Genomic DNA, 72,089 nt, shown 5'->3' on the forward strand with positions numbered 1-72,089 from the left:
TTATTTGTCATTTTGGTATTCCTAAAACTATCATTACAGATAATGCTGCAAATCTGATCAACCACTTGATGAGGGAGGTATGCGAACAATTTAAGATTACGCATCATAATTCTACCCCCTATCGGCCCAAAGCTAATGGGGCAGTTGAAGCTGCAAACAAGAATATCAAGAAGATCCTCAGGAAAATGATTCGAAGTTCTAGACAGTGGCATGAAAAGCTGTCTTTCGCATTATTAGGATATCGCACAACCATGCACACATCAGTTAGGGCTACGCCTAACTTATTGGTTTATGGCACTGAAGCCATAATACCTGCAGAAGTTGAAATTCCCTCTCTTCGAATCATTGTTGAAGACGAGATCGAGGATGATGAATGGATCAAGGCCCGGTTGGAAAAATTAACTATGATTGATGAAAAACAAATGGCCGCAGTTTGCCACGGGCAGTTGTACCAACAAAGAATGGCCCGTGCCTACAACAAGAAAGTACGGCCCAGGAAATTCGAAGTGGGGCAACTCGTTCTAAGACGTATTCTCCCGCATCATGAGGAAACAAAAGGAAAATTTGCTCCAAATTGGAAATGTTCGTACATTATAAGAAAACTGTTGCCGAAAGGAGGGTTGTACTTGGGAGACATTGAAGGAAATGACCCCGAAAGAGCTGTCAATGCAGATGCGGTCAAGAGGTATTATATTTGATCCTTTTTTGTTTCTTTTATCACCCTCTTTGGAACCTGGAAGTTACTGGAAAAGGAGAAAAAAGAAAAAGATAAAAAAATCAAAAATCAAATAAAAAATAAAAAATAAAAAATAAGTTTCTTGAACTACGTTCGACTTGATTCCGAAAAGATACGTAGGCAGCCTCTCTCTGGGGTTCAGTCACACCAAAATAAAAATCCACAATTCCCTAAAAGTGAATCTGGGACAAATGTTATAATGGGTTGGCGATGGTTTTATCTGAAAAGTTTCAAAGTTGTAATTTAATCCAAATGCTTTTTCACCCAAGTTTTTTTCAAAGTCCTTCTAATCAAGCAACGAGAATATTCAAGAATTGAAGGATGCAACCACTTGGATCTGATACAACCAAATGAGAGAAATAAAATGAGAGTCTTAATGGTGAAAACCTTCACGGGCACCGTAAGGCGATGGTAAATAGAGAAATTAAAATGAGAGAGTCTTGTTAGTGAAAACTCGCAAAGAGCACTATAAGGTGATGGTAAGAAGAGAAATGAGAGAGGTCAGCTGGTGAAAACCCGCAAAGGGCTCCACTGATCGAAAAGGGGATCCTCACAGCCATCGGCATCGACAGGGTCCTGGCAAGGTTTCTCAATTTTGAGGTATAAGTTATGATGAATTTCTAAGAGTTGGACGGTTTACGCATACCAGACATCCAGTCCAAGAGGCATGTCATGTTCATTGAAGTCCGCATGCACTCCAGATAAGTCTATTTTTTTTTCTCATTCCCCGAAAGGGATACCTCTTGTTTAAATTCATTTTTCCATTCCATTGCTTGTTTTTCTTCGAATCCCTTTCGGTCTAACTCTGTTCCGAAACTAAGACAAAGAAAGTATGGCAAGATTGATTTACAGGGTTTTTGTCTAATACGAGCCAATATTCAAGAAGGCACCCAGCCTTGGTAGGTGCATCGAGTCGACTGCGACTGGTCATGATGGCCGATGTTTCAAAATCAAAACTCCTGAAAAGAAAGGAAAATCAAAGTCGAATGCCCACAAAGGCAAAATAAAGTTGAAAGATTAAGTTCCACGTGACTAACCGTCATGGCAAAGTCTAAAAAAGCCAAGGTTTCTCCAGGGTCAAAAGTGCAATGGATATTCAGGAAACAACCAGTTGCAGCTAAAAGGGCCGAGATCAAGTTACTGAAACAATCAAGGCCACAAAACCAACCACCGTTTCAAACTGACAAATTGTTTTTTATTTGAAAAAATAGGAAACATGTGCAATCCAAAAGCAACTTTGCAAGAAGCAGGTACAACCAAATAGAAATTGCGCAAAGGCTAGAAACAGTTTTGCAGCAACCACTCCAAAAGGGAAGTCTCCTCCAAAACTTCTTTCCCGCATTTACTCATTCTCTGAAATTAAAAAAATGATGATGAAAAGAAAAAAAAAGAATAAAAAAAGGAAAGAAAAAAAAAAGGGTTCAAAATCACGGTAGTATAGGGTCTCCAATCCCTAGCTACGCTTTTACAATATAGGGTCTCCACTCCCTAGTTGATGTTTTTAGACATAGGGTCTCCACTCCCTAGTTGATGTTTTAAACATAGAGTCTCCACTCCCTAGTTGATTATTTTAGACATAGGGTCTCCACTCCCTAGTCCTTTTTCCAACATAGGGTCTCCACTCCCTAGTTGATATTTTTAGACATAGGGTCTTCACTCCCTAGTCTAACTTTCCAACATAGGGTCTTCACTCCCTAGTTGATGATTATTTTAGACATATGGTCTCCACTCCCTAGTCGCTTTTCCAACATAGGGTCTCCACTCCCTAGTTGATGTTTTAGACATAGGGTCTCCACTCCCTAGTCTCTTTTCCAACATAGGGTCTCCACTACCTAGTTGATTATTTTAGACATAGGGTCCCCGCTCCCTAGTCGCTTTTCCAACATAGGGTCTCCACTCCCTAGTTGATATTTTTAGACATAGGGTCTTCACTCCCTAGTTGATGATTATTTTAGACATAGGGTCTCCACTCCCTAGTCGCTTTTCCAACATAGGGTCTCCACTCCCTAGTTGATGTTTTAGACATAGGGTCTCCACTCCCTAGTCTCTTTTCCAACATAGGGTCTCCACTCCCTAGTTGATTTTATTTCAGACATAGGGTCTCCACTCCCTAGTCGCTTTTCTAACATAGGGTCTCCACTCCCTAGTTGATGTTTCCAACACAGTGTCTCCACTCCCTAGTTGATTTTATTTTAGACATAGGGTCTCCACTCTCTATGCTCTTTTCCAACTTAGGGTCTTCACTCCCTAGTTGATGTTTTTAGACATAGGGTCTCCACTCCCTAGTTGATGATTAGTTTAGACATAGGGTCTCCACTCCCTAGTCGCTTTTCCAACATAGGGTCTCCACACCTAGTTGATGTTTTTAGACATAGGGTCTCCACTCCCTAGTCTGTTTTTTCAACATAGGGTCTCCACTCCCTAGTTGATTTGATCTTAAATGCAGGGTGCACCACTCCCCCAATATCTTTGCCAATATAGGGTATCCCATTCCCTGGCCACATTTTTCCAATATAAAGTACATCAAACCTTAGTTGAGACATCCTCCAAAAAAACACATGACTTTTTCAGGGTACAGTACTCTCGATCTTTTATTGCTTTCAATAAAGAAGTAGTTTACAATTTTGTTACAATAACTCACAAAATTTTCCTAGTGCAAACTGGGGCAGAAAATTTTCGTTTGTTTGTTTGTTTTGGTGTCTGAGTATGTTTTACCTCGAGGCACAGGGTTCGAGATGACCAAAAGAAGAAGTCTCAATTTAGAATAAAAGAAAAGAAAAAAATAAGTGAATCCAAAAGGCAAAATCAATTGAAAAGATGTGGAATGCTCAAGACATAACTGAAGCCACGAGCATTGGAATTCCATTTTGATTAGAAAAAGCTATGGAAAAATGAACTAGAACCTACAACTAGCGAGCATCAAGGTTTAGATCAGAGTCTGCATGAAGAACCAGTCAAGACTCAAGATCAAGTTTCTGAAGACTCATAGATAGGAATCTTGTAACTCATAACTAATAGGCTTGTTTAGTTTCTTTTTTATTTTGATATAATAGCAGGACCGCGGACCGGAGCCTCGACGGAACCTCACTCGACTCCTCAACTCATCATTCCACCATTCTCCTTGAACTACACGCGACATGGTTTCCCAATAACCTGAGATATGTAGGCTGTCCAAAATCAGGACTCGGTTGTACCCTATCTTTTATTTCCTTTCCTTTTGAATAATGGTTTGGTAAAAAATTAGTCACATGTCTCACCTAATCTTTGCTTGAAAACTCTTCATGTTTCCAAGCAAAGAGGGGCAACTGTGAGCACCTAATGTTTTACTATATTTGAATTTTTATCACCTTCTACTATGTAAATATTTTCAGAAATTTAATATATATATATATATATATATATATATATATATATATATATATATATATATATATATATATATATAGCTTTGTTAAATTTTTTTAGGGTAAAAATTAATAATAATTAAAAAGTCAATTATTACTATTAGTATTATTTTTATTTTTATCTTTATTTTAAATAAAATAAATTTATAAACAAAAAAAATAAAAAAATAATTAATTAATTTTTATTATTATTTTTAAAAAAAAATCAGATAGGAATTAAAAAAAATAGTAAAAGTAGAAATATAAAATTAAAAAGTAAAAGTAAATGTAGGTAGAAATTGTTTAACAAAAAAAGTAAAAGAAAGTGAAAAATTAAAAAAAATAAAAGTAAAAGAATGTGGAAATTTAAAAAAATAAAAAGTAAAATAAAGTTGGAATTAAAAAATAAAAGTAAGGGTATCTGATTTCTTTTTAATAAAAGTAAAATAAGTGGGAAATAAAAAAAGAAAAGTATAAAAGTGGGAATTTAAATATAATAAAAGTAAAAAAAGTAAGAAATTAAAAAATAAAAGTAAAGGAAAGTGGGGAATTATTTTTAAAAAAAATAAGAAAAATGGGAAGTGGAAATTCTTTTTAATTAAAAATAAAATAAAATAAAATCTAAAATTTCCGAAAATTTTTCTACAAATAGAAGAGAAATGTGAGGAAAAGGGGGGGAGAGGAAAAAAAAGGGAGGAAGGAATTGAGAGAAATTTATTTTTTTCTTTTAGGATAAGAAAATTTCTACTCGTGACATTCTATTTTCGTATTTCTTTCGAAAATTCCAGCAAAATCACCCACCCCCCCCCCAAAAAAATAGCTTTAAACCCAGCAAAAACAAGCCACTAAATCACCGGTCTTGCAAGGTCGATCGAGGTTGCAAGTCGCAATTATTTGTTTGAGGTTTCATGTCCGGTGAAAGCTCCAGTCAACACTCGTCGAATTGTTTAGCGCTCTTGTAATTTCAACTCTGTTAATTTATATCAAAGGTCCGGTATTTCCCTCTCTTCACTAATTATAATTGTCCATTTACCTTCTTGTCTATTGGTGTGATTATTGGATAGCATGAAGTAGTAGTTCACTCTATTGATATTTGGATCATTTGAATCTGATTGTTTCCTTGTTCATATGTTTATTGGACCATGATGTTAATTTTAGAGTTGCAAAGTTTTGTTTTGAGTTGATTTAATCGGATAAAGGATCTATTGAATCACTGTAATTTGGCTTGTTTACTAATTTTGTTCATGAGATTGTGGTATCATTAGTTTTGTTTAAGAAGTGTACAGAATATGGGATAATGGGTTGGATGATTTGCTTGGGCCACGATTTGTTTCTAAGGAAATTGGTTTTTGGGCTGTTGGAGAAAAAAAGATTTTGGGCCAAAAGATTTAGTCTCATCAGGCCCAAAGTAATAAATAACATAGCTGACCCATCTTTCTCTAAACTAGCCCACTTTTCTATAAATAATAAATTCAATTCTTCCACATATAATTACATACCTCATGACCTTACAATAATCTCAAAATTAGTAATTGAATAATATTCGAACATCGTAGCTTGCTTTAGGCGCGATTAATAATAAATCATCGTGACTATGGGTACGGTTCCCGTGGCATGATCACGATACGTAATGCCCAATTTAAGTGTGTGTTTCACGTGACTCGGCCACAACTTCAAACAATAATAAATAAAATTAAACGCGTTGTAGATTGCGGGTGCGTTTCACGTGACGCGATTTGCGATGTGTATAAACAACGAGTGTACGACAACGTAACTCGTCTAATATTAATTCCATAAAAGTTTAAAATGCAGTAATGTAATAAAAGCGGTAAAAGGAATAAAAATGCACATATAGGTTTAAAACATGTATTAAATCAAATAACTAGGCCAATTATTAATAGTTGAGCGACCGTACTAAAACCACGGAACTCGGGAGTGCCTTACACCTTCTCTTGGATTAACAAAATTCCTTACCGGGTCTTCTATGTTTGCAGACCATAAATAAGAGTCAATTTTCCTCGATTTGGGATTCTAAAATAAATCGGTGACTTGGGACACCATAAATTATTCCAAGTGGCGACTCTGAATAAATAAAGAATCTCATTTCGAATAATGTCACTTAAATTGGAAAAACTCCCTATCCCCTATCCCCTTGGGAAAAAGGAGGTGTGACACCAGCATACCTCCTGTAAGACAAAATAAATGCCTGATTGCCGAAGCGAGGAATAAATTCGTCAAAGAAGAGGTAACCTGATTACTTAATATTGGTTCGATCTGAGAGGTAAGATATCCAGACTGGCTAGCCAATGTAGTAGTAGTTCCTAAGAAGAACAATAAGTTTCGCATGTGTATAGATTATAAAGATCTTAACAAGGCGTAACCGAAAGACTCGTTCCCACTGCCAAACATCGATCAAATGATTGATGCACGGCCGGCACGAGTTAATGAGTTTCCTCGATGCTTATTCCGGGTACAATCAAATTAAGATGAACCCAGAGGATCAGGAAAAAACTTTGTTTATAACGAATTTCGGTATATATTGCTACAATGTGATGCCCTTCGGGTTGAAAAACGCCGGAGCCACTTAACAACGGCTCGTGAACAAGATGTTTAAAAATCAAATAGAAAAAACTATGGAAGTTTATATAGACGATATGCTTGTTAAGTCTTTAAATGCAGGTGATTATCTTAAACATCTGCAAGAAACTTTCGACATCCTAAGGAAGCATAATATGAAACTTAATCCCGAGAAATGCGCGTTCAAGGTCAGCTCTGGTAAGTTTCTGGGATTTCTGGTATCATAAAGGGAAATTGAGGTAAACCCCGATAAGATCAAGGCCATAGAAAATATCCCGAACCAACTATCAAACGTAAAGGAAGTCCAAAGGCTTACGGGGAGATTGGCAGCTTTGAGCAGGTTCATTTCTCGGTCATTAGAAAAGTGTCATCGTTTCTTCGCACTGCTCAAAAAGAAAAACAATTTCGAATGGACCCCGGAGTGCCAACAGGCTTTGAGGGATTTAAAGAAATACTTGTCAATCCCTCCATTGCTTTCAAAACCAAAAGAAGGTGAAATGTTGCTTGTTTATCTCGCAGTCTCAAAAGTTGCGGTAAGCGCGGTAGTCCAAGAGAACGAAGATACGCAATCTCCCATTTATTATGTTAGTAAAATTTTAACGGGAGTCGAAACTCGTTACCCACATTTGGAGAATTGTCCTTAGCTCTCGTAGTTGCCGCTCGGAAGCTGAGGCCCTACTTACAATGCCACCCGATAGCCGTGGTGACTACTTTCCATTTGCGGAACATCATCCATAAACCCGAGCTCTCGGGTAGATTGGCCAAATGGGCCGTCAAAATGAATGAATTCGACATAGAATATAAACCAAGGACTCTAATTAAGTTGCAAGTCTTGGCTGACTTCGTGGTCGATTTCAGTCCGGGATTATTCCCTCTCGCATCAGGGTTTTGAACCTTATTTACGGACGGAGCTTCCAACATAAAAGGGTTCGGGCTTGGTATAGTCTTAATCACGCCTTCGGGGGGAAACCCTAAGGCAAGCCATTAGGACGGTCCATTTAACTAACAATGAAGCAGAGTATGAAGCTTTGATTGCAAGGCTCGAATTGGCCCGGGGACTTGACTTCGAGGTAATCGAAATCAAATGCGCCTCACAGATGGTGGTAAATCAGGTCTACGGGATCTTAGAGACCAAAGAGGAGTGCATGTAACAATACGTGGTAAAGGTTCAGGCTCTATTGGCGCGATTCCGGGAATGATCAATTACCCATATCTCAAGGGAATATAACGCAGAAGCAGGCGCATTGGCAAATCGGAGTCCAGGACGGTAGTACAACTGATGATCTCAGTCCAGGATAAATTTGGTTACTATTAGGTAAATTCGACTAATCTGGTCTGGGACTAGAGGAATGAAATCATCGATTATCTCGAACACGGGAAGCTACCTGAAGACCCCAAACTATCCCGGGTGTTGCATGACAAAGCAATGCGATATAACTTCAAGAGAGGACAATTGTATAGAAAATCTTTTCAAGGCCCGTTGGCCCGATGCTTAGGGGCATCCGAAGCAAACTATGTCATGAGAGAGGTTCACGAAGGGATATGCGGAGACCACTCGGGCGCAGATTCCTTAGTGCTGAAGTTGATAAGGGAAAGATATTATTGGCCCCACATGGAACAAGATGCCAAAGACTTCGTACGAAAATGTGATAAATGCCAACGCTACGCACCACTGGTGCATCATCCGGCAAAACCCTTACATTCGGTTCTGTCCCTGTGGCCGTTCATGAAATGGGGGATGGACATCGTCAGACCACTACCACCCGCTCCCGGAAAGATAAGATTTCTTTTAATTTGGATTGACTATTTTTCTAAGTGGGTGGAAGCGGATCCTTATCAGAAGAACGGAGAACGCAAAATGGTGGATTTCTTATGGGAAAATATAATTTGCAGGTTTGGAATACCAAAAGAGATAACACGCGACAATGGACAATAATTTATCGGCGCAAAAATTACAAAGTTCCTCCAAGATTTAAAAATAAAGAGGATCACATCTTCACCCTATCATCCAAGCGCAAACGGTCAAGCGGAGGCGACGAACAAAGTGATTATTCAAAACCTCAAGGAAAGGTTGGAATCAGCTAAGGGTAATTGGCCCGAGGAATTACCCAGAATTCTATGGGCATATCGAACTATCAAGCACACAGGAAACCCTTTTTTCCCTCGTGTACGGTGCAGAAGCTTTAATCCCAGTGGAAGTATGGGACCCACCTTGAGATATTTCCAGGAAGATGAAGAATCGAATAACGAAGCAATGTTAGTCAACTTGGAACTGCTCGATGAACGCAGGGACTTGGCGCATGTAAGAATTGTAGCTCAAAAGAAGAGAATTGAGCAGTATTATAATCGAAGAACCAACCTCCATTATTTCAAAGTAGGAGACTTGGTCCTAAGAAAAGTAACTCAAAACACCTGGGAGCTCAACGCGGGAAAGCTAGGTCCAACGTAGGAAGGCCCCTACCGAGTTTCAGCTATCACCGGGAAAGGTGCATACGCGTTGGAAAACCAAAATGGAGAAAAGTTGTCCAGTAATTGGAATGTAGCACACCTCAAAAGATATTATTGCCGATGAACATTATCCGATCAGAAAGTATGTGTTGTACTCTTTTTTCCTTCGTTCAGTTTTTGTCCCAATTAGGTTTTTCTGGCAAGGTTTTTAACGAGGCAGCAACAGAAAGCATACTACGAAGACAGCAACAATAAAACCTTTAATAGCAAGGAACACAAGCAAAGATTCACTCGGGGATGGTTAGATAATCTTTTGCTCTATAGCAAATTCCCACTAGGAAGTTAAGTTTGCTATTAAGCAAAGGTTACCTGGTCGTTCACGAGCGCAAACCACTAAAGGGTTGTTAGATAGTCCTTCGCTCGATAGCATAAATTTCTAAGGGGAAGTAAAGTGTGTTGCCAAGTTAAGGATTATCTAGCAATGCATTAGTGGAATCTTCGAAGATATCAAGACTTCCAGTATTCCAATTCGCATTCGAACACTTGAGGAATGATATGAGGATGCGGCAACAATGACTTCCATGTCAACCGGGAAACCAAAAACCGGAAATATAATTGCATCATCAGGATCGGGGACTGCACGGCCAGCCCCATGAAACAAGTTGTACAAGTTAGCCACAAGTAATGGTAATTTTTTTTCAGCATAGCAAATGCTTATGTACTTTTTGAAAATAGAAGGAATAAAATGAAATCTTTTTGTTTTTATATTATTTCTTCTTTGAACGATGAATTAACTTTTTCATTTGAAAGTTAAACAAGTACTTCAAATGTTAGTGCCGTAATGAACAGGAGACGTCATCTTCAAGAGCACCATAAATCAAAATGCCTTTGGGAAAGATACACCCGAAGTCGTATACGAAAGGATGCTAAAAGTAAACTTGCACAAATACATATCAAAGCCCTCATGAAAAAGGGCTGATGCCTAGAGCAAAAAATGCTTTCGGCGAGAATACACCCAAGGCTTTACATAATAAGACGCAAAACAGAAAAGCTTGCGCAAAATTCTTAAGCAAAAGGAAGAAGATGTAAAGATTAATGACTTACATGAATATTAGAATGAAAGGAGGACTCAAACAATACTTGAGCAAAAGATGTTTTATTTACAAAAACATGTCAAAACGGCACCTGTAACAACCCGACCTATCGTTTTGAGCTCCAGCGCGTCATTCGGCAGTTTGAGACCTTGATTGACTTTGCTTCAGGTGTTATGACTTGTACGTGTGGTCGGAATTAAATTTCGGGAAGTTCAGAGTTGGTTTGGAAAGAAAATTCTCATTTCGAAAGCTTTAAGTTGGAAGAATTGACTAAGATTGGATTTTAGAGTAAACAACCTTGGAATTGGGATTTGAAGGTTCTAGCAGGTTTGTATGATAATTTCGAACTTGGGCGTATGTTCGGATCAGGTTTTGGATGCCCCGGGAGCGTTTCGGCACCTATTGTGGAAGTTAGTATTTTGGAAGAATTCCATAAATTTGGGTTAAAGTATATTTTAATATTTATCGATGCCTGTTTGGAATTCCGAGTCTGAGAATAACTCCATATGGTGATTCCGGCATTGGGAGCGCGTCCGGAAGTGGATTTGGAGGTTCGTAGGTCATTTTGGAATCGTTTGGCGAAAGTTAGGAATTTAAAAGTTTTTGAGAAGTTTGACCGGAAGTGAACTTTTTGATATCGTGGTCGGATTCTGATTTCAGAAGTTGGATTAAGTCCGTAATGTCAAATGTGACTTGTGTGCAAAATTTGAGGTCAATCGGACGTGATTTGATAGGTTTCGGCATCAGATGTAGAAGTTTGAAATTCTAATGTTCATTAAGCTTGGAATGGGGTGTGATTCATGAATTCGATATTGTTTGATGTGATTTGAAGGCTCGAATAAGTTCATAATGTATTTTGGGACGTGTTGGTATAATTGGTTGAGGTTCCGAGGGCCTCGGGTGGATTCCGTATGGTCAACGGATCGAGTTTGGACTTGGAAGAAAAGATGAGGCAGCTGATATCTCGTGTGATCGCACCTGCGCAAAAAGGGCCGCAGGTGCGGTTTGGGCGAAGCTGGGCAGTGATCGCAGGTGCGAAGGGTTGTCCGCACCTGCGAAGGTGCAGATGCGGAAGGAAAGGCGCAGGTGCGGGGTCGAGCTAGGCAGAGGGAATGCGCAGGTGCGAGGTTTTGGCCGCACATGCGAAAGTCTGGATGGGCAGAATGCTTTTAAGCGGGGTTTGGGTTCATTTCACCCATTTTTCATTTTGGTTGGGCGATTTTTGGAGCTTCTGAAGAGGAGATTTCATCATCTATTATGAGGTAAGTAACTCCCACCTATTCTGAGTTAAATACATGGTTTATATATGGATTTAAACATGGAAATTAGTAGAAATTTGGAATTTTGAAGAAAAACCTAGAAATTGGTATTCTTGGATTTTGATCACGAATTTGGACATGAAATTGAGAATAAGTAATATATTTGAGTTCGTAGTACTATGGGTAGTGTTTGTCTTCGAAAATTTTTGGAATCCGGGCATGTGGGCCTGAGGGTGATTTTACCGACTTTTCAAGCGGAGTTGGGAATTGTGGTAAATAGGATTATAATGAGTTTTTGAGTATATATTAATGGGTTTGCATAATTATTGACTAGTTTTTAAGCGTTGTGCATCGGTTTGAGTCGTCGGAAGGGCTTGGGAGCTAGTTATGGAACTTCGGAGCGAGGTAAGTCTCCTTTCTAACCTTGTAAGAGGGAATTAACACCATAGGTGAATTAAATAAATGTTTGTACCTAATTGTGGGGGCTACGTATGTACGAGGTGATGAGAGTCCGAACGTAGCTACTATTATGCTATTGTCCGGGTAGTTTATGACCCGTATCATGCTATACTGGAATGTTTGCACCCTTACTTGCTAATATAATCACTTAGTCATGATAGAAATTGATAAAAGAATTGTATAAGGTTAAATTTACTTACGTGAAGGTTTGTATGAGATACTTGACTGTAAATGAGAAACTTGTATTTTCTTGAAAATAATTGTTATTTATGGATCAGGCCGAGCGCCTCGGTAGTAAATAGATGCATCTATGGTTCGTGCCATTCGACCCTCTGGCAATGCACAGTTTAAATATTTGTTGGATCGGGTCGTATGACCTCGGCATGATTTGCGCATGACTTAATTGATTGTTTTGGAATTATTGATAATTGATATGGCCTCATTGGCCGGGGATTTAAATTGTTAAAAGATGAAAATAAATTTGGAAATCCCCTATTAACAAGAGAATTATTTACCTGCCTCATGTTATTGTGTTTACCGTTGCCTCATAAAATCCATAATTCATCATATCATTGGTATATTAATTATAGCCCATAGTAAGTGTCCGAGTCGACCCCTCATCACTACTTCTTCGAGGTTAGGCGGGATACTTACTGGGTACGCATTGATTTACGTACCCATGCTACACTTGCTGCACATTTTTGTGCAGGTACACATATGTTTAGCGGCCTTGTGGGCGCAGAGGTGCGGTTATGGCGGGGACTTAGGTGAGCTGCATTCTATACGACGCTCCGCAGCCAACAGAGTCTCCTTCAGAGTATTTGTATTTTTTTTCTGTCCAAATTTATATTGCGGATAGTTATTGTATTTTATTTTGTTCCCAAGTATATGATCATGCACTTGTGACATCGGGTTTTGGGATGATTATGGGATTATTCAGTATTGAAATTTGCGAAAAATATTATTATTTACTCTGTGAAGTTCATCATTTATTATTTAACTGAAGGGAATTTACAATTTCAGAAATATTAAAATGAGAATTTACTAGTTATTAGTGTTGGCTTGCCTGAAAGGGGTGTCCGGCGCCATCACGACCTTTCAAGGATTTTGGGTCGTGACAGCATGGTATCAGAGCCCTAGGTTCACTTAGTTCTCACGAGTCATGAACGAGTCTAGTAGAGTCTTGCGGATCGGTACGGAAACATCTGTACCTATCTTCAAGAGGCTACAGTGCTATTAAGAGCACTTCCCTTCCTGATTCCTCATCGTACGATTTGATTCCTTTAAGGCTTATGCCTTTATTTCTTTCCCATTCAAGCTTATGCGACGTGAAGCACTGGTTATATATCGGGAATTGAGGAATTGTAATGGTACTACAGATGTGGTGCGGGATGATTCTCCCTGCGTAGTTGATTAGGCTATTGTCGTCGCCTTGTGAAAGGATATTCTGTCGTTTCAGCTCAGTAGTTGTACTTCTGAGATCTTTGAGGCTATACACAGGTTGCTATGGTGCTCATGAGTTGTTATCGCACAGTATTGATATGATGGTAGGATGCTTGCCTATGTCTCGGGGTAGTGAGTGACTTGAAAGGAGGTTTACTCAGTGCATGATTCGGGGATTCAGTATTTTACCTCCGGCGGAGGAAAGGCAATCGAACTAAGAATGTTCAGACTCGGGTTGATGGAGTAGCGGGACTCAATATTTTCGAGAATGGTGGAATCTTCGCCTGTGATGTGGCGTAATCGTCTTTGATTGGTTATAATGTGTTAAGTTCGCCGGTGTTATGGTTTCCTTCAATTCGCCTTGGGGCAGAGTATTATAAATGGTGCTGGGAAAGCGGCTGTCTGAGGTCTCAGTGTGCAGTGGTTCAGGATCGAATCGGCATTCCTAGTATTGATGGCTCAAGAAAGATAATTTCCGAAAAGGTTTAAAGTTGGTAGCGATCTATCGGTTCAAGTGCTACAGAGGTAGATTTTTATTTAAGGCAACAAATTGGGCAGCGAATGATGAGAAAGGACAAGTGGGAGGTGCCTTGCAGTGGATAAACTTATAGAAGGCCAAGTGTGAGAAACAGGAGTCGGACAGTTACTTAAAGGAATGAGTTTGACCAAAGTGGGAGAGTGCTAGAGTAGCATGTGGGTTCTATGATAGGATAGTTACGCGCCTTGAGGAAAGTTTAGAGTGACTTGGGAATTATGGTGGACGGTGATTGGGTCTACAAACTTAATTTGAAATATTGGCTTTTATACGGTGGGAGATTGGATACAACAGAAAAGAGTTACCTGATAGGAAGAATACAACATGACTTTTGATGAAAATGTATTGTCGCACCTTTTAGTTGATGTCCATGAGGAGGGAACGGACTTGTACAGCTGGTGAATGAGCATGAGCTCGGGATGGGTTACTGATTATCTAGTAAGTGTACCCAGTGCAGTGACATTGGAAGATGTAGGCATATAATTTCCACAGGTGGGTTATCTCATGTGAGCAGGTTTGCAGTCGCGTGGTTAACGAAGCTTCTACGAAGAATTTTACTAGCTATCCGGTCAGAGGTTGAATATGAAAATGTGGCTAGTGATTCGGAGTATTCATGAAATGGTTAACATGAAGATTTTGAGGCAAATTAGTGGGTTGATTTTGCAAGATCATGTCAATGGGGGATAACGAGTCTTGGTGGATTCCAGAATTATGCAATGGCAGCTTCAAGCTAAGTGGGAGATCCCCCACCGCCTACGATGGGATTGTATGGTTGTCTACTTGTGAAATTTCTGGTTATCGGCATATTGGTGGTTTATTACGACTAAGGAAAGAGAACATCAGCGCTAATTTGAGCAAATGATTGAGGAATGTGTGCTATAGTTGGCCTTATTGACTTATGTTCAGGCTTTGGGAAGATTCAGGATTTATGCTTCGTGTAGAGGTGATTTACAAGGAAAGTTATTCAACCGAGTGCTTTTTGAGAGGGCGTTCAGGTGCTAGTGGATCCTTGGAGTTTGACTATATTCGGGACCAAGTCAGAGTGGGTGACTCTTAACAACGGTCCTAGTGGATTCAAAAGTTAAAGTGTGGTGTCTAAGGAGTTCAAGTCCGTAGTATGGTTGAGCATTGAGTTGTTGCAGCGTACTATAAAAGGGGCTTGAAGTGTTCTATGTTATCTTCGGTATGCGGTATAGCAGTGGAAGAAGGGGAGAAAATAACTTCGAAAATCATAGGGAAATTATCAGAATGAGTGTACCCGTTGAAGATGCGAATATGAGCACAACGAGAGTATGTGATGGTTCGTGGGTTTTGAGACAACATGGTCTCGTGAAATAAGGTCACTCCGGATAAGTGCGGATTTGGGGTCATGATGTTTTGAATGGAGCTATTATTATTTCTAGGGCAAGTCCCGAGTAAAGTAGAAGAAGTGGCTCGGTTGTTAATGGTTGAATCAACACGGTTATGGCAGTGACCAGTTTCTCCAGCGTGAAGTTATGCATGTGGTTTGTGGTTGTATACTTGGGCTTGAGCGCCACCACAACTTGGTTGATTTGGGAGGTATTCGATTCATATGGCTTTGTAGTGTAAAGGGATTTCCGGAAGAGTTATGGTGGTTTAGACCACTACTTGAGGTTTGTATTTTCTTCGGTTATGGGAATTCAGTCCCGTGTCGCTATGGTACTCCTAAAATGAGTTAAGTGAAAGGTTTCTATATGATAAAGTGTGTACCCTATTAGTGGTTCAGGAGTTATGAAGAAATTCTTGTACATTTGCGTATTGGCATGATTAGGTGCAGGAGGTAGCATGGGAATTGGAAGTCGAGGATCAAGGTTGCCATTTGGTGTTGGCAGGAATATCACGAGCTCGGATGAAAGAGGAAGGACTCAGATGGTTAGAGTCAGCTGGTATTGTCTTTGGCGTCACCTACGATCGGTATCTTGTATGGGAGGCTTTGCGTTTTGATTGTGGATTCTTGATTGCTTTACAGCATTTGTGTGGCCGGTGGCATGGATGTGCAGACTCATTGTCTGGTGCGGAAGGTCGTGGGAGCGTTTCCCACAGGAAGATTGTATAAGTGTGACATGTAGTCACTTGATTGATTAAATATTTAAAACCAAGTGTGGAGATTTTTGGTACTATCGCTAATGTGAGAATTTATGCCTGAAGGGCGCTCGGTTCGTTTGGTTGTGGACTGTAGAAGTGTGTTCTGGATTTGACGGTTATTCTTGTGTGTCATAGGTTATTGTGGATACTTTAAAGGGTATTAGCCCAGTGCGGTACGATCAGAATCGGCTTGAGGTCCGTGGATGGATCTAAAATATGAATGCGGGCTCTATCTCGGGCCGGATATGTTCACCTCAGCATAGCTCTCCTTATGGAGGAGTATTCGGATGTTGGATATTATTTCACCACTGACTATTTCATATAATACTATATTGTGCCGTGTGAGTTGTGAAACGGCTTGATGATTTCATATGTGTTGAGGTTTCGCGTAGCGATGGTGTTATGTGAGCAGGATGGCTCTCGAGAGTTAAATCATATATCGCACCTTAGTTGTGCTTGAGTTTTGTAGCGTATGGCGTTATCTGTCTCCCCATGGATGGTATTATGCACTTGGCGTATTTGTGGCCGATATTCGGGTATTTCGCAGGTATGAGAATTTTAGCTCAATAACTAATTCCCTACAGGTTATTATGTGTGAATCAGGTGGCATGCCGCCACGGGTATGTTGTTTGGATCGGGTTGCACACCGCAACAATGTGATGTTGAGTATAGTTCCCTATATTTATTCTTGTGTGTTTTGTTTCTCATTTTCTGAGTAAGGTTCATAACGCCTTTTCGGTTGTTTAAGTAGTTACGTGGGTTGAGTAGTTCTTTCCATAGTTCGTTTTCCTTATGTATCACATTCAAGTTTGAAGTTTGTCGGCACGTTATGGCATCACACGAGATTTTTGGCAAAGTCTGAGGCGGCTTATTGCCTGGGCAGCTTATACTGGGAAAGACGGGATTATTGGACTTGGGTCAGTGTGATCAGATCGGTATGAGGCATAGTTAAAGAGTAAATATCAGTATTCAGTCCAGAATGAGGTAATGGTTCTTGTCAAGGGGAGAAACTCAATGAATGGTTGACTCGGCAGTTGGTTATAAATTTCTACGCATCTTTTCCGCTGCGGCAATATTACAAGAGTTGGAGCAGGACATGTGTGTGGCATGAGGTATGTTGTGTACATCAGGTTCGTGAAATTTTGGCTATTGTTATCAGAGGATGTTATTATGGTCATGTGAATTATGCGGTGCATGGTGTGAATTCAGCAAAGGTATGTAGTCATGTTTTGGTACATTGTGTGGTGATTGATACGGTGATCGTATGTTAGAAACAGGCCTGGAAGAAGATTCTAGATGTTGGAATTTGACTCTAAGGCTAATTTGACTAAACAAAAAGAATATCTTCAGATTTACTCGAACCAGTGTGCTCAACTGAGTTGTGGTAGCATGGGTAGGTGCACGAGGTACTAAACAGTAATTTCGGACAACTCCAGTGCAGTTCTTAGCACGTTCGAGGATGAACGTATGTTTAAGTGGGAGAGAATGTAATGACCCAACCGGTCATTTTGAGCTCCAGCGCGTCATTCGGCAGTTGAGGCCTTGAGTGGCTTCGATTCAGGTGTTATGACTTGTACTTATGGTCAGAATTAAATTTCGGCAAGTTCAGAGTCAGTTTGGAAAAAAAATTCTCATTCCAAAAGATTTAAGTTGAAAGAATTGACTAAGATTGGATTTTAGAGCAAACAGCCTCGGAATCGGGATTTGAAGGTTCCAGTAGGTTCGTATGATGATTTCGGACTTGGGCGTATGTTCGGATCGGTTTTTGGATGCCCCGGGAGCGTTTCGGCACCTATTGTGGAAGTTAGCATTTTGGAAGAATTCCATAAATTTGGGTTGAAGTGCATTTCAATGTTATCGATATCCGTTTGGAATTTCGAGTCTCAGAATAGCTTCGTATGGTGATTCCAGTATTGGGAGCGCATCCGGAAGTGGATTTGGAGGTCCGTAGGTCATTTTGGAGTCGTTTGGCGAAAGTTAGGAATTTGAAGATTTTTGAGAAGTTTGACCGGAAGTGGGCTTTTTGATATCGGGGTTGGATTCTGATTCCGGAAATTGGAGTAGGTTCGTAATGTCAAATGTGATTTGTGTGCAAAATATGAGGTCAATGGGGCGTGATTTGATAGGTTTCGGCATCGAATGTAGAAGTTTGAAATTCTAAAGTTCATTAAGCTTGGAATGGGGTGCGATTCATGAATTCGACGTTGTTTGATGTGATTTTAAGGCTCGACTAAGTTCGTAATGTGTTTGGTACGTGTTGGTATAATTAGTTGAGATCCCGAGGGCCTCGGGTGGATTCCGGATGGTCAACTGATCAAGTTTGGACTTGGAAGAAAAGATGAGGCAGCTGATATCTAGTGTGTTTACCGTTGCCTCATAAAATCCATAATTCATCATATCATTGGTATATTAATTATAGTCCATAGTAAGTGTCTGAGTCGACCCCTTGTCACTACTTCTTCGAGGTTAGGCGGGATATTGGGTACGTGTTGATTTACGTACTCATGCTACACTTGCTGCACATTTTTGTGCAGGTACACATATGTTTAGCGGCCTTGTGGGCGCAGAGGCGCGGTTATGGTGGGGACTTAGGTGAGCTGTATTCTATACGACGCTCCGCAGCCAACAGAGTCACCTTCAGAGTATTTATATTTTCTTTTCTGTCCAAATTTATATTGCGGACAGTTATTGTATTTTATTTTGTTCCCTAGTATATGTTAATGCACTTGTGACACCGGGTTTTGGGATGATTATGGGATTATTCGGTATTGAAATTTGCGAAAAATATTATTATTTGCTCTGTGAAGTTCATCATTTATTATTTAATTGAAGGAAATTTACGATTTTAGAAATATTAAAATGAGAATTTACTAGTTATTGGTGTTTGCTTGCCTGACAGGGGTGTCCGGCGCTATCACGACCTTTCAAGGATTTTGGGTCGTGACAGCACCGGTACAAGAATTGGAAAAAGAAAAGAAAAGCTAAACTATAGTATCTCCGGAACCAGGAGGAAGAGAAGTGTTCGCGTCCCCGGGAGAAGTAGACGGACCTACCGATGGCTCAACATTTTCACCAGTTTGGCCTTCAACATCATCATCATCCGACTCTTCTTCAGTTCCCGAGAACTCGAAACTAGAACCAGAAGGACCAAGTGCATCATACCTCGCTGAGAGTCCATTTTTAGCAGCTAACTCGAGCTCACAGGCCTTAGCAATTACGACATCAAAATCAATGACACCAGCTTTGGCCTCTTCCAAGGTTTTTCTCCTCATATTGTACTTAGCGTAAGTTTTCCCAACAACGAGGGAAGCCACTCGGCGCTTAAGTTCTTCTTTGAGTTGGGTTACCTCAGCAGAAAGATTTTTCTGAGCGGACCTAGCAGATTTGAGGCTAACATCAAGGTCACGGATAGTTGAACTAAAAATCCTATTATGCTCGATAGTTTTCCTGTACTTTTCTTCCAGCTGGGCGTGTTTCGCCCCCATAGCAGCAAGCTCTTCATTTTGGAGTTCAAGGCTGTCTCTAAGTTGATCACTCTTTCAGCGGAGGCCTCCTCACGTTCGGTTGCAGCAAGAACGACGTTATGGACTTCAGCCCATTTGGCCATGGCTTCGTCAAATCTAACCCTAGGCGGGCCAATTTCTTGGATAAGGGTTACCACTTCTTGCTCGCTTTGCCGCAAACGAGCCTCCAATACAACAGCCTTAGAAGCTTTGGCTTCCAGTTCCGAAAGGCGAGCGACATGTTGCTCCTGCTCTGCCAAAAGCCGATCTCATGCGGAGGTAATCTCTTCCTTTTCACGAATCAACCTCTGAAGGCCCTCAGAAACAAGAAAGTTGGCCTACAAAGTAAGAAGGGTAAAATTCAGGATATGTTCATACCCAAAAATATAAGGAGTAATAAAGTAAGAAAGGAACGTACCGCCGCGGCGTTGTGCATGGCATTGTTCAACAAACACTCTCCCGAGAGTGCCTGAATCTTTTCCCAGTCTTTTTCTGAAGCCAAAGGCTTCAGATAATTAGCAAGCTCTATTGGCTGGAATAGCAAGTTGCATCCGGTAGAGACCGAAAGAGTAACATTCCTCCTCCTTTGTGGATCTTCATAAGGGGAGGCATAATTTTGCCCCAAATTCCCATGAACTGGAGACTGTGGAAGAGGAACACCTTCTTCATGGTCAGGTACGACCGGTGGAGATGATGTAGCGATTGCTGGTGGAAGAGTGGATGAAGATGGAAGTGATGTAGCCATTGCTGGTGTTGGTGAAGATGGAGATGAAGTTGATGGAGTTGAAGAATAAGAAGAAGCTCCATCAAATGCAAGGCTGGTTGTTGGATGCTCGCCAACCAAAGACGGCAGGGACCCGGTACTCAGCTCCGCAGTACTGGGCACAACAATTGGGGCCCGAAAATAGGAGTTGACATTATCTACCAAATCAAACACTCCCCAAAGTGTCGAGGTATCATCCTCGGTTGGTGTAACTATCTCAACAGGTCGAGCATCATGTTGAGATAATGAGGATCGTCGTCGTCTATGTAGAGAAGTTCCCTTATCACTAGCTTCTTCATCATCATCGATCGTCACAGTGTCTATGATCGGCACGGAATGAGGGCTAATCACCATCATTACCGGAGATGACTTAGGGGCATTGGTCCTCGCCCTCTTATTCTTTTCCCCGGCTATGGAGGAGCGTCTTCTCTTTGCTTGTTTGTCTTCTGACCGGGGACTCCGTAAAGAAACATTTACTCCCGAAGCAGGCCCGGAGACACCTGTTCGAGTAAGCGCCTCCTAAAACAGCCTCACTACATCAGCAGGATCAGCCAAGACATCCTCCTCGAGAACAACAACAGAACCCACGGGTAGACCTAATTTCATAGACAGGTTAGAAGGGATCAATCAAGTTCTTCACATGAAAAATTGAAACAAGGTGAGTTTGAATTACCATGATTCTTGGCCTTCCATCCGTATTTAGGGGCCAGTTCTTTCCACAAGCGAGTCTCGGGCGTTGTAACGTCCAAGATCCTTTGTACCCACTGATCCAAACCTTCAACCACTGGTGGGATTCATCGAGTTGTTGAACCATGCAAAGGATGAAGGATCAACACGGCTATAGAAAAATATTTAGTAAAAGGAAATACTAAACAAAGAGCTTACGAGTGCGGTTCCAAGCGACTAGAAATGATGGAGTCGTTGCCGGAATGATGTCGTTGGTGGCAGCTACAATGAACCGTTCCATCCACCCACGGCCGTTGTCATCATCCATGCTAGACAACAAAGCATGGTGGCCATGTTTGTAGAGGTTTATCATTCCCCCGCGGAAGATTTTGGGAGAATAGAGATTCATCATATGAGCTAAGGTTAACTCCTCTCCAGTCTCCTGGCACAAACGCCGAAGGCAAGCAACCGTCCTCCACACAAAAGGATTTACTTGTGCCAAACACATTTGGTAGCGGAGGCAAAACTCCGCAATCACGGAGTCAAGCTCTCCGCTCAAAGAGAACGCACCCAAAGTAAAGGGATACGTGTAAAAATATGTAAAACCCTCCTTGGGTAGGGTGACTCGCTCTGATAGATCAGGAGCAATAATATCCAAGTCATGGCAGCGACAGTCTTCCTTCACAGCAGGAATGCTATAAGGACGTATGGAAGAAGGGTACCTACTGACGACCCATATACGGGAGTTAGCAGTAGGGAATTTCTCTTCAAAGTCTTTTATGATAATAAGACTTCTAGGGATGATGGAGCCCACTGTTGGAGGAGCAGAGTCCTCGGCCTTGTTTTTGCTCTTTGAAAAATCGGTACGTTTTGAGGAATAAGCCATTGTATGGAAGAAGAAGAAGAAGAAGAAGAAGAAGAAGAAGAAGAATAAGAAGAAGAAAAAGAAGGTTTTTTGTTTGAAGAGAATTAGAGAAAAGATGAAGAGCAAGATGCAAGTTAGGTAAGAAAAACTTGAAAAATTATGAAGTATAAGGGAGAAGGTTGATACGCATAAGTAAAAGTTTTGGCGGCTAAATTCATGACCATGATTATCTCGATAATCGACAAAAGTTATGCTGAATCATGGGATGACGCGTGTTCGGGGTATTAAATGCGAAGAGACATGTGTCTAATCAACCTTCAGAAGCCTTCAAAGGGAATTATAGTAATTCCTGCCAAAATGGTATTTCTACCAACTTCCCGGTAACACAAAGTTATGTCACCGGAAAGCAGGGAGACTATTTGTATAGGGTAAAAAGGGACACGTGGAACCCAAGTCGGGGGGATGGCCAAAGACCGAAGGCAAATATTTCGTTTGTCACCGGAAAGAATGACGCTCATAAAAATGTGATAAATGCTCTTCGCCCGGTAGCATATAATAGAGAATATTCCATGGCATTAAGAGCAACTACCTGTTACAGGGAACTTGGCATTTATGTTCACCATTACATCTTCATCAATGTCCCTCATAATTGATATTAAAGAAGGGCACGATCCTAGGACCTCCTTCATAGCTATAAATAGTGAGCTTAGTTATCATTATAAGAGAGACGAATTTTCTGGCAAACTTGCGCTACATTCTATATAAAGCTCAATACAATCTTATCTTCTTACTTTTTGATTTTGTTGTTGTTGTGCCCGGAACTGTTGCTTTTGTTGTTTCGTCTATATCCTAAGGCTAAGTATTGCATAATTCTTTGATTATTTTATTATTTCAGAATCAAATTAATTTATTTGTCTAAAAACCATGTATAAATTTAACTGTACCATTTTACGGGTAAACAATACGCAAATTGACAAATCTAACTGCACAAATTTGCAATGTCGACCCCTAATTTTAGAAAAAATTTAAACATCTTTACTACGTAAAAACACGTATAATAAACACATTTAATCGTTAACCATGCATATATGGCGTGAATGGAGCGTAAATTCTAACTGCTTTCTCCTCAATTTTCTGTCAAACCCTCCTGTGCTGCATACCTTGCTTCTCCCATCTATTTTTGCAACGAACTCGACGTTTCTCGAATCAAATTCTACATTTCTATTTTATCTCGCGTTCTTTAATTTTCGTCCCCATCGTACCAGATAGATTCCTTTGTATCAAACATAACTCTTCTTTTGATGTTATTTTGGAAAATTCTTAAATATTTTAAAAAAAATTTGATTTGGGTGAAGTTTGATGTGAAATTGAAAATGTGTTTGGACATGAATTTTGGGGCAAGTTTTGGCATGTTAAAAAATCTTTTTTTCTAGCTAAAGAGACCCAAATGGTTATAATTTGGCCCAAAAAGAGGTCTTAAGCTATATTTGGGATTTGAAATTTTGATTTTCAAAATCTCCCAAAAACTAGATTAATTCTACAAACACACATATTTAAAAAAAAAATTTAAAAAAAAAAATCTTCCAAAACTTATGGCCAAACGCCTGCTAAGTTTTGATCCTGTTGTATAAGATCTTGTCAAGTTAGTAACGCCTAAGGGTATGACATAGAGCTCATAACGAATTTAATATTTGTTAACTTTTAGTACTTTTTCAATTTTAGTAAACATGTTACATCCATCTTTGCACTCACAACCTCATTATTAGTGAAAACTAAGTAAAATATTATGAAGTGATTCTTTTCATTAATCTAGGTATTACATACTAATAGTCGAATATATGTATTTTTATTTCATATTCTATCTCGCATAAAATAATATATAAATTCACCTATATCTTATGCTGGTATTGTACTCGCAATGAAACAATGTATTATTAATGTTAGAACTTTATGCAGATATTATAATACATTATGCATCAAACCCAAACGACTCTTAAAAGCATTAAACTTGGAATTCCATGAAAATTATGATTGCGATTTGTTATCCACTTGGCACACATTAAAAGTAGATTACGAGGGCACTTAAGAGATTATCACTAGAGGGGAGTTGCACCCCTAATATTCTAATGGATTATACATTTGGAAGGTGTCTTCTTCATGATTTTTAGTTTGATTCTCTTTCAGAGTAACTATTACTCCTTATGTTTCAATCTAGATAACATATTTCGCTTATCGAGAGTTAATATGACTAAACTTTAAAATTAAATTGGATTAGTTTAACTTATTATTTTAAAATTAAAATTTAGATATTCAAAAACTACACGAAAAGTACTATAAGTTATAATTTTTTTTTATTGACAAAAATATATACGTATATTTTAAAATGTTGGTCAAACTTCGTACAGTTTAACTATCGATAAACGAAATATGTTATATAAATTGAAACGAAGGAAGTAATTGATTTGAAACCTTTGATTTGACTTCCCCTTATATTCACATGTGCATGACACTGATATTTCAAACACGATTTGGACCTGAAAAAAAGTCTTCGTTTTATCCACTTGCATTTTATAAAACAAAGAAATTGATGTATCGTCTAACCTATAGTTGAATAGTTAGCGTGTGCCCATTTCTGGTAGTCAATTTTGAGGTCTTGGCTTCTAACTTTACCTACATTTTTTAATCATTTCTTTCATTACATATTTCCTTTTCTGTACATCTTTTTTTCGCCTTTTAGCTCGTGTCTCTTAGTACTATAAAATTTTGTCAACTCTTTCTCCCTTATAAAGATCTGAACATAAAGCGGCCTTTAGCGTGTAAAAGGTCAAACTTAATGGCAAGAAAAAATATCCAATTCATTGAGTAACAACTAGCTTTCACTTTTAAATTATAATTTCAGCAGCTACCCCGAATCTGTCACCCAAATTTATGAATATATATATATATATATATATATATATATATATATATATATATATAACTTTGCTAAGTCTATCACAGCACTTTTTTTTTTGGCACATTCTTTTATTAAACTTTCACAAAAATGAGAGGGCTGTACCTAGTACTTGTCCAGTTTTTCTTTTTGACAATTACATTTAAATTTAGTTCTTGTGCTGGAATTTGCAAAGAAAATGAGAAACGTGCTTTGCTAATGTTAAAGAAAGAAGCAAATGATCCAACAAATGTACTCTCCACTTGGATTGATGGCGAAGATTGCTGTAATTGGGAAGGAATTTTGTGTCACAATGTAACTGGTTCTGTTATTGAGTTATCCATTAATGGTTGGGATTATGCTGAAATTAAAGGTCTAAAGATTGATAATTTCCATTGGTTGTCAAGTCTTGAAAATCTTAATCGTTTGGACATGTCAGGTGTGGATTTAAGTGAAGCTACAAACTGGACTGAGGTGATTAACATGCTTCCTTCTTTGGTTAATCTTCGTTTTTCGAATTGTAGTCTTCATTCAATTCCTTCTCTATTTGATCATAATAATTCTGTTCTTGAAAATCTTGATCTTTCTTTGAATAACTTTAGTTCTCCTATTCCTGGGTGGGTTTTCAGTTTTAGTAATCTTGTTTCTCTTGAATTCATTGGAAGTAATTTCATTGCTTCATTTCCTAAGGGTCCTTTTAACCTGACTTCTTTCACAACATTAAGTGCTTCTAGCAATTTATTTAGTTCTGTTTTGCCTCAATGGTTATTTGATCTAAATAATCTTGAATATCTTGACCTGAGTAATAGTCTTTTAGAGGGTCAAATACCAAGTGGAGTTGGACATTTTTGCAAACTTAGTTATCTTAACCTTGCTATTAATAACCTGAATTCCACTATCCCAAATTGGCTATATGGATGCAAAAATCTTGAAACACTTAACCTGAGGGAAAACAAACTTGAGGGAACAGTTTCAGATCTCATTTCAAATTTGACATCTCTAACTAGTATTGATATGTCTGTAAATTTACTATCTGGAAAATTACCAAGTGTAATTGGAAAGTTAGGGAAATTAGAAGATCTTGATCTCTCAGAAAATCGATTCGAAGGAGAAGTATCTGAGATTTTCAATACTATGAATGATTGCCCTCCAATAGGCTCAGGAAATTGTTCTTCTTTGAGGACTTTAAGACTAAATGACAACAAACTAGTTGGAAATCTTCCGAAAAGTTTTGGCCAACTTTCAAATCTACAATTCTGTTTCATGGAAAATAATAAGTTGGAAGGGGTGTTAACAGAAGATCATTTCACGAACTTGACAAATTTGAAGTTTTTCCAAGCATCTAAGAGTAATTTGACTTTAAGTGTGAGTTCTGATTGGATTCCGCCTTTCCAAGCTAGTGACATTTTAATAGGCGGTTGGCGCTTAGGCCCTAAGTTCCCTTTGTGGATCCAATCTCAACAATCAATAATGAATATGGACATATCAAATGCTGGAATAGTAGGTGAAGTTCCAACTTGGTTCTGGAACTTATCGTCTCAAATTCGTTTCCTCAATATTTCTCATAACCAACTTATTGGTGAAATTCCAACTTTCTCAATTTCCTCTGATTCCATTGGAAGTGGAGGTCCTTGGTTAATATACTTGAATTCCAACAACTTTAGTGGTTCACTCCCTCATATTCCAACCATGGTAACTGAGTTAGACCTTTCGAATAACTCTTTGTCAAAAGGTTTAACAAACTTCTTGTGCGATAAAAGGAATGAATCTTACATGTTAACGATTCTACATTTAGGGGGAAATCATTTGTCTGAAGAAATTCCTGATTGTTGGATGAATTGGCCGGAGTTGGAAGTCCTCAACTTGGGAGAAAATAAGCTAAGTGGAGGTATTCCAAGATCCATTGGGGCTTTAAGCAAATTGAAATCTTTGGACTTGAAAAGAAACAGACTTTCCGGTCCATTGCCTTCATCCTTAAACAACTGCACAAATTTGTGGAAAATAGACTTGAATGAGAATGAGCTAGATGGAAATTTACCAACTTGGTTGGGTACAAAGCTTTCAAATTTGACAGTCCTGAGTCTTCGGTCAAACAAATTCGATGGTGAATTACCTCCAGAATTTTGCCAACTCAGTGATCTCCAAATCTTGGATCTTGCCAACAACAAGTTGTTTGGAGAAATACCAATGTGTGTTAACAATTTCACAGCAATGGTCAATGGAAGGAAGGTAATTACAGATGCAGATGAGGAGATGGACTATTCTTATTATGTTGGAGTTTTCAGAGAGAGTGCAAGAGTAGCAACTAAGGGTAACATTTACCAGTATGATACCATTTTGTCATTGTTTACAAGTATGGATCTTTCTAACAATAATCTTTCTGGAAACATTCCTATGAATCTTACAAGTCTTGTTGGATTGAGATCATTAAATTTCTCCAACAATCACTTGATTGGTAGTATTCCAAAGGACATTGGTAATATGAAGGTGTTGGAATCACTTGATCTTTCAAATAATCAACTTTCTGGTGAAATACCACGAAGTATTTCGAGTTTGTTTTCTTTGAGCCACTTGAATGTATCTCACAACAACTTATCAGGGAGGATTCCAGTGAGCACTCAGCTTCAAACTTTTAGCTCTTCAAGTTTTTCTGGAAATAAACTTTGTGGGCTTCCGCTTTCGGAGAGATGCAGTGATGAAGGTGAAAATCCTGAGGTTGGAAATGAAGAAGTTGACAGAAGTGAAGATGATAATGAAGTGGAGTGGTTCTATGTTTCAATGGCAATAGGATTTATTGTGACTTTTTGGGGTGTAAGTGCTCCTTTGCTTTTCATCAGACCATGGAGACATGCCTATTATCGTTTTTTAGATAGAAAATGGAAATCATGGCACGCATAATTTGTAAAGAAGTGACATTAAGGAAAGTTGTGTTCATGTATACTTGGTTGTGTTTCAATTTTCTGCACATTTAATAGGATGAAATTTGTTAACATCTCATGTACAATTGGATAAGGAAAAAAGTTCTTCACAAAATTTCTTCTGTAATTCAAGAAGTTGCTGTTTCTCCTTGTCTCTACAATTTTAGTAATTATAGAACTGCAACAAGCTTTTCATCTTGGCTGCAAGCTTTAATCTCATTTAAATTTCACTAGGGTGTGAGTTTGATGTTAAGAATCTTATATAATTCCAAATAGATGCTGCAACGAGAGAATCCTCAAATCTCATGCAGGCAAAAGTGAAAAAAAAAATAGGAAAAGGTTTCGGATGGTCATGGTACTATTAATAACTATGGACTAAGACATTTAGGGGTCGCGGGATAAGGTGGGATAAAGTGTGATAATAAATTTATATTATATTTGGTGTATAAATTTAGTCCCAAACTTAATCCCGAATATCCACCTTATCCCATCAAACTTGTATTATTTTATCTCACCTCCCGCGTGGGATAAATTAGTCTAGGAATTATAATTCCATAACTATAATCCCGGAATAATTTAGTCTTCGTACCAAACGACCCCTGAGAGAAACTTTTAGTTTTCGCACCAAACGACCCGAGAGTATAATCCCGGGAGACTATGGAGTATGGACTAAGACAAAGTATCCTTTTAGAAAGTTTTGGGATAAATATTGTTTTGGCAATTCGTTATGATGAACAAAGAAATATCTGCTCTGTAATCATTTTATTCTAGAATAATAGAGTATATGAAAAACACTTTCGTATATCTCCATTCAAAGTTCTTGGAAATTTGACATTTTATATTGGCTGCCTCCTTATATGAGAAAAATTGACAATTTTGTTTTACCACAGATTAGTTATAGGGTGAACAAAATTGAAGTGTCGAAGCTTCAATAACTGCCCAAGTTGTCTTCTAGTTGCAATCTCCAAAACAATGTTTAATCTCGCGTTTCCAAAACTGAACAAATTTTCACAGCAGCCAACACTTTGAAACACTTTTATTTTTAAATTAAACTCAGATTCTAACTTGGAACAAACTCAGCAATGAAGCTTCGACTTTCTGGTCTTCTCCAAACACCAATGAACTAGTTCATCAGCACTAGGTTCCAATTTCAAACAACACCCAACTAAAACTTAGTAATCAGGATTTTGGAATCTTCATCCGCTGCATTTTTGGAATTTCATGTTTCAGTAGCCTAGGTCTCGACCAAGCAAAATCTCAATAGAATCCAACCCCAATCTTTAAAACAAATAAACTTAATAAAGCTAGTAACCACTCGCTACACTTGCATCCTCAATCACTTCTGAATTGCTGTACTCTTCTCATAGAATAACTTAGCCCATTAAGTATTTCGACAAAATTTGCTCGCCAAACAGAAGATACAGAGCTACAGTTTTGCTATAATACACACTCATAGATGGTACAGAATACCTCCCTTTGAAATCACAGATTATTCCTAAAAGCTTTCAAACATTTCCAGAGACGAACCTTTCAGCTAACACAAACACTTGAAAAGATAATATATCATGAGTCCAATGATGCCCCCTATGAATCGCTTAATGCCTAAAGTGTCTAACATTGGTGAAGACAAGCGAGACTCCATACTTGTTACAGCAATCCACTGCATCCTTATCCCTTATGCTCCCTCCTGGCTCTGCAATAACGCTCACTCCACTTTGACACGCCTCTTCAACAGCGTCATTCCATGCTGTTTTAATTCAGAAAAAAAAAATAGTTAAAGAAAGCGAACTTCCATCAGAAACCAAAAAGAAAAAAATATTGTAAAAATGTTTGTCCAAGGCACCATAGCATCAGAAGGTAACATTTTCTTCACAAAATTTTCAGTTACAATTCATTCTGGTATATTTTCTTACAATTGGCACTTTCAACTAGTCAAAGTTTGAACCTATCATCTCACTTTCTTATAAATGTTAGATTTGCTCTACTGCTACATGTATAACCAACAAAATAGAGGTATTTACCAAATGGGAAGAAAGCATCACTAGCCAAAGCGGCTCCTTTTACTTCATCTCCAGCTTTCCTCATAGCAATCCGCAAACTCTCTAGACGATTCGGCTGTCCACTTCCCATTCCTAACATACAATTGTTCTGCAATATAACAATTATATTTAGAAAACAATGAAAGAAATGTCATCCATTAGATATAGCATGCAGAAAGTACCTTTGAAATTACTATGGCATTGCTCTTGACATGCTTTACACATAACCAGGCAAACTGTGCATCATTAAGCTCATTTTCTTGTGGAGTTTTGTCAGACATGACATTAAATTGGATATCTTCAGGGGTCAAGTCATCCGAGTCCTGAGCTAACCAACCACCACCAATTTGTCTGAGTGAAAGCTTTCCCTTGCTGTTTTTACTTGCCTCAAGGATTCTCAAAGTCTTAGACTTCCCACGGAGAACCTCAAGACCCTTCTCTGTATACTTTGGTGCGACTACTATTTCATAAAACATTCTAGTCTCACCATCTGTAGGGCTTCTAAATTCTCGAATATCCTTTGCAAGAGCCTGCAAAGAACCAAAACAGACTAATTAAAAGATTATCCACCTTGACGTGACACCTAAATTTAAGTTTGATTTTCCATTTCCTCAACAACTTCAAGGTATAGACACTGTATAGACATTTAAAAGGGGGAGCAATTGATAGACTTATTCTTCGGTTGCAATTTTCCTAACCAAATACTGATTTGTTATTCGTTTTAACAGCACGAAACATCACCTTGGTTGACAAATAAGGGGAAAGGATGACAGAAACGGTCTTCTTGCATAACGAATTAAGTCAAAATGGTTGGAGCCTCTTCACCTGTTCTCTTCTTTGGTTAAATTGTGTGAAACTTTCCACCTTTTCCCTTTTTGTTGTTCTCTTTTTGTGCCTCAGGAGAGTTCTTCTGCACACCTCTTATGCACCAGTTGAACTATAAGATTACTTCTATTTTTTTATCAGTAAATAAATTTTATTATTAGCAAAAAATAGTCAATCCGTAGTGAGCTAATAAATTACATGAAGCTGCCAATAGGCCAGAACACCAATATTTCTAGATCTGAACTGAGCTATTCTTTCCATCAAAACGCCTTGCATTCTTCTCTTTCCAAAGTACCAACAGACACAAGCAAAAATAGTTATCCAGCATTAATTGTCTTACTAGGACAGCAGCACCTCCAACAAATCAGTAGGTCTTTTAACAATTGATGCATAATTACATTCTGTCCAAAAATGCTGAAAAACAGCCCCCACACTTGTTTGTTGCCCGATAATGTAAGAACAAGTGATTGCAAGTCACCTCATCTTCATAACAAAAAAAAAAACATCTGCTGCACAAAGGCAGACCCCTTCGCTGTAGATTACTTTGGGTGACGTTAGCTTCATAGGCAGCAACGCGCATAAACATGCTACTTTGTAGGGTGCAACTTTTTTCAAAATCATCTTCAGTAGCCGTTGAGGAGTGCTACCACACCCATTGTTTAACCTTTTATAGCATGACCCTACAGAGAATACCTCATTGCCTTGTCTTCTCCACCTAAGTGAATCTATAGCCTCTGGATTTATATGGAATTGTTTTGGCACTTATATCAGCTGAACTAGCCTATCCACCTCCCAGTCAAAACACTGCCCTCTAAAATTAAGGTTCCAAGCATTTCCACTCCGCCGCTGACTGATTGCAACTTCTGTATCCACTATCAGATTATACAATTCAGGAAGTTCAATTTTGAGGGGAGTATGGCCCAGCCAAGCGTCTTGTCAGAACTTTGTACTTCTTCCGTCCCCCATTTTAATCACAATATTTGCTTCAAACTTCAAAGAGTGACTGAGACTGCACATATGCCTTCATACCCCAAAACCATGAGGGAAGCTCACAGAATTCATTCTCCAGATCTTCTCCCTATATTTTTTTTTATTTTTATTTTTTTGATCGGTAGATCTTCCCCCTATATTTACAAGCAGTCACCTCTTCCCATGAGGGGAACTACAAGATTACTTCTATTTTTGAAAAGGTATATTGTACTAACAAGATATAAAGCATATCTTGAACGTTCTTTCTCAATAAAACCATATAACAGAAAAAGATTAATAGGACATAACAAAGATAATGCACTATACAGCAATGCAAACACATTGTTAAGATTAGCTCTTCAAAGATTTCAAATAAGGAATGCTAGGTGATGGTGGTCGAACCTAATCACTTCAATGTCTCCCTATATTTACAAGCAGTCACCTCTTCCCATGAGGGGAACTACAAGATTACTTCTATTTTTGAAAAGGTATATTGTACTAACAAGATATAAAGCATATCTTGAACGTTCTTTCTCAATAAAACCATATAACAGAAAAAGATTAATAGGACATAACAAAGATAATGCACTATACAGCAATGCAAACACATTGTTAAGATTAGCTCTTCAAAGATTTCAAATAAGGAATGCTAGGTGATGGTGGTCGAACCTAATCACTTCAATGTGTTACCCGGATCTTTTTCATTTATTCCTCCCTTTAAAAGTTGATATGGGGAAGAGGGAACTAATGGCCCTATCACTATCAAAAGTGTAGTCTGACAACACAATGCATTATTGCCCATTTAGATTTCTAGAAAAAAAAAAAAAAAAAAAAGCCCAACAGCAAGATCATGATTAACAAAAAGACTCAAATTATGTATCTGAAAAGGTCCATTGAGCAACTTTACCTCATCAACTTCGACATTGAAGGCTACTATACCACCAAATGCACTAACTGGATCTGCTTTTACAGCTAGCCTATATGCTTCAATGATATCATTCCGTGATGCTACTCCACAAGGATTTGTATGCTTCACAACCACACATGTTGGTTTATTAAACTCACACACACAATTCCAAGCTGCATCGGCGTCCAGATAGTTGTTATATGACATCTCCTGCATCGAGAAAAAGCCAGTAATTAGCACTGAAACTTCAACTAGAAGAACTACATTCATGTGATATTAAATTTACAGCACAGTAGATCAATTATCCAGAGTACAAATAGACTACATAGAATCTAAAGATAAGCCAAGTCCAGATGAACAATAGAAAGTAAACATCAAAACTCTAACCTTGCCGTGGTGTTGGATAACAGTTGCAATTCCACCAGCATTAACTTCAGATAGAGACTTGTCAACATAAACTGCAGCCTTCTGGTGAGGGTTTTCGCCATATCTAAGTAAGCTTTTTAGATGAAGTGGCACTGTCAAGCCAGGAGGGAACTTATCTATCAACAGAGACCAAAGTCATCAATCAGCATACTTGCAGATGAAAAAGCCCCCCCTCCCCCTCCCTCCCTCACTTTTAACAACAGCCCCTTGGTCTCTCCAGGAAAAAAAAAGGGTTCCATAGAAATTCCATTTCTAAGCACAATGAGGCAGCAGGCTACAGTTAAATAAAAATTTAAATAAATTTGAAGACTTACTTATCTGTACAGCACTATTAACCTTTACATCTATTTCAAATGCAGAGGCTGAGGACGATCAATTTAATGTTTTAAGTTCTTTATTGAACCATTTTTACTTCTATGGGGAGGGAGGATGCGGGGAAGGGAGGGAGCTTTTATAATTCATTGTGCTGTCTGTTTTGAAAGGGAATACCTCCTACAGTCTGCTTCCACAGCCACTCTGAAACTGCAGAATCATAAGAAGCGACATGTTGAAAAGCTTTCCAGGCCAACTTCCTTCGAAATTGTTGGTCATCATTATCTCCTCGAAGAAATTCCAAAAGAGCTGGGTAATCTTCAGAATCAACTACGACCAAAACATCCCTATGATTCTGTTCAATAAGAATTATCCACAGTTAGAAACAAAGCTGTGTAGATACAACAAAAAGACTTTACCAAATACAATTTTGTTATTGATGTATGGCAGATACACTTATATATCATGTTAACGCTTTATCCAGAAAAGCAATTCATAGTATTTTAGCATAGTTAAAATGTAAACTTAACTCCTTCACTAAATCAGATCCTTTTTTTGAGATGGTTCACTAAATCAGATCCTTTATAATGGATAAGAGCATCCTACACGGCATACAATGGCATTATGAAGCTCGGAGGCAATTTTTAACTTCAGCTGTACCTACTGTATCCTACAACCTTTCGGATATATTGAGCACTCCTATATAAGCCAGATCTCCACAAACTCCGAGAAGATAAAAAATCATGTTTTTTGTAAGTCATGATTGCACCCACAGAGTATTTTATCCAATTAAGACCAGGAAGCAGATGCATGTGCCTAAGAAAACCTACAGCTGTAACAGATGAAAAAACGTTGGTTCACAAGTGAAGTTTATGTGCCAAAGCTTAAGATGCAGAGGTGCAGGTGGTGGAATCATGTCTTCTAATATTTATACCTAGATAGATGCCACAGATGTAAGAAAAGGGGGAAATGCATTAAGACAAAAGTAACTTGTCTTTATACAAAGCGCAAGCCACAGAAAGGTAATAAGCTGAGTAACCTTTGCAGCAGCTCTAATCATGGCAGGTCCGCCAATATCGATGTTTTCAATTCCATCCTCAAATGAAATTCCACTTGAAGAAGAAACCTTGGCATAAAAGGGATACAAGTTGACCACTACAACATCAAATGTACCTGCAGTTGAAAACCTCGTGAATTTCACTTGTTTCCCAATATCACATCATGCTCCTATGAGAAAAGTAGATGTATGCCAGAGCACAGGCTTTTGTAGTAACAAAGCAGTAAGTACTTTCATATTGCAAAATACTGTTTACTTGCAATATAGAGCTTGATACATAAAAGTCCATATCTAGTGTTTTACCCCATTTTGGATAAGTGCCATCTAAAAGCTAAAGATCTGAATTTTCATCAGCATATTAAGGAACGTGAATGAAACAACCTACTCCGACAAACACCACCAATATCAGCAATAGACTAGTCTCAAGCAAACATCATAATGAAAAACAAGCTTAAGAGGCAAAACGAATCAACTGCTGCACATGCAACATAAAGGGTTTGTTTGAATAACTTATTTTGGCACTTAAGTTTTCAAAGAATTAAGTGATCAGCATTTGATTTGAATGTTAATGAAACTAAAAAGATCAGTAAATACAGCAAGTGCCACTAAAATGTTAAATTTGGCTAGTCATTGAAAGTAAAAGTGGTCTATTAGTGGATGGAATATAACACTTCGGAAATAGACTATAATCTCATATTTCAAAGTAAACATGGTTAACTATTTAGTTTATAGTGATTTTCAACAATCATATGCAGGAATACTTTGATAATCATGTTACATGGTACTTGACCAATGTCACGATTTAATTAGGTTACAAAATAAAATATGTGCAGTTTAGAAATTGAAAAGTTAACAAATCATACATGTTAATTTCGTATCTACAAATCATAAAGTTTTCTAAAAGCGACACCAAAATAATAATAACATAAAGTTCCTTTGATAATATAAATCAATTAGCTCACCAATTTCATGCTTTTCCAGAGCTTCCATGTGATGCTCCTGATCTCTTCTAGCAAGAATACCTCCATGAACGCTTGGATGCAAAGTTTTTACACGGCCATCAAGCTGTGACAAGGAGAAAAGATTTCAGTTATGTTTTGAAATTTACTTCCATGAGCCACTGCTCTCATTTGCAGATGGAAGTTATAAAATCACCTATGAGGATGGGTAACACAACATTTATTTGGACCAAGCCTTATAAGAAGAAAAATTTGAAAATTATAATGAATCATAAATGTCTCTGAGCCGAGGGTCTCCCAGAAACAGCCTCTCTATCCCTCCGGGGTAGGGGTAAGGTCTGTGTACATTCTACCCTCCCCAAACCCCACTAGTGGGATTCTAGTGGGTGGTTGTTGTTGTTGTGTTGTTGTATAATGAATCATAAAAAGATGAGCAAGATACTTGAAATTACCAAATAAAAAAAAGTATAATAATCATATGTAAAAACAACATTAGGCAGCTAAAAAGAAGTAAACCATCCTTGCAAAGAAAATAAAAGTAAAGCAGGTCAAAAACAGTGTGTTAAGAACTATAGTTACAAGGGTCCCTATCAAAAAATGTGTAGATGCAAGGGCTGGCATTTCACCTATCATGAAGTGTCTCCACAAACTTTTATTCTATGAGGAATAGATTAAAGAATAGAAATCTTATAGAAAAAATAAATTAAACTGCAAAAGTGAAAAATGTACAAAAATTGTTTTAACTATCAAGGCATAAAAATAAAAATAAAAATAAAAAATCAAGGCATAGTAATATATGAAGAATAATATTCCAATTCACCAAAATTCTATATTATGGAAGAACAACGTATCATATAAATTATATTCAAAGTTTCACAAGAAAATATAGAAAGACAATGTTCAAGGGTATACATGGGAAACAATCCAATGCATAAAGCTAGACAGCCCAAAGCGTAAAGTACATATGAGTCAGATGCCCACATATCAAGGTGCTAGCCTCCTGAGAGTTAAGCACCCCATGGTTGCCTCAGGGTCTTTAGAGATTGCCTTGCTCCACGGCGAGTCCCAATTTTACCTTAATACATTGGTCAGAAGTTCTTACCATTTCAGGGAAGCGTGTCAGCTCTTCCACTTTGGTGACAGACACACCAGCACCCTCCAATGCCGATGATGTGCCTCCCGTTGAGACAATTGTGTACCTGCAAAATAGGAAATAAGAGGTCTTTGCAAACTGAGAACTTATCCAATGGGATGTAAACAAATCGCGTGATTTTTTCCAGTAAATATAGTAGTAAGTTAGACACTTCAATTTGCAAGATATGCGTACAGTTTAATCAGAAGGAGAACAAAGCAACTGCACAGGAGACATTAGCTCCAATCAGATTAAGCCAATATGATTATGATATGATAACAACATTTGCAAATGAAGCTAATGCCACTTCCCCTCAACATATAGTGGTCTAAGTTTTAAATTTTAAAATTTCCAACATATAGTTGTCAAAGTTTTAAGTTCTAAATTTCCAACATATAGTTGTCAATGCAGATAAGGATTATGCATTTTCATGTGAAGCTCGGCAGTCTTGTACATATGATTAGATATGCACTTTGCTAACACACACACTAACAGCTCTAGGCCAAAACAATTTCAATTGTAGATGTTGCAACTATCCTTCAATTATTTTGCAAAATAGTAAATCATTTCTGCAACATTTACCCCAATTCCTGAAGACCATTGCCAAGCTTAGCCAAATCCGTCTTATCTGAAAGTGATATCAACGCTTGCTTCCTCCCTAACAAATTTCATATACATAAACAGTAAGTTCAAATGAAAGTATAGCGCGTGAACTAACATTTGTTACATTCAAAAATCTAAACTGATAAAGTGATTAAACAGTGGTCTGACTTCTATTACCCGAACATAAAACCTCAAGCATTCCTTTATTCCATTCGAAAAAAGTGAAGGGCTATTACTCACATCTCAGAAAGCTAAGGGGTTAACTAGAAAAGAAAATATACCAGAAGTGGAGGACTTGGGAGCAGAGTGAGGAGCGGCTGCAGTTTCAGCCATGGCCTTCACTGGATGAACCATCACCCTATGCGACGTCTTTGAGGACTGAACCAAAAAGGCAAATATAAAAAATTAGAATAAAAAAAGAGAGAAAAACGGATAGGAGTGCTTTGTTTTATTATTATCTCTTTTTTTTTTCATTACCTGTTGTTGGCCGAAGCAAAAACTAGTTCTTGTTCTGATGGTGCGGAGCTGCGGAGTGCAGAGGTGAACAGTGGCGGCAGCAATGGCGGTAGCTGACGTGGCTGCGGCGGTGGCGGAGGCGGAGGCGGAGGCGGAAGTCGTAGCTCTGGTGAGACCAAGCATTGTGGTATGAATAATATGAAGCTTTCTGTTCCACTCAGTAGTAGGGTTATTACTTGCTTCTCTGCTTTTGCGTATTTTTGCCGCCGTATTCCATTTTTGTCTTGTTTTCTTTTTACTTTTTTTTTTAATCTTTTTGTCCAATTTGAGAAACTTCTTTATTGTTTTAGATCATTTCTTTTTCGTTTTCCATTTTAGTTTTATTTATAATTTTATATATGTGAATCAATTATGAGATGATATTTTTATTCCATGAGAGTCGACGTAATTATATGATCTGAAATAATTTAAAATCATTTGAATTGACCATATGCACACTTGTATTCGGTCGTAACAAGTTCACAGCGCAACCTCGACTTTCAAATCTTAGATTAGTCTTTGATAGTTGACTTAATCTGAGTAAAAATATTTTGGGTTTGTATCTAGTCAAATCATAGGAATCTCTGCCTTGTTTGTACTAATAGTTATTGACTAGAAGTGCCAACGGATGAATTTGAACAAAATTGAACAAGTAAACACGGTTGAATTAATAAAAACTCATTATCTAGCGCGTCCAAAGTTTACTTCAATTAATAAAAACTCATTATCTAGCGCGTCCAAAGTTTACTTCAATTAAAATAGGTTAGGTTAATTTGGACTAAACAATAAGAGTCTGTTTGGATTAGCTGATTTGAATTAGCTGATAAGTATTAGGTGATGAAAAATACTTTTAAGTGCTAAAATTAATTTAATAAATAATCAGTTATGTGTTTGGATACAAGTGCTAAAATTGGTAATAAGTTGCTGCAATATTTGATAAAAAAGTGCTAATAAGCTCTTTTTCTGTTAAAATGACTTAAATAACCTTAGAAGTGTTTACACTTATAAGGGCGTAATTTCTTCAACATTTTAGATTCCAAATCGATCGAAATACAAAATATTCTATTTGTCATTTTATTTTAAATACAATTGTGCTTAGATAAGATAACTTTTATGATAAATATAATTTATTTTATGATAAGCATATAATCATAAGTTATAATAATTAATAAATTGATAAAAGTTTCTCAGTAAAAAATAAACCTAAATAGGATAAAATATTTGAAGAGAAACAAACACGGTCTTTTATCACCACAACACTTAGAAAGCAACATACCAAAAATTTGATATGTCCTCGTTTATTACATACAGTTCAAAGATTAATACATAATCACATAAATATAAATATGCAAAGGAATAGAGAATTTGCTTATCTTAAATAGTCAATGAGCATTGCAGACTTGAAGAGGCGGGGGAGGGGGCTTAGGTTGAAATAGTACTTGAGGCAGTGAGTATCGATGCAAGAGTTTTGTTCTAAAAAAAATATTTTAAGGATAAAATAGTAAAAAAATTGGTCAAACTTAAAGTGTTTATAAGCTAAAAATTTATAAGCTGGGGGTGACCAACTTATGGCTTATGGCTTTTGGCTTATTTTTGACTTATAAGCACTTGGCTTATAAGCACTTTCAACTTTACCAAACGCGTAGATAAGCCGAAAAGTGTTTATAAGTTAGTTTGACCAGCTTATAAGTTTAGCCAAACACCCTCTGAGTCATAATTCAGTTCGTCAAAATCCAAATTTAGGACTTAAAAACTTAACGACTACAAGGTGCTAAATTCTTTAAAAATATGAGTTCATTACATAATGTTTATACTACTTTCAAGAGTTGTTCACATACATATCTATGGTCTATGGTTTATAATGAAAATATGAGTTCAATTGAACCAGTTCCGCCTGTACTGGAGAACACTTGGCGTGGGCCAAAGTAAGATCTAACGGGGCAAAACAAAGAATTCATATAACAATGTGTTGAGCCAACAAGTTACAGTCAATAAATCTACATATAGACAAGGGGGTGATGATGATTGATGGCAAATTATAACAAGAATACGCATGTTGTATGAGATCATATGGCTAGTTTTTCATACTGTTCACAAAATTATTCAGCAGCTATAAAGGGTAAATGTCAAATTAATTACTATTAGAACCCACAAGATTCATGATAAAAATACATGCCAAATTATCTGTGCATTTGCACACAAAGAAAGCAACAAATTCTCATAAGATTCTTGTGATAATGAAGGAAAATCAAATATTCCTAATTTGTGTTCCTTAACAATGAATTCTTGTATACAAGAAGTCAAAAGTTTCTTTTGTATACAAAGGCGACAATCTCATGTATGTACAAACTACCAGATAATAAAGTTGCTCATGGGAACTACAGTGTGAGAAGTTTAACAAGATTAATTCTTCAAGCCCAAGTTTGCCATTGCCAAGCGCAGCATCTGTGTATTAGCCATGCTAGACTGATGATAGAACCCAAAAATGGGAAGAAATTAAGTATGTTGACAAAATGGTGATCAAACAAGAAGAGAGATACAAGGCAAAATGAGCATAAGGTATACCACCTCCTGCAAACTGTTCTGGACACCAAACGAACTTTGAGCAACTGCTGGCCTAAAATACATTTGTCCCTACAATGATAATCTGATATTCAGTAGTAAATGGAACAGCAAGAATTGGCAATATGAATTATTTAGTTGAAGGTTACCCATCCATAGACGGGGAAAAGGTTGCTCTTACACTAAGATAGCTTTTGGGCTTGGTTTGGGTTTATTCTTTGGAAAATAATTTTGGGAAATGTGTTTGGATTATTGCACCCAAGGGTCTGGCCTAGTCATCAACGAAGTGAGTTGAGAACCATAAGGTCTCAGGTTCAAATTCCAGCGGAGGCAAAAACACCAGGTGATTTCTTCTCATTTATTCAAACCTTAGCAGACAGAGTTACCCGGTACGTGTGTTGGTGGGATATAGTAGGTCCCACATGGAATTAATCGAGGTGTGTGCAAGCTGGCTCGAACACCACAATTATTAAAAAAATGTGTTTGGATTATTAGTTTTGAGAAAAAAGTTTTCGCAAGACAATTGTATCTGGGTTGGAATGTTTTTAAACACTAGAAAACTAAAATGCACTTCATGAATTTGATAAACTGTGACTCGGACCCTAAAACGCCACCAAGACCAACAGCAAACCCAAACAAAATTTTGATCTTCTCTAAACATCAGACAGTCAAACTATACCCACAGAAACAATAAAAATACAGAAAAAAGATTGTCACGTGACGTTGTAGTTATTCCTGGAAAATGGATTTGGACGCAAATTTTCCAGGCAAAATGCAATATGTAAAGTAGGGAATAGAGGGTCATGGTGGTGTATTTGGTTAGTTTTGAGGAAAACGGGTCTGCCAGGTTGTGTTTGATTCACAGTTAACATTTTGGTCTGACGTCAGTAAGGAACAAAATCCATTGGATTTGGTTTTTGAGGTACTTTTCTAAGCGAAATAGGCTATCTGCCACTTTAGCAAAGCCACAGGCAATGATATCTTGACACACAACAAATAACTTTTTTCCATATGTATAGATGTTACCAGTCCATGGAATGTAGGTTGAGAGAGATAAGGGCAATCTGCAATTGAAGCAATTGCATTCAACTGTCCCTAGAAAAGAACAAAGCCAACCGAATTGTTAGTTTGAGACAACACCAGAAATCATAGAATACATCAGTGCTTGGAGTTATTAAATTAATCACCAGCCCCGGCATGTTTGGTTGGTTGCCATAAGCTTGGATATTTGTATTCAATTGTCCCTGCACCAAAAGGCAAAAACAGGCTGGATGGTTCGGTTATCCTGATGAACTGAAATGCCAGATACACAGCATGCAGATGTACAAATTGTAAGTAGCATTACAAACCACTCCTTGAATCATTTGGGGGCTGTTATAGTAGCCATCTGGAGTTGGAAATCTAGCATTTATTTGACCCAAATATATATTATAGAATTCGGATCACAAAACTAATGATTTTAAATTTATAATACTCCAGATGTTCCATTTTATGTGGCACACTTTCAATTTTAAGCTGTTCAAAAAAGAATGAAACTTTTTTATATTTGAAGACAATTTAACTGTAAACTTCCTCTTTTACCCTAACATGCTTTTATAACCACAGAAATGCCATGATTAAGACAACAAATTTCAAAAAATTTCAATTCTTTCTTAAACTCCCAGAACAGTCAAACACTGCCACATAAAATGAAATGAAGGGAGTAGCGATTATATTACGAGACACTTGTTATTTAGCTCTCCCCATACAACACTATAAATTATAAACAAAAATCACCACAACATTGGCTGCATGGCTGAATGTGATTGAAAAGGATAATCAACAGTCGGTTCTCTCAAACCTGATTGCCCCTGCAACATATATGGAATATTAATCAACCAACAGTTCCGTCTTAGGTGGACGTACGTTTATGTAATGCTATGATAGAAAATAACCATCTGTTGCCATCTATTGTTTATCCCCACGGATATAATCTTTTGTTCTGTATATACCTAAAATATAAGGACAAACTCAATCAACACTTAGTAACTTGCATATGAGAACTAGAAAGAAGATCAATAACTTACTACCTTCTCTTTTCTTGCTATGTTCTTTCCGTTACTCTTGCTTGGGTTGTTACTATCTATAAATACTTGATTTGGGGGAAAACAAGGTTCTGACTCATTCAAATTTGGATCATTCACAGCCTCACATCTTCTCAGAAAATTTTCCAGCACACTGAATACAATTTTATAACTCTCTTGAGATAGTGACCCTTCATCACCTAGCTCAAATGCCCTTTGACATAGATCATAATATCGTTGAACCCTAGAATCAACCAAATTTACATTCCTCGTCTTCTCTCTACTCTTTGCACCTTTAGTCCAGCGACTTAAAATATATTTAGAGGGGATGTTATGCACACCAGCCATTTGAAGAACTATCATCACGTGTCTACAAAGAAATCCACTGTACTCGAACAAATGACAAGAACACGAAGCATCAGATGTCTTCTCACTCCATACAACAACGAATTCCTGATTTTCTTCAAAATCTTGGACTCTATATGTGGCAGCTGCACCATCATCACTTTCTATTTTAGGGTGACATGCAACCACTCCCAAAACCTCTACTTGGAATTTCTTGAATATTGTATGAGTGTATAAAGTTGCCATCTGCTTTTCAAAAGGGGAGGGAGATTTCAGTCCTGGTTGTTTATACCTCGTCTCAGAATCAGCCCTTGCCTCTTCTTGATATTTCTCTCGCAGCAGTTTCTTATACTGGTCAAGAAACTCCTTCAGTGTCGTCTTGCATAACATGCACTTGTCTAAAAGAGAGCTCACGCTTTCCGACCGTTGCATTGTAGACATTCCTGCCAAGAAGATATTATTCATGAATGTTGGTACCCACCTTAGGCGATCTTTGTACAATGATTTAATCCACAAGTCATTTCTCAAATCAAATCTATCCACCACCTTCCACCACCTCTTTTCAAACAATTCATTGGTCGCAGACCTCAAAATGCATTTATTAAATTCGGAGAGAAAATTTTCATGCTGCCTAATGACATGACCAAGCTTCTCCTGGATATTACTTAGTACGTGCCACAAACAAAAGCAATGGCAGGAATCTGGTAAAACCTCAGCAATAACTTCTTCCAATGTTTTGTCTTGGTCAGTCAGTATAACTTTTGGAGCTTGTCCACCCATTGCCCTAAGCCATGCTCGCATCAACCAAACAAATGTCGACTTACTCTCATTGGCAATCAGCCCACACCCAAGCAATATGGACTGACAATGATGATTAACACCAATAAAAGGAACGAAGCGCAACTTATAATCGTTTTTTATATATGTAGTGTCAACAAGAACTACGTCACTGAAGTTATTATAGTCAATCCTTCCTTTAGCATCAACCCAGAAGACATTTCTCAAGCATTGCTCTTGATTCAAATCCATAGCATAAAAGAAGTTTGGATTTTCATCTTGCATGTAAAGAAAATGCTCAAGCATAACTTGTGCATCTCCCTCGTCTAAAGCCAAAGATTGAGGACTACTATTTGCAACAACATTCTTTTGCCTCGCATCTTTCTTCATCACACCAGACTGCCTAGACATTGTCACAAAAGTCTTTTTCGTCCTCTCACGGATAGAATGAAATGCATCTGCACCATTCTTACCCAAATCAGTGTTCCTATGACCTCGAAAATAGTTGGTCCAATCTGGAAATATCTCATGGTTATGCTCTTTGACAAAAGTACAAATAATCCACCTTCCATCAGACCTTCTCTTTACATGCAAGCAAGCCTTACAATCTGTTTTTGACCAAGACCTGTTTATTCTACCCTTTTTTCTCCTCACAGGAATACTTCCTGCACCATCAGCACTTGGAACAGGTTCTATAACAGACTTAGAAGGTTCTCGCTTACTTCCATACCTACTGCAAACAAATTTTGCATCAATAAATTTTCCAGAAATTCTTGATCGACGGCTAGCCTTTATTATTGAGGAAAATCCAATGGACTTAGCATATTCTTTGTAGAACGAAAAGGCATCCTCCTTCGAATCGAATTCCATAACATCATGAGGCTCCAAACTCCTATAGCAATTCACGGCCAAAGAATCTGCATTTGGTAATACATAGGCACCACAAGATGTTCCTTCATTCCAACTAGTTCCTGCATTCTCTCTGTCCAGGAAAACACTCTTTGAAACAGTGACAGTAGCTCCATCTGTACCGGAAAGTTCTCCTCTTCCATGTTCCATCCTTATATGTGTATGGTGCCCACAGTCTTCTTTCTCCTTGTGATGATCTCTTGACGGATGCTCAAGGTCAATAACCATTGAGGTAAGACGTGTTCCTCCAATCCAGGTAGTCAACCTTGTGCCTGAAAACACGTCCGTTCATAATTGGTCACTATTTTGCCTAACAGAGGTAAATTCTAGTCAATTCATCCGCAAATTATAAGTTTTTGTTTTTACTTGAGAAAGAAAAGATTCATCCAATAAATACGGTTTCTGAAACATTATTGTCGAAGCACAGCAACATAGGTCTCAGGTGTGCATTGTAAGTAATATTCACGAAAGACGAAGGAACAATATTAGCGATTGAGTGTCTAAAATTACACTTGCAAAGATTATTCACATATTTATGGAAGGCCAATGTTGTTATTTTAAGATGGCAGAAGAGGGCAGATTTTTCAGGCTTCATAAGGGTGACAAGAAAACAACTTAATCTCCACAAGTCCTCCACTCTTTGCAAACCATTCTACTTTTTCTGCAAATTGCTGGATATTTACTTAAAGGAAATAAGCTCACATTGTCAAAATGTACCTAATATAATAATACCTTCACACATTTGATGTACCTACTGGTGACACCATGCTCAAGTGAAGGAAGCTGAAAGGTTTCCAAGTTTCGTGGAAAACAAAAATTGAAGTAGTCTTATTGGGCTAAACATAATGCTCCTATTAGTAATTTATTTTAGCTAATGTTTTGGATGAGCTAAGGGAAGTATGAGTGTTGTTATAGCTCCATATAGCTTTCAAAAATATACTGAGAGAGGGAAAAAAAGCGGGGAAAATCCAACTAACTTGTCCTGTTGTCCATATGCCATTCGAAGTGCGCCAAATGGGCCAAACGACTTCCATCACTTATGAACAAAAGTCATTATGCTTACAATTATCTGAACTTTTAACTTCATACTACTTACTCGAACTAACACTTAGACATTATTATTAATCTTTAGTACTCAAAATTTTCACCATCACACTCTTTCTTGATTAACTAATAAAAATATCCTCACCTCACTAACTAAACATTTTCCATTAAAAATGACTTCCGTCATACCAAACACACTTAACTCTCCATTTCAAATTTTCCAAATTGACATATCATACACACTTACAAAAAGAAATTCACCTATAACAGAACATGCAAGCAAATTAGCAAGACTTATCAAGGCATTCTCATGTGGACATCACACACATGTATCAGCTAAGTAGTTTTGGCACATGTAAATGCGGAAACAAAAATAACCAAGAGTGAGAAAACTTTTCGTAGGAAAAAATATAGAACAGAAATACTCTACAAAAGAATAAATATGTGCCTGCACAAATACGGTATGAAATACGTGTAGTTATTCGTGAAAATACATGTAGGGAAAGAGAGAAAGTAGAGAATTTACAGTGCGAGTAGAGAATTGTGATGATCACAGCAAAGAAGAGTGAAATGAATATTTGGGAGCGAGTATAGAGAGTACAGTTTTTGCCAATTCAAATGATTAGGGCTCGAAATTGGTGTGCGCGTTTCTGAGTGTGTTCCCTCTTTCCATACTCGCGGTTTCATGTGGGCTAAAATTCCCTCTTCCGGCCCAATGGGCTTAGCTGTCACATGGAGAAAATTTAGTTGGCTGAAGTGCACGAATAGCCCCTTTTGAGGCCACTGTTTATATTTTGTCCGTATTTTAAAATTTGGAAATATAACCTATTCGCTACACAACCGAAAGAAAGTGAAATTTATGCTACCGCTGGTTGTAAATTTTTATAGTTATTTTACAACTTTAAATCATCTAAAGTTTCCAGTGAACTGAAACCTTAACTTTTGACCAACTAAAAAGTTTGATCATAATTTTTTTTATAGTTTTAATATAACTTTAAACCATCGCCGAGTGAACTTGGATGAAACCTTCTGCACAACTTTAGACCTTTAGACCAAGTGATCTAAAGTTTGGTCATGATTTTTTTTTAACTGCTCTTTTTCAACTTTAGACCACCATGTCTAAACTCCAAAGTTTACAGTGAACTTGGATGATGGAACAGAACGAGACCAGTAGCATGTCTGGCCAAGTTTCTAAAATCAGCTTATTTTGAGAAATGTTTTTCTCAAAAGTACTGCTCAAAAAAGTGATTTTGATGAAAAACAGTTTGTGTTTGGCTAATTAATTTAAAAAGTACTTTTGAGCAGTAATTAGTGTTTGGCCAAGCTTTTGAAAACTACTTCTAAGTGTATTTTCTTAAAAGTTCTTCTCAAAAAAGTGCTTTTGGAGATAAGCTTTTTCTTTTTATTTCTCAAAAACTATTTCTGCTTCTCTCCTTCTAAAAGCTTGGCCAAACACCTCAATTTTTGGCCAAAAATACTTTTGGCCAGAATAAAGCTTGGCCAAACAGGCTATAAGTTTACTTCCGCTTGTGCAGCAGGGGTTATAACTTGCAAAGTATTTTAAAAAGTGCCAAAATATAAATGGCAGCCTAAAAAGGAACATCCCGTCAAAAAAAATAGATTTTTACCTAGCTATACTATATTAAAAACTTATTAAGCTATTTTCTCTATGTTTTGTAATTTTTAATAAGTATCTAATCTTTTTTTTACAAATTGTATACATTGTTCCTTAAAAGGCTCTCAGCCTAGTGTGTTCAATAAAGGGATTCAATTACATCATTTCCTCTCTTTTTTTCCTCTCCTCTTCTCTCTCCTATTTTTTACATCAAAATCCCTTAATCTACACTAGAATCTCCATCTTCTCTCTTTCTACCATTGCCAACATCTTTATATTATTAAAAAATCATTAATTGTATCATTCTTTTACTGGGAGACTGGACAACGCTGAAAATGAAAATACATTCAGATTGTTGCCAGAATTATTCACAATGTCGTTCCATTAAAAAGCTTTGAAGTTTTGAATTCGATATTCATATTTTCAGATTTTGTGATTTGTTTGGATTGGATCATTTTGCAAATGATTGAGAATATGCTTTAGAGTTTATATCTCAATTTTGAGATAAATTAGTTAAGTATAAAGTTGTTTTAGGTAAAATTTCATATTGAAATTCGAAAAAGAAGAAGTTGCAGAAATTGTATGATAATTGTATGATAACTGTGTCATAATTGTACATCAGATACACCAGTGCTTAAAGCATAATTGTATCATACTTGTATCACAATTGTATCTAACTTGTACCTGGTATATTAATACCCAAAACAATACCTGATACAATACTGATAAATTAATATGTTTTTAATATATGTTTGTGATACAAACTGTGAAATTAGTCACAAACTCACAACTACTCGCAATAATATACAATGAATATATAATTATCATACATTTGTAATACAATTCCTACAGCATTTATGATACATATATAATTATAATACAATCGCGATGCATTTCTGAAAATTTGTGATGCAATTATGATCTTCATCTTCTTCAAGTTTCAATCACAACTCTACACTAAAAATCTAATGTAATCATATTATAATTGTATTATAACTGTATTACTGTTACACCTTGTACGTCCGAAGATGACGTATAATGAATATGAGACTTGTTAATCATGATTTAAATGAGTTTAAAGTCATAATATGACTATATATTATGGTTGGACAAAACACATAAAGTTTGGAAAAATCGGATTAAAGTTGCAGAAAAACCGACTAAGAATTTGCCCTATAACAGAGCTTTTTGAGAAATAAATTTCGTATGTTATATGAGGTCTTTTGGGACATATTATATACCAAATTGAAGGTCTTGGAATGTAGTTTCCAACTATCTTAACCGTTCATTCATACGATATACGGATAAAAATATATAAGCATTGGAAAATGAGCGAATCAGAGGGTGCCAAGCTAGCCCCTTTTAACATTTCAAAAGTTTGATAAATATGTTTTAACTCGTCTCTCGCTCTTCATTTTACATAGAATCTGACCAGAGACACCATAAAAGAACGGTCTTTGAGCTCTCTAATAGTTTCAAATAATACTAACATCCCGGTACGAAATCGAGAAGCGATAACATCAGAACGATCCATACGACGTAAGTATCACTATATCACCTCTCTTTTTCTTTGTAGTTTGAGTTTTTGGAATGTATTTAATAGTTAATAAAAATTTATAATTTTTGTATTTAAGCTTTAAAATATCAAGAAAAGTTGATAAATTCGTTTCCTAATAGTTAGATCTCACGGGACGATGATCGGAAGCCGTGAGTAACATTTATTTGATTTGTAGTGGACTGTTTTGTGGGCTGTTTTGTGTTGCTTTTGGGATGTCTATTGTGATGCTGATTTATGGAGTTTGAAAGGATAAAAATGGCGTGGAGAAACGCCACATGTGGTAGGGTAGTAGGTTGGCCGCTCGTCGTTGTAGTTGCAGGCTAATTGATAATTTGTTGATTAGGTGTATTATGGTATATTTGGGGGTTTTGTTATATTGAAGGTCCCAGATTGTAATTAGGTTGGTTTTAAGTTGCTGATTGTATTATGTTTGTATCTCGCCTATAGTAGGCTTGAGGGAGCAGTAAAATCAGGGGAAATGCTGCCCGTTTTATTTTAGAATCAAGTTATCGTTTGAGATACGTAATGTACTACCGCCATCTAAATCGTACACGTATTTCTTTGTTATAGGGTTGGCGCTCTAGTTGTCATAAGCTTGTTGTTAAGTTGCATTGACGACTTGAGGTATGTTAAGGCTATCCCTTCTTTCTTTTTGGTATGATCTAAATGATACAAACGAAACGAGTAAAATACGCAACTTTCATAAATGACTCTATTCATAGAAATACTAGGGGTGTCTATATTCTTGATTCCCCATGTGAACTATTATTATATCCTCTGTTCATGGGTCCCAGAAAAATATATATTTGATAAAGTTTGTCTGAAAAGAATATAAATTTTATGATATTCGAGAAATCTTATTAACGTATTTCTTATGCATTTCATGCATTTATACATGTATATTGACCCTTGACCAGAAGGCGTTATATACGCGTATATTATATGTATATGGGATATGGAAAAATGTTAAGGCGTTATATACGCACCACCACCTGATCAGCTGGTATATGTTGATGATTTTTCTCACAGTGGCCGAGATGATATGATGGGATACCCTCAGAGGCTTGATGATGTTATGTACACCTATACCTATGCATGATATGACATTTACACGCACGTGCATGATATTATAAATGTTTCAAGATTCACAAAGTTATTTAGACTAACATGTGGAATTCTTTACCCCATGTTTCATCTGTGTCTTTTATGTACTGATTTTCATGCTTTACATACTCAGTACATTATTCGTACTGACGTCTCTTTTTGCCTGGGGACGCTGCGTTTCATGCCCGCAGGTGCATGTAGACAGGCTGACGGTCCCCCTTCTTAGGATCCTTGATCAGCGAGAGTTGATGTGCTCCATTTGATCCGGAGCTGCTTTGAGTTTTGGTATGGTGTGTTTACAAATATATATGGGTACGACGGGGCCCAGTCTCTTCCTTTATACAGTTGTACACTCTATTAGAGGTCTGTAGACAGTTATGTATAGTTATATAGTATGTGTCCTTGTCGGCTCGCCCTACAGTATATATATGTATGTATATATGTCTTTTGGGCATGTTTTCCCACGTAGGTTGTTCATATGAATTAATAGTTTATTTTCAGACGTTATGCATGACCTACACTTATTTCATGTTTATATCTTAGACGAATGCTTATGGGTGTTCGATAGGTAGAACTCGGGCACTCGTCACGGCCTATCGGTTTGGGTCGTGACAAAAGTGGTATCAGAGCAGTTCTGTCCTAGGGTTGTCTACAGACCGTGTCTAGTAGAGTCTTATTTATGGGTGTGTTGTGCACCACACTTATAGACCAGAGGCTATAAGATATTTAGGATGGTTACTCTTCTTTCTTATCTTAGATCGTGCGATATAAGAATTCATTTTCCTAAGGACATGTTATGTTTTTAGCGATACCCAATAAGGCTACAGCCGCCCAGAAGGGCAAGTCCGTGGATGATGAAACTACAAGTAGAGCGCCACGAGTTACCAGATCTCAGGGAGAATCGCATAGTGAGACTCTATCTCAGACTTCACAAGTTCACATACCCTTCCCTTTCCAGAGGAGATCGAGGGGCACCACCAGCTCCAGCACTCGCTCCAGTACCCCCCAACTCCTCATCCAGATGCACCGGGTCAGGAGATGAGAGATGTTATTCAGTTATTGACTCGATTAGTGGCCGCACAAGCTCGACGTCAGGAGGTTAGTATTGGTCATGCAGATAGGGCCATTAGTGCGAGGGTTCGTGATTTCATTAATTTGGACCCTCCGATATTCACTAGAGCATATCCAAATGAGGACCCTCAAGTATTTATCGATAGGATGCAGAGGACGTTGAGGGTAATGAAGGCCATTGCGACTGAGTCAGTTGAGCTAGCTTCCTATAGACTTCAGGATATTGCAATTAATTGGTACGAGTCTTGGGAGTTGTCCAGAGGTGAGGATGCCCTTCCAGTAGTATGGCAGGATTTTACAGAGGCTTTTCTTCATCATTATTTGCCACCAGAGCTTAGACGGGCCAAAGTTGATAGGTTCTTGACCATTCGACAGGGTAATATGAGTGTTCGGGAGTACAGCCTTCAGTTTGATTCTTTGGCGAGGTATGCTCCCACTATTGTAGCTAAGATGGAGGATTGGGTTCACCAGTTCTTGATGGGGTTGGAGTCGCACCTGCTCAATGACTGTATGTCGGTCTCACTTTATCCAGGCATTGATATTTCTCGTATTCAGGCATATGCTCAGGGTGTAGAGGAGCGTAAGCAGAAGTAGAGGGCCGATCGTGAGCATGATAGGGGCTATAGTAAGAGAGCGAGATCTTCAGGTCCTTCTGGTGAGTTTCGATGTGGTCAAAGACAGCAGTACCCGAGGTATCCAGCTCAGCCATCATCTAGTGCACCCCCTCAGTTTTTCGGTAGGAGATTTGATCGTTTCACATATTCAGGGCCCAGTTAGAGTTCCAGGGGCTATCGTTCTTAGTATAGGGGTGAGTCAAGTTAGATGAGGCCACCCTTGCCATGATGTGCTCAGTGTGATAAGCATCATGTCGGGCAGTGTCTCGTGGGGTTGGGTGTTTGTTATACTTGTGGTTATCCAGTCCACGTTATGAGAGATTTTCCGACAAGAGGTGGTGCAGGTATAGTTCAGTCAGCGGGATCTATAGCTGGTTCGTCATCATCAGTACGCCCCCATGGGCAAGGATCACAGGCACCAGTCGGTCGTGGTAGAGGCAGAAGTGGAGCATCTAGCTCGAGTAGTCCTCAGAACCGCATTTATGCATTAGCGGGTCAACAGGATCAGGAGTCGTCACCTGATGTTGTTACAGGTATATTATCAGTCTCTTCATATGATGTATATGCATTGATTGATCCAGGTTCCGCCTTATCGTATGTCACTATGTTGGTTGCTAGCAAGTTTGGGATAGAACCTGAGTTGATTAAACCTTTTGAGGTATTTACACCTGTTGGGGATTCAGTGATAGCTAGACGGGTATATAGAGATTGTATAGTAGGAGTTCTTAGTCGTTCTATAGTAGCGGACCTGATTGAGCTAGATATGGTAGAATTTCATGTTATAATGGGTATGGATTGGTTGGCTTCTTGTTATGCTAACGTTGATTGTAGATCAAAGATAGTTCGGTTCTAGTTTCCAGGGGAGCCAATTCTAGAGTAAAAAGGTAATACTGCATCGCCGAGAGGTAGGTTTATTTCCTATCTCAAGGCAAGGAAGATGATCAGAAAGGGTTATATTTATCACTTAGTTTGGGTACAGGATGTGAAAGCAGAGTCATAGACCCTTCAATCTATTCTGTTGGTTAATGAGTTTCCCGATGTTTTTCCCGATGAGCTTCCAGGCCTTCCGCCAGAGTAGGAGATTGAGTTTTCTATAGACACATTACCAGATACTCAGCCGATATCTATTCCTCCTTATAGAATGGCACCTGCAGAGCTAAGAAAGTTGAAAGAACAACTTAGGGATTTGCTTGAAAAAGGCTTTATCAGACCCAGTACATCACTGTGGGGAGCACCTGTGTTATTTGTGAGAAAGAATGATGGTTCCTTGCGGATATGTATTGATTACAGACAGTTGAATAAGGCGACAATCAAGAATAAGTACCCACTCCCGAGGATTGATGATTTATTTGATCAGTTGCAAGGTGCCAAGTGTTTCTCAAAGATAGACTTGAGGTCGGGGTACCATCAGGTAAGGGTTAGAGAAAAGGATATTCCGAAGACAACATTCAGGACCAGATACGGACACTTTGAGTTTTGTGTTATGTCATTCAGTTTGACTAATGCCCCAGCGGTATTCATGGACTTGATGAACTGTGTGTTCAGACCCTTTCTAGATCTGTTCATGATTGTATTTATAGATGATATTTTGGTTTATTCTCGTTCAGAGGTTGAGCATGCAGATCATTTGCGTGCTGTGCTCAGAGATCTACAAGAAAGGTAGTTGTATGCAAAATTCTCTAAATGTGAATTCTGGTTGAATTCTGTAGCCTTCCTTGGTCATATTATTTTGGGTGAGGGTATCCGGTTCAATACACAGAAGATTGAGGAAGTGAAGACTTGGCCTAGAGCCACGACACCGACAGAGGTTCGTAGCTTCCTGGGTTTGGCAGGTTATTACAGGAGATTTGTAGAGGGGTTTTCTTCCCTTTCAGCACCATTGACAAAGTTGACTCAGAAGACAACCAAGTTTCAGTAGACTGATTCTTGTGAGCGGAGTTTCCAGGCATTGAAGGATAGATTGACTTCAGCACCGGTTATGACACTTCCAGAAGGGACCGATGGTTATTCTATCTATTGTGATGCTTCGGGAGTTGGATTGGGTTATGTATTGATGAAGCATGGTAAGGTTATCGCTTATGCTTCTAGACAACTAAGAAACCACGAGAAGAATTACCCCACCCACGATTTAGAGTTAGCCGCGGTGATTCATGCACTCAAGATATGGAGGCAATATTTGTATGACATTCATGTAGATATCTATACGGGCCATAAGAGCCTTCAGTATATATTCAAGCAAAAAGTATTGAATTTACGTCAGAGGCGATGGTTGGAGCTACTAAAAGACTATGATGTTGATATTTTATACCATCCAGGAAAGGCGAATGTAGTAGCCAACGCCCTCAGCCGTAGATCTATGGGTAGCTTATCATATTTACAGCCAGAGAAGAGTGAGATAACTTATGAGATTCATCAGCTAGCTAATCTTGGAGTTCGATTATTAGATTCAGGTGGTACCAGAGTTACTATTCAGGACACATCAATATCCTCTCTAGTAACTGAAGTGAAGGAACGCCAGTATGAAGATCCTGTGCTAGCTCACTACAGAGATACAACCCCTCAAAAGGAGAAGACATCATTGGAGATTACAGGAGATGGAGTCCTCAGATATCGAGATCGATTATGTGTTCCTAATGTAGCAGGGTTACGCCAGCAGGTTATGGGAGAAGCTCACTATTCTCGTTATTCCATTCATCCAGGAGCGACGAAGATGTATCATGATATCAGTGTAATACACTGGTGGGACAGAATGAAGAAGGATATAGCAGAGTTTGTTACTCAGTGCCCAAATTGTCAGCAGGTTAAGATTGAGCATCAAAAACCCGGTGGATTATTGCAGGCTATAGGGATTCCGACTTGTAAATGGGAAGTGATTAACATGGATTTCATCATAGGCTTACCTCGTACCCAGTGTAAGTTCGATTCTATATGGGTTATTATTGATAGACTTACAAAATCAGCCCATTTTCTGCCTGTTTGGACTACTTACTCAGCAGAGGATTATGCAAGGCTTTACATTAGGGAGATAGTACGAATTCATGGTGCCCCTATATCTATTATCTCAGATAGAGGTGTTCAGTTTACAGTTAATTTCTGGAAGTCCTTCCAAAAAGGATTGGGAACTCAGATAAGTTTTAGTACAATATTTCATCCCCAGAAAGACGGTCAGGCTGAACGTACTATTCAGACACTGGAGGATATGCTACGGGCTTGTGTGATGGACTTCAGGGGTAGCGAGTATGATCATCTTCCACCTATTGAGTTTGCATATAATAATAATTATCATTCCACCATTCAGATGGCTCCATACGAAGCTCTTTACGGACGGAAGTGTAGGTCACCTATCAGATGGTTCGAGATTGGGGAAACTAAGTTAGTAGGACCAGAGTTGGTACAACAGGCAGTTGAGAAGATTAACTTATAAGGGAAAGGCTATTAGCAGCACATAGTCATCAGAAGTCCTATGCAGATAATCGACAACGAGACTTGGAGTTTCAGGTAGACGACTGAGTATTCCTAAAGATATCACCGATGAAAGGCATTATGAGATTCGGCAAGAAAGGAAAGCTTAGCCCTCGGTACATTGAACCTTATAAGATCATACGCAGAGTAGGCCAGGTAGCATATGAGTTAGACTTGCCTTCCAACTTGGAGTCAGTACATCCAGTTTTTCACGTGTCTATGCTCCGCAAGTGTATTGGAGATATTTCTAGAGTCGTTCCAGTTGATGATATTCAGGTCATAGAACATCTATCATATGAGGAATCTCCCATTGCTATACTAGATAGACAAGTTCGGAGATTGAGAACTAAATATGTATCTTCGGTTAAAGTACTTTGGAGGAACAATAATGTGGAGGAGATGACTTGGGAAGCTGAAGAAGACATGAAGTCTAGGTATCCTCACTTTTTTCCGCTTCCGAAGGAGGATCGTACTGAGACATCACAACCTTAGGTACGTATATGATACTTGATTCTTATGTTAGTTATTGTCATTGGTTGTGTGAGACCATTGGTGTTATTGATGATTGTGGACCTGTGTGGCTTTGTATTGTTGGGTTTTCTGTCTGACAGGTTGGTAGTGATACCATTACAGAGGAGACTCTGCCAAAATTTCTATAAATCTCTAGGAGTTTAACATTCGAGGACGAATGTTTCTAAGGGGGGAAGATTGTTACACCATGTACGTCCGAAGGTGACGTATAATGAATATGAGACTTGTTAATCATGATTTAAATGAGTTTAAAGTCATAATATAACTATATATGATGGTTGGACAAAACACATAAAGTTTGGGGGAAATCAGATTAAAGTTGCAGAAAAACCGACTAAGAATTTGCCCTATAACAGAGTTTTTTGAGAAATAAATTTTGTATAGTATATGGGGTCTTTTTGGGACATATTATATACCAAATTGAAGGTCTTGGAATGTAGTTTCCAACGCTTTTAACCATTTGTTCATACGATATCTGAATAAAAAGATATAAGTATTGGAAAATGGGCAAATCAGCGGGTGCCAAGCTAGCACCTTTTGACTATTCAAAAGTTTGATAAATATATTTTAACTCCTCTCTCTCTCTCTCTCTCTCTCTCTCTCTCTCTCTCTCTCTCTCTCTCTCTCTCTCTCTCTCTCTCTCTTCATTTTACATAGAATCTGATGAGAGTCACCATAAAAGAACGGTCTTTGAGCTCTCTAATAGCTTCAAATAATACTAATATCCCGGGTTAAAAATCGAGAAGCGATAACATCAGAACGATCCCTACGACGTAAGTATCACTATATAACCTCTCCTTTTCTTTGTAGTTTGAGTTTTGGAATGTATTTAATAGTTAATAAAAATTTATAATTTCTATATTTAAGCTTTAAAACATCAAGAAAAGTTGATAAATTCGTTTCCTAATAATTAGACCTCACGGGACGGTGATCGAAAACCGTGAGTTCGAGTTATTTGATTTGTAGTAGACTGTTTTGTGGGCTGTTTTGTGTTACTTTTGGGCTGTCTATTGTGCTGCTGAATTATGGAGTTTGGAAGGATAAAAATGGCGTGGAGAAACGCCACATATGGTAGGGTAGTAGGTTGGTCGCTCGTCGTTGTAGTTGTAGGCTAATTGATAATTTGTTGATTGGGTGTATTATGGTATATTTGGGGTTTTTGTTGTATTGAAGGTCCCGAATTTTAATTAGGTTGGTTTTAAGTTGCTAATTGTATTATGTTTGTATCTCGCCTATAGTAGGCTTGAGGGAGCAGTAAAATCAGGGGAAATGCTGCCCGTTCTATTTTAGAATCGAGTTATCGTTTGAGATATGTAATATACTACCGCCATCTAAATCGTACACGTATTGTTTTGCTATAGGATTGGCGCTCTAGTTGTCATAAGCTTGTTGTTGAGTTGCATTGACGACTTGAAGTATGTTAAGGCTATCCCTTCTTTCTTTTTGGCATGATCCAAATGATACAAATGAAATGAGCAAAATACGTAACTTTCATAAATGACTCTATTCATAGAAATACTAGGGGTGTCTATATTCTTGATTTCTCATGTGAATTATTATTATATTCTCTGTTCATGGGTCCCAGAAAAATATGTATTTGATAAAGTTTGTCTGAAAGGAATATAAGTTTTATGATATTCGAGAAATCTTATTAACGTATTTCTTATGCATTTCATACATTTATACATGTACATTGACCCATGACAAGAAGGCGTTATATACGCGTATATTATATGTATATGGGATATAGGAAAAGGTTAAGGCGTTATATACGCACCACCACCTGATCAGCTGGTATATGTTGATGATTTTGCCACAGTAGCCGAGATGATATGATGGGATGCCCTCAGAGGCTTGATGATGTTATGTACACCTATACCTATGCATGATACGACATTTACACGCACATACATGATATTATAAATGTTTCAGGATTCATAAAGTTATTTAGACTCACTGGTGGAATTCTTTACCCCATGTTTCATCTATGTCTTTTATGTACTGATTTTCATGATTTACATACTCTGTACATTATTCGTACTGACGTCCCTTTTTGCCTGGGGACGCTGCGTTTTATGCCCGCAGGTGCAGGTAGACAGGCTGATGGTCCCCCTTCTTAGGATCCTTGATCAGCGAGAGTTGATGTTCTCCATTTGATCCGTAGCTGCTTTGAGTTTTGGTACAGTGTGTTTTATATATATATATATATATATATATATATATATATATATATATATATATATATATATCTTTTGGGCATGTTTTCCCACATAGGTTGTTCATATGAATTAATTATTTATTTTCAAACGTTATGCATGCCCTACACTTATTTCATGTTTATATCTTAGACGAATGCTTATTGGTGTTCGATAGGTAGAACTCGGGCACTCGTCACGGCCTATCGGTTTGGGTCGTGACAATTACCTTAGAGAACTAAGACTTTTAGAAAGTTGAAGCAATAAACAAGTTGGACAATTGTGAGAAACTATGATTATTTGGTATAAAGTTATAGGCTACACTTTTGGTAAGTAGTACTCATTCTAAGACTTTTTGAACGGAAACAAATAATGATTGCAGGGGATAATTAAGCTGATAGATGTGGGGAATTGGGGGTTATAGTTTAATCCCTACATTTAAGGAATACATCTTTTATCATGATTTTATTTACAAATAGTAAATATAGATACCAGTATAATTTTTAAGGAACCTAAAGAAAAGTGGTAAATAAGTTTCTAATTATAGCTAGGTAAAAATCCCTTAAAAATTTCTTTTTTTAGAATCTTATGGAAAATGTTCAAAATAAGTCCAAACTTACCAACCTCTGGCCATTAATCACATACTTATCAAAACTAGCCAAACATTTACAAAATTGAAATCCCAGATAAATAGTGATTATTTCTCTCCAAGAATCAAACGCAAAGATCTATTTTCATATTTGAAAGCATGATCAGCAATTTTAGATGTAAGACGGAAATGAAATTTCATGCATGAGGTAGCAAACAATGTGATGAAACACAAAGAAAAACAATTATACAAGACTCCAAAAATCTAAGCAAAAAGAGAAGCTTTTTCCAATGGATATGGTCGAATTTCGTTGAAAACGTATAGATGGTTTGATATACAAAATTGAAGGTGATTTAATTTGGACTAGTTTTAAGTCAAAATTCGTAGGTGAAATCGAGTTTAAGGAATTTTCCGTGACACGTGTATCAAGCATGTATCACGCGTGTATCTCACACACACGTACACACGGATATATATGCGATACATATTTGATACACATATGATATACATGTGATATACAAATGATACATAGTGTGATACACATATCATCTTTTTACTTGTCTATCTTCTAAGTACTTTGAATTTTTCAATTTAAATTACCTCAAAACTCCACAAAATCATTCAAAAACTGAGATTCAAACTCTTTAAGATATACCCAATTTATTCTAACAATATTCACTCAAAAAGAAAGCAAAATTTTGACGTTTTTGGCTACAAATAGCTATTTGGCTAATATTAATAATATTTTATGAAATGACTAATTTTTGTATTAATTTATTTATGGGCTGACATAACCAATAGTTTCTCTTTATTTTTTCGGTCCAACACTTCTACGAGTTGAACAAATGTGAAATAACCCTTTCTTTCTTAATGCTGCAAAACTTTATGATGACCCATAACCCTTTTCCTTAGTCTTCAAAAATTATCATTCGGCTAGAACTTGGGGACAATTTAAACTAATCCTTGAATTTACAAAACTAAATTTTGTCCTGTTTTTTCTGGGTTTCACTCTTGTATTCTTTGTGGAGATGTCACGTTTTAGCACGTGAGGAAGAGGAGGATCCATCACTAGCGAACTATTTGTCAGTCAATAGAGTTCCTTTCGGTCAAAGTTACTATTATAAGAAAAAAGAAGGGAGAGAGAGAGTAGGGATAAAATAAATAAAAGAAAACCAATCTGAATACCACACTACAAACATACCTTTTGTGCACGTTGACGTGTATTTAGTATTGATTCCAAGGAAATGATCAATATGATTATTTGTGGAGAAATTATTGAAAACTCAATATTGTATGATTTACTGTCAACTTATGCATTATCTTCTTTTGAAGTTTTTTGATTGGGGCTAATGTTTAGCGGACTATCTATACTATATTAAAAGCACGAATGCCTTAACATAAAATCGTTCATCTTTTTTACCCTTATAAAATAGAGTTCGTACTAGACAAAATAGTCATTTGATTGTTTTTCTAATATTTATGACATAGTCAATTAATAATTTTTCTAATATTTAGGACTTTAATAATATCCTAATATTTAGGATTTCTATATCAACTAAGTTTTCTATATTAAAGTTTTTTCTTATTTTAATTTAGTATACCATATTTGCAACAAAAAAAAAGTAATAACACGTAATACATAAAAACCACACGTAATACATGAAAACCACATTTTTAGGTTTAGAAGCTTTAGAAAATATTGCAAATACACCTTAGTTAGGAGAAAAGAAATTTAAAAGAATTACAAGTAGAGAAAAAAAGATTGATTAAAAAGGGGATGTTTCATAACTAACAAACTTAACATCTTGTTTGGATGGCTATTATGTATCGTTTCATAATGTATCGTATAGTAATGTATCGTTTTGATGTATACAATGTTTAGATAAATTATATTTTTTTTTGTCGTTTTATGATATCATGCACCAACAATATTAAGAATAAATTTATAATATTTATAGAGAAAAGTAAGGTACGAGGTAGAATTATTATATAAAAAGATAGGGTAAAGGATAAAATAAAATTATTTAATAATATGGAAGGGCAAGATGAGAGAAAAAACTAAGGGAATGACGCGACCACACAAAATCGGACGTTCCATAAAGTAGCACTTTTCGTCGTTATGTAAGGACAGATTTAATAATACGGTACAATAAAATTTAAATAACAACCAAAAAAATTGTATTTAAAATAATAATACGATACAATATAACATTTAACAACCATCCAAACAAGATTTAAGAGTCTTTTCGTTCTGTTAACTTTTTTGTAAAGATTGATTTTTTGGAAATTCAGTCTTTTAGAAAAAGTTAACAATTACATAATGCAATTTGGCATTATGTTCTTCTAATATAGAGGGAGGCAAAGAGAAAGAAATAAGATAATTGGATAAGTCATATTTTTTCATTTATCGAAACAACTAAATAGGATAAATATTCATCATTTTTCAGGAATATTTATTTTCTAATTTTATTTTATAATGCAAACATGTTATGTAATATTTAGATAATTTCTTAATAAGTTCTACACTCATTATATGAATACACGCGCAAAGCGCGTACCCTAAGACTAGTACTATATTAAAAGCACGAAGGCCCTTAGCGAAATGTCGTTCACCTTTTTTGCCATTTAAAAAATAAATTTCACACTAGACAAAATAGTCATTTAATTATTTTCCTAAAATTCAGGACTTTGAAATCAATTAAAATTCTACATATTATATCTTTCCTTATTTGAAATTATATTTAATTAGTCCTAACTCTCGCATGCCATGACTCAAAAAAAGATATTTTTTTTGGAGAAGAAAAATTAAGTTTTAAAAGATAGCAATTTGCTTTGTTGACCAATAAAAGATACCATCATTTAATTATTTCCTAATTTTAATAGAAAATATATCCAACTTTACACAAAATCAATTGTAAACATAACGCCATTAAGTTTTTCTCCAATTATTCCAACAAATGACAACTTTCTACATTTTTGCTATAAATTATACTATTTATTATAAAATATTAAATCAACATTAGTCATTTATAGACTTTACATTGTCATTTATCACTTTTTTATGAGCTATAAGACAACATCTTCATTCCCAGGAGACTAAAAGAATTAATTTGTCAATTTATTTTATATAACAAATCTTAATAAAATTATTTTTATGTTATTGGTTATATATATCATAAAATAACAATAATTTTCATAAGATATTTCCATATAAGTATGCATAATTCACAATAAGATATCCAAGTACTTCTATGATCAAGATTTCTTTCGCTTGCTGGGATCATCAGTCGTCTTTTATCAAATTTAGAGAAAACTAAAATATTTTTAAACAAAAATATTCTATTTGTAAAGGAAATTCTAACTTTTGTTATGGGAAACTTTAGTTGATTATCAAACGAAATTAGGAATTTTTTTATACCCTTTTTATCTATATTTTGAATTGTAAAAATGTTATGCTTTTACTTTGAACACAATTTAATTTCTTCTTAAAACTTCCAAGTTTATTTTTAATTTCATACAAGAAAAGAACCATCCTTACTTCTTTATCAAATTATTTTTAATGTGAATTTATCAACGAAACTAAGAATATTATAATTCAAACAACTATTTATGGATGTCCATATTATCTTAACGTTGACATTTTCTCTTAAGTCTTACCCTTCAATCTTGTACTATTTTTTAAAAATAATATACATATATAATACTAAAATTATTTTACAGTGAATGGAGTAATAGGTAAAACTAAAGCATATTCTTAGTTTGAAAATTAAAGTTAAGCTGAAAAAGGTATTTGAAAACTATATTTAGACTTACCTTTTAAAGTTGTTTCCGAAAAAAAGCTTAAGAGTTATAGACAAAATGATTTGTTGTTGTAAGCATTGTTAATACAAATTAATACATTATACCTACTATGATTGGACTTCTAAACTAAAAATAAAATTCATATATCATAATTACTATAAGGCATATGAGGACTTATGTAGTATAATGTCTATTTCTTTATAGAATTAGCTAAATATAATTAATATTTATTATTTTTCGAAAATTTTATTATTTCATTTAATTTTTTTATATAATTCAAGACATTTTTCTTAATACTCATTTTTGTGATTGTTTAAAAATAAATACTCATGACACGGGATATACGCGTAAAGCGCGTACACTAAGACTAGTCTACCAAAAAAGTGTAAGTAACATTGTATATTTTTTGTTACAAGCAAAATATAAGGAAAAGAAAAGGTTCCGTTACTTATTGAGTTTTTTTTGAAGATCTCGCAGTCAAATGTGAATCCGCTTGAACTGTCAAAGAGCTTTTGTATTTCTCGATAGAATTTTTTTAGATGGTTAAGAAACTTAGCTCAAAGTAATAATATAAAATAAGGAAAAACAAGAGATATAGAGAGAAATTAAGAGGAGAGATTCTTATTTCTTTCATGTATTCAAGTGTATACAACGTGATGCCCAAACCCTCGATTTAGGATAATATTGAGGTAATACAAAGGGATGCCATGAATATAGTATTAACTATTGAGATCACGGGAAAGATCATGGAGAAGGTTATGGAGGCGTGAGAGATACAACCGTAATGGTAAGAAGTAGTGAGAGGTTAATGGAGAAGAGTAGTAGGAGTAACTTCTTTAGAAGTTATAGACATCCACTACATAATATAATATTTCATAACACCCCCTTAGATATCTATAAATAATGTGCTTCATTAAAACTTTACTAAGGAAAAATCTTGTGGAAAAAAATCTTAGTGAAGGAAATAGAGTACACATATCTGTAATACACAATGTTTGCTGCCTCATTAAAAATCTTGCTAGGAAATCCCAGTGGGATAACCTCAGCTAAGGAAAAAAGAGTGCAGCGCGTATTTTACTCCCCTTGATGAAAATATCACTTTACTTTTCGGAGATGACGCATTCCAATCCCGTATACCTAGGGATGAGCATAAAATCTGAAAAATCGAATTTCGAACCGGACCGAATTAATTCGGTATTTCGGTTTCGGTTTTTTCGGTATTTCGGTATAATTCGGTATTATATTTTTGGTATTTCGGTATAGCGGTACGGTCCTCGGTATTAGGATCTTGAAATTTCGATATACCGAAATACCGAATTTTTAAAGAATTTTATGTTGGACCTATACTGCCCAGCCCAACCCAATATATTGTATCTCTAATTCTCTACACTGCTCTAGTGCCCATCCCAACCCAATAAGGCCCAACTCTTATCCTCTTTAATCTTTCCCTAGTTTCACTTCACTATAGGAAATTAGAAAGGGAGAAACAGAAACCTAACCTAAGAGAATAGAGATCGACTGTGACTGTGAGAGAGAACTCAGAGAAGTGAGAACCTCGGCGCGATAGAGACAAGTCAGACGACGTCACGACAACTTCACGACCTCGGCGCCAATGACTCTCAAGTGTGACTGCTGGTTTCCTTATTTTTTACCTTCATTCCTCAATCTTCAACTCTTCAACAGGTTCATAACTTTTCATTCTTCAATCTTCAATTTTTTTATAATAATAGTTGTAATGTTGGAGAAGGAATGTTATTTTGAATTTTGGGGTATGAATTTTGATGTAGCTGTAGTATTGAGTTTTGGGGTATAATTTAAGACTAAGTTAATACTGATGCTACTGTTGTACTGTTAGAGTCTCTATTTTTTGTTTAATTTTGCTGCACTGTGTTAAACTTGAATTGTAGTTATTTGTGAGTTAGGCAGAATTGGCAGATTTGAATAGTGATTATTTGTGAGCTAGGCAGAATTGGCAAAGCTTTGAATTGTGCAACGTACACTTTGAATTGGCAGCTTTGAGCCTTTGTCGTTTGAATTGTGCACTGTGAAGATGTTGCACTCGTTAATCATTGTGCACAGTGCATTGTTGCACAAAATTGTGCACTCATTAATCATTATTGCATTTGCTTTGAAGTTTGAATTGTGCACTCATTCATTAGTGTTGCTTATTTAGCGATTATTAAATCGAAACCGTACCGAACCAAAATAAAAAATACCGAACCGTACTGAAATACTTTGGTACGGTATTTGGTATACACAATTGATAAATCGAATACCGAAATATCGAACCGAAATTTTTAAATACCGAACCAAAATACCGTATGACCACCCCTACGTATACCAGCTTCTCAAATGTTGAGATTGGTAATGATTCATTGAACAGATCCACCAAATTATTACTCAAATAAATTTGTTGACCATCTGTATCACCAATCTGTCGAAGATCATGTTTGAAAAGAATTTTGGTGAAATGTGTTTTATTTTATCGCTTTCAATATATCCTTCTTCCAATTGAGATAAACAAGCGGCATTGTCTTCAATAATATTGAAATCTTCCTTTTCAAAGAAACACCACACATTCATTGTGTGTTGAGGTACTTGCTTTATCAGTTGCTAGCATCTTGGCATGACCTGAATAAGTATCAATAATTGACTGTCTTGTCGAATATCATAATATAGTAGTACCCTCACGTGCAAATAGATTGTTAGAAGAACGAACTTCAAGAAATGCATGTATTTGTAAAACCAACAAAATCTTGACAATATTTGTTAGAATAAACAAATCTATATCAAGGATTCATTTTGCAATATAATACTAATCGTATTTCAATATCTCCACATATGAGTAAAACTATATCTTGCAAGCATATTGTTATACTCATGGTTCTAGCAGGATACATTAGTGCACCAATTACATTAGACACAAAAATAAATCATGTACGCCATGATTACTTTAATCCATTTGCTGAAACTTTATTTAATAAATTTCTTGGGAACCTTAATATGATTCAGAATAGTCTAAATCCTTCAATGATTTTTATATACGCATATTAAAATTTTCAGGTATTGTCAGACTAAAATTTTAAAGCAACTGTGCATCCACCGCAAGAGAACATGTTTTCATATAATCAATGCCAGGACATTTACAAAAAATCTTGTGTCACCCCACTGGCTTTATACTTTTAGATGTTGGGACTATCAGTCCAAAATTTCACATTTTTCAAGTGAAGTCAATCTTGATTGCGTATTTTTTACTGACCAATCATTTATCTGTCAATATTCTATGACAGATTTGAGCTCAATATCCTCGTCAAATATTAATAATATTGGGGGCTACATTATATCAACAATATCATCAACGATCATTTTATATCGGTTTTATCGTTACCCAATAAAGACTTAACTTATTGAGATCTCTTTATCTCATTATTTTCAGGTACCTGAGCCTCTCCCATGAGGTCTTATGGAGTGTTATGTCGTAGTACTATTCTAAAGCACTTGCCTCCTTATTATAACCATCTCGATCATTTGCTCTTCTCCTTCTTAAAAGAGTTTTATCTGGAACCGACTAGTCTATTACGCTTTATGCATGCCATAGACTCAGTCCATCATGGGCTTTATTCTATTTGGATCATTAGCAGCTGAAATTTGACATTTAGCTTTGGGTCAGCAAATGCGCCAGGCAATATTTTGCAAATGAATTATCAATTGAACTTCAAGTTCACATCTTCTTGTACGAGGATTTAGATGTACTCATAATAGTTCATTCCATATATTACTTTTTCAGTTGTCCATTTTCTCCCCCTAATGTTGGGATCACCAATACATATCCCCAACTTTTTTTGGGGGATCCATCTTTGTGCATTGTGGTAGAATAATTAAATCATATAGGACATTCATATTTCTAGATGGAAATTATTTGGTTCCTGACCTTGAACCAATTGTGATAGGGAGAATTCATCATAACTTGTTGGCTAGATGCATACAAGTACTGCTATATATTAAAAAATATATCACATACCAAATTTCATTTTGGGAGTTTTGTTCTCATAACCAATTGTTTAGCTAAAATTGGAGGCATACAATTTCTGCTAAACCAACTTGGATTTAAAGCAGCATTATAAAGATAAATCATCATAATTTACATTCTGGAATTGTGCTTTAGTAATTTGAGCAAGCAACCTTGCAAAGCCAAATTGCAAGGTGATAACAAACGCACATGTGACCATACAATAGATGAATAGATGCATCTATTAAAATCATATATTAGTAAACGGTCCACATGGCAGGTGACTGAGCTCATATATATATGTGTGTGTGTATATATATATATATATATATATCACATTTTATTCGTTTCAGAAATTAAGGGATTCAATCCCAACCTTAACTGGTATATTATGAGAATAAGCAGCACAAGAGAATTCTTGAAGAATCTTCTATTTCTTCCATATATGCCAATATGAATTCTCAATTAAATTTCGCATCATAATTGAACCGGGATGGCCAACCGGTCATGCCAACTAATATTTATTTCAGTAAACCTCTAGTTTACTTATGGCATGTGATTCCATCATGCTTATACTTGTGTAGTATAAATAGATAAAAAAAATCGGGTAACCTTTTATATTTACCCCATATGATTATATTAATATGAAGATATTCAATCTTCCTTTCATTTGTAGTCTCAATATGCCAACCACTTTGGCTAATATATTTGAATCTCAAAAAGTTTCTTTTGAGACTTACTACAATATTAATGTCATGAACAATTTCACTCATCCGGGTAGTAATAAATTGATTCTTTCGGAGCTCTAAATTGATTTTGTAATACAAGATCTTTTCTCATACCATTCATATGGTGAATGTCTCATTCACGGGAAAAAATCATATCATAATAATTGTCATGGTCAAAATCATCATAAGCAAAATTATTTCTTGCTTTAATTTTGCCTTTAACAATTTTTTATAAGGCATGGCAAAATATTTTCGGCGTACCACATGTACGCGACCAATGGCATATTCATGTAACCACATATTAATGTGCATTATCTTTCTTTCTCTCAAACCTCCCGTAGAGGTGAGTTACGTTGTAGTATTTATTCAACCATGCATAAGCATATTTTTATGCATAATTTGCATCACATATAAATTTTCATATTCACTTTCAAGAATGAGTCTGCATTTACAATGTTTATCATAAGTCACATTTTCAAAGAATGGACTATAATCATGTGAGCGTGTCTCGCATTAACATGCCACATTAATACATATTTCCTTCACCTTTGAAGGATTATTTTGAGAAACCTTATTATATTGTTCTCCTTTTTACAATTACCATAATGATGACTATTTTTTTATTTTGATCTTTGGCACGCCCACATTCGTTGGTCAACCACTTGTCTTCATTTAGACTTAATATGTACTGCTATCACATTCACTTTAAGAAAGGAGCAAATCAAGTGGGACAAATTTTATGCATTTTCATGAAAAATACATTAGTTTTCTTTAGTCATCATTATATCATCAATATGGTGCATTGGGACTCAAACCCAATGCCTTACCCATATAAAAGCATGCTAAGCCATAATGAGTTGGGACTAAAATTAAACTCTTACCATTATAGTGCATCAGGATTCAAAACTTGATGTCTTATCCTCATGGTGCATTGGGACTTGAACCCACCGTTTTATCTTCGTTCACTTCATAAAATGAAATATAATTTTACATAACCATAAATTTAACTTTGGTAAATTTAACATAGTAAACACTATCATATAAAATAAGTGAATTAAAAATGATAAGAAATATTATCCAAAGGTGTAATGAGATATATTCTATTCCACTAGTAAACATGCATAATCATAATTACCAGCATATTCTGTATTTACACAAAAAAATATCTCAATAGACCAGCTAGGCATAAACCTTGATGATAATACTTTGCCTAAGTACTAGTTAATGCACACTGCACCTAGTAGTATATTAAGTAAATAATTTTCAAATTAGTGGTTAATACATATGAAAAACAGTAAAAACTATTGTAATCAACACATAGTGTTTTCGTGCAAATAAAATGCCATGGGAACCGGATAACACATGCATCTGACTAGTAATTTTGAACAAAACTAAAAAGAATTAAAAATATCGCAAATCATCTCATTATTCTTGCAAAGGAGAACCCGTTCATATCTAGATTAGAAAGACATTGACTTACTCTTAGGAAGGAGATAATATCCAATTAAAATAGATATCTCACTTAAGTAGAGACTCGTACTGATAACGTGTTAAGAAACTTAGCTCAAAGTAACAATATAAAACAAGAAAAAATAAGAGATATAGAGAGGAGAAATTCTTATTTCTTCCATGTATTAAAGTGTGTACAATGTGATACCCAAACACGATCTATTTATAGGAAGATATTGAAGTAATACAAAGGGATGCCATGAACATGGTATTAACTATTGAGATGTTAATGAAGAAGAGTAGTGAAAATAACTTCTTTAGGAGCTATAGACATCCACTACATAATATAATATTTCATAAGATAGATATATTTGTTTTTCTTTGTTCAGGGAAAATTTTCGACGTTCAAAATTGAAGCGTGACTATATGGGCATTGGAACAGTGAAATACACTATTGTTTTTTCGTTTTTAGTTTTGTTTGATTCTTTTTCAAACAAAAAATTACAGTAAAATTTGATCAAAATTGACCACCAAATTCAAATTAGGGCACGTAATCAGATGGAGAGAGTGTAACTTTTTTATCCGTCTCATCTTCTCCATATTGTAGGATATTGCCGATGTATTTTAATGAGCTTACGAATCTATTGCAATATTTAACTTCAATTCAATGAGTATGTTATTTAACGCTCAATGGTCGCGCCATAATAAATCCAAAAAGTCTGAGATCAGATTTTACGAATGACGCACCTTCGGATAAAATTTCAAATTCTCTAAAATAAAGAAAAATATCCAATAAAGTGTTTTTCTAATTGTTAAAAAAAAGAAGAAGATGTGGAGATTAGGCCTCGTTTGTCCATATATTTTATATATATATATATATATATATATATATATATATATATATATATATATATATATTATTTTTTTAATTTTCTTTTTCAAAATGTGTTTGTCCATGAAATTTTGCAAGTAAAAAATTCGAAAATGAGATTTTCAAACCACTTTTTCAAAATTTTTAATTTTTTTTTCCCACTTACAAAACTTCAATTTTCCCCCCAAGTTAAATGCATGTTCAAACATAATTTCAAATTCCAAATACCATTTTGCAACTTAATTCCAAATACTTTTTTTTCAAAAATTATAATTTTTATGTCCAAACACCTGCTAAACACTGTCAAGTTCAGATTTGTTTAATGTGTAAAAATATGTATGTAACGTTCATATTGTTGGTATTCTCTATGGAATCTGTTAGTTGGTGGTAGAAGTGTGAATAATTTGGTAAATATCGAATTATCGTATCGAAATCGAAAATTTTGATATTTGGTATTCGATATGATATTTGGTTTAAGTTTTAAAAAGAATTGGTATTTGGTATTTTAAAATGAAATACCGATACCGTACCGAAATATATATTATAATACACAATACATATATTATTACTTATAATATAAATATAAAAAATCTACAATTTTATTTTCCTTTATTCTCCAAGTTCATCAATTAACCCTAAACAAGTAACAAGACATTTCTATTGATCAAATTTATTCCTTAATGTAGAGTTTTCTCTCTCTAGGTTGACATTTGCTGGTTTTGAACAAAACTTTTATCAACAAACGTTTTTAGTTTTGTACTTTTGAGTACTTTAATTAAGAATATTACAGTGTATGACTCTATGTAGAGGTGTCAATGGTTCGATTCGGCCGGTTATTTTATAAAATTTATACCATACAAATTTTTCGGTTATTCTATTATGTATAACCAAAATTAGACTTTTCGAAACCGTCCCAATCATGTCGGTTTCTCTTCGGTATCGGTACAGTTCGGTTAATTTTCGGTATTTTTTTAAATATCATGTAAAATTCACCAGTAGAAGTAGAATGCATAACATACGTTCTTTTATAGGATTTAGCAAAACTCTCTAGACATTTTTACTGTTTAAAGGGTGATGAATTAAAAAATAAATAAAAGATGGTTAGAGTATAGATTTATCAACTATTTTACAACAATGTAAAAGAAACCAAGCAAATGCAGAGAAAATATACACGAATGGAAAGATATTAACCAAACTGGGACTCAAGAATAAAGTATATAGAAGATTAAATATTCAAAAAGATAAATCTAAATTATATGAAAGGAAACATATTCAATACATTGTACTTTGCTACTCATTATCGTAGAATACTTTGTGTCTTGCTAATAAAGATACTTGAAATAACTTAGTTTAAGTAGATGTAGCATAATAGGTTTTAGGAATTAGTATTTTGAGTTTAATTATTTGTTGGCTTGTAATAGTTTTCATAATTCCAATGTCCAAAGAAAAATTTAATGCATTATTATTTTTAAACTTACTAGATAAATATATTTTTCACATGTAAAATTTATTCGGTACGGTTCGGTATTTTTTCCGTTTATTTTTATAAAATAAAAAAACATACCCTAATTATCGGTGCAGTTATAGATTTATATAAAAACCTATGGTTTCTTAATAAGAAACCTAAAAATCGGTTCGGTACGATACAGTTCGGTCGGTTTAATCGGTTTTCGAATATCCATTGACACCCCTAACTATATGCACTAGTTAATATTCAAACTGAATAAACCGAAGTTATCGAACCGAATAAACCAAAACCGAAAGAAGAAAAATCGAACCATACCGAATTTAATTAGGTACGGTATTGATATAACATTTTAAGAAACCGAATACCGAACCAAAATACCGTACCGACCGACGAACACCCCTAATTGGTGATTTATATGAAATAAATTAATGTGTTTTACCGCTTGACATATATTATAACCAACCAAAAAATATGGTGAAACAATTGAGATCCCTTCACTTTAATCAGAAGTCTTGAATTTAAGAATTAAAAATTAAAGACAGATATGCAAGGGTCTTTTATGTGATTCTATCCGACGCGAATCTAAATTAATTGACTCAATAAATTTTGTGAGTAAGTCAGGAAAAAATATCAACTCCCATCCCCTAAGTATACACAATGAAAGAAAAAAAAGGCAGTCCGATATACTAAATTTCCGTTATACATTGAGTCCAGAAAGGCTTCATCACGCGGATTTATTGTACGCTACAGAGAAAGAAAGAATAAAAAATAATAAAAGTATTAATAAAAAATAAAAAAATTAAAGAAAGAGGAAAGAAAAATCATATCCATGTGGGATTTTGTGTATGTTAGGGTAGTACCTATCTGTGAACTCCATGTGTAGGCCTTGATCCAAACAGTCATCCTTGGACTATTCCAAGGCATTGACTTACGTTCATTTCTGATTTATGTCTTCTTCAGACATCACAAGATATTCTCAGAGATATGCTACCTATTCAAATTGTTTGACAACTTGATACTTCTGTTCAATTACTAATTACAACTAGGGTTAAGTATAAAAACCTCCCTAGAGTTAGGGGTGTTCATTACATACAACTTTTTTTAATAGTAGTAAACTAACCTCTTTTGTCTAATTATAAAACTCCCCCTTCAATTGCATGAACCACCTAATTAACTATCTTTACTATAATTGCTGCATTCCACTATTTGAACCAAATGACCTATTAGTGTATTAATTGCAGTGGCGAAGTCAGAATTTTTTTTAAGAGTATTCAAACTTGAAATAAGTAAAAATAAAATCCGACAAAGGGTGTTCAATATATGTTATGTACCTCTAAAACGTAATATTTTACCTATATACGCAGTGTAATTTTTCGATAAAGGATGGTCAATTGACCACACTAACCATAGTGTGGCTTCGTCCCTAATTAATTGGTGGGAATGAAAATTGTTTTACACACTAAAATAAAAATTAGTGACATAAAATCTTAAAGGGGATTACATAGTAGCAGAAAATGTAGTAGACCTTTTTGTGATTAGGCTAAATTATTCTTGTGTTTTTAATAATAACAATTATTTTAAGAGAATAATAATTTAATTTTCTGAAGAAAGTCAGAGCGGACTGCAACCAAAAAGAATCAAGATCTCCTAGGATTCCATTTTAAGAATCTTTTTATGTTTATAATTAGACTGCCTAATGCCTATGATTGATCTCTATAATGACTGACAAATCATGCAGTTTATGTTCGTCCTTATTGACAGAATTTAATAACCCTAAAGTAATAAATTAATAATACAAACTCTCATTGGATCTTCTTTTTTTCCGTTTAGTGATTTGATAAATATAATAAGAATGGTGACAGTTTGGGGATGTATGGTTAGCAAGTGGGACCTAATTACTTTCGTTCTATAAT

At 36.3% G+C, this 72,089-nt stretch overlaps 3 protein-coding genes across 16 annotated transcripts; 1 reads left to right on the forward strand and 2 right to left on the reverse strand.

Annotated features, from left to right (window-relative positions):
* Positions 1-24,880: 24,880 nt before the first annotated feature.
* Positions 24,881-27,667, forward strand: LOC138904814 (receptor-like protein EIX2). The gene has a single exon (XM_070193314.1). It carries the CDS (start codon positions 24,881-24,883, stop codon positions 27,665-27,667), a length of 2,787 nt encoding a protein of 928 aa, XP_070049415.1.
* Positions 27,668-29,023: 1,356 nt separating this feature from the next.
* LOC104110552 (uncharacterized) lies at positions 29,024-37,632 on the reverse strand. Its single transcript, XM_009620071.4, has 12 exons — positions 37,394-37,632; positions 37,198-37,294; positions 36,896-36,971; positions 36,284-36,380; positions 35,185-35,287; positions 34,205-34,338; positions 33,343-33,520; positions 32,815-32,969; positions 32,428-32,637; positions 29,909-30,256; positions 29,709-29,835; positions 29,024-29,434 (listed from the first exon to the last, which is right to left on the reverse strand). Exons 1-12 carry the CDS (start codon positions 37,553-37,555, stop codon positions 29,283-29,285), a joined length of 1,839 nt encoding a protein of 612 aa, XP_009618366.1. The 5' UTR covers positions 37,556-37,632; the 3' UTR covers positions 29,024-29,282.
* Positions 37,633-39,524: 1,892 nt separating this feature from the next.
* On the reverse strand, positions 39,525-45,783 carry LOC104110553 (protein FAR-RED IMPAIRED RESPONSE 1). 14 transcript variants are annotated; one of them, XM_033659796.2, is made up of 8 exons: positions 45,638-45,783; positions 42,043-44,339; positions 41,908-41,964; positions 41,750-41,823; positions 41,161-41,240; positions 41,000-41,062; positions 39,980-40,045; positions 39,525-39,877 (listed from the first exon to the last, which is right to left on the reverse strand). In XM_033659796.2, the coding sequence occupies exons 2-7, from the start codon at positions 44,293-44,295 to the stop codon at positions 40,029-40,031; spliced, it is 2,544 nt and encodes an 847-aa protein (XP_033515687.1). In that variant the 5' UTR covers positions 44,296-44,339; positions 45,638-45,783; the 3' UTR covers positions 39,525-39,877; positions 39,980-40,028. The 14 variants fall into 14 exon arrangements, 9 of the variants coding, with proteins under 9 accessions (XP_033515687.1, XP_033515686.1, XP_070051441.1 ...); XM_033659795.2 differs by having other exon boundaries at positions 41,000-41,068; XR_004510588.2 differs by having other exon boundaries at positions 39,980-41,068.
* Positions 45,784-72,089: the final 26,306 nt, after the last annotated feature.

Source organism: Nicotiana tomentosiformis, chromosome 2 (assembly GCF_000390325.3).
Source record: "Nicotiana tomentosiformis chromosome 2, ASM39032v3, whole genome shotgun sequence".
In the NCBI taxonomy this organism is placed as follows: Eukaryota; Viridiplantae; Streptophyta; class Magnoliopsida; order Solanales; family Solanaceae; genus Nicotiana; species Nicotiana tomentosiformis.

What these genes read in the sequence shown, in the direction of transcription:
- LOC138904814 (XM_070193314.1), top strand. Translation starts at nt 24,881, where the DNA reads ATGAGAGGGCTGTACCTAGTACTTGTCCAGTTTTTCTTTTTGACAATT.
- LOC104110552 (XM_009620071.4), bottom strand. Translation starts at nt 37,555, where the DNA reads ATGCTTGGTCTCACCAGAGCTACGACTTCCGCCTCCGCCTCCGCCTCC. An exon ending in TTTGCTTCGGCCAACAACAG is followed by an intron (nt 37,295 to 37,393) that starts GTAATGAAAAAA and finishes TTTTTGGTTCAG; the next exon opens with TCCTCAAAGACGTCGCATAG. An exon ending in TGACACGCTTCCCTGAAATG is followed by an intron (nt 35,288 to 36,283) that starts GTAAGAACTTCT and finishes TCCTTGTCACAG; the next exon opens with CTTGATGGCCGTGTAAAAAC.
- LOC104110553 (XM_070195335.1), bottom strand. Translation starts at nt 44,295, where the DNA reads ATGGTTATTGACCTTGAGCATCCGTCAAGAGATCATCACAAGGAGAAA. An exon ending in ACAATAGATGGCAACAGATG is followed by an intron (nt 41,824 to 41,907) that starts GTTATTTTCTAT and finishes TATATGTTGCAG; the next exon opens with GGGCAATCAGGTTTGAGAGA. An exon ending in GCCATGCAGCCAATGTTGTG is followed by an intron (nt 41,241 to 41,749) that starts GTGATTTTTGTT and finishes CGAACCATCCAG; the next exon opens with CCTGTTTTTGCCTTTTGGTG.